The 69,066-nt window shown below is 35.8% G+C and overlaps 12 protein-coding genes, 1 long non-coding RNA gene and 1 pseudogene across 16 annotated transcripts; 6 read left to right on the top strand and 8 right to left on the bottom strand.

Annotated features, from left to right (window-relative positions):
• Positions 1-5,436: 5,436 nt before the first annotated feature.
• LOC106425646 (F-box protein At5g25290-like) lies at positions 5,437-6,774 on the top strand. Its single transcript, XM_013866367.3, has one exon. The coding sequence runs from the start codon at positions 5,476-5,478 to the stop codon at positions 6,619-6,621; it is 1,146 nt and encodes a 381-aa protein (XP_013721821.1). The 5' UTR covers positions 5,437-5,475; the 3' UTR covers positions 6,622-6,774.
• Positions 6,775-8,983: 2,209 nt separating this feature from the next.
• Positions 8,984-13,509, top strand: LOC106415245 (plasmodesmata-located protein 6-like). 2 transcript variants are annotated; one of them, XM_022696791.2, is made up of 2 exons: positions 8,984-9,733; positions 13,197-13,365. In XM_022696791.2, exons 1-2 carry the CDS (start codon positions 9,004-9,006, stop codon positions 13,247-13,249), a joined length of 783 nt encoding a protein of 260 aa, XP_022552512.2. In that variant the 5' UTR covers positions 8,984-9,003; the 3' UTR covers positions 13,250-13,365. The 2 variants fall into 2 exon arrangements, with proteins under 2 accessions (XP_022552512.2, XP_048602464.1); XM_048746507.1 differs by having other exon boundaries at positions 8,989-9,733; positions 13,190-13,509.
• Positions 13,510-22,539: 9,030 nt separating this feature from the next.
• On the top strand, positions 22,540-24,017 carry LOC106382687 (plasmodesmata-located protein 6). The gene is made up of 2 exons (XM_048746491.1): positions 22,540-23,428; positions 23,825-24,017. The coding sequence occupies exons 1-2, from the start codon at positions 22,651-22,653 to the stop codon at positions 23,986-23,988; spliced, it is 942 nt and encodes a 313-aa protein (XP_048602448.1). The 5' UTR covers positions 22,540-22,650; the 3' UTR covers positions 23,989-24,017.
• A 1,212-nt stretch (positions 24,018-25,229) lies between these two features.
• LOC125581310 (plasmodesmata-located protein 6-like) lies at positions 25,230-29,313 on the top strand. 2 transcript variants are annotated; one of them, XM_048746485.1, is made up of 4 exons: positions 25,230-25,934; positions 26,018-26,453; positions 27,379-27,578; positions 27,959-29,313. In XM_048746485.1, the coding sequence occupies exons 1-2, from the start codon at positions 25,359-25,361 to the stop codon at positions 26,450-26,452; spliced, it is 1,011 nt and encodes a 336-aa protein (XP_048602442.1). In that variant the 5' UTR covers positions 25,230-25,358; the 3' UTR covers position 26,453; positions 27,379-27,578; positions 27,959-29,313. The 2 variants fall into 2 exon arrangements, with proteins under 2 accessions (XP_048602442.1, XP_048602445.1); XM_048746488.1 differs by lacking the exon at positions 26,018-26,453 and having other exon boundaries at positions 25,241-25,934; positions 27,407-27,578.
• LOC106415227 (F-box protein At5g25290-like) lies at positions 28,963-29,391 on the bottom strand. Its single transcript, XM_013855876.1, has one exon. The coding sequence runs from the start codon at positions 29,389-29,391 to the stop codon at positions 28,963-28,965; it is 429 nt and encodes a 142-aa protein (XP_013711330.1).
• Positions 29,392-29,439: 48 nt separating this feature from the next.
• On the bottom strand, positions 29,440-30,988 carry LOC125581312. Of its 2 annotated transcripts, none has more exons than XR_007318975.1 (3): positions 30,450-30,988; positions 30,050-30,097; positions 29,440-29,973 (listed from the first exon to the last, which is right to left on the bottom strand). It is a non-coding gene; the product is annotated as an uncharacterized LOC125581312 (long non-coding RNA). The 2 variants fall into 2 exon arrangements; XR_007318976.1 differs by having other exon boundaries at positions 29,440-30,097; positions 30,450-30,515; positions 30,592-30,988.
• Positions 30,989-31,945: 957 nt separating this feature from the next.
• Positions 31,946-33,819, bottom strand: LOC106382684 (histone-lysine N-methyltransferase ATXR6). The gene is made up of 6 exons (XM_048746474.1): positions 33,550-33,819; positions 33,369-33,458; positions 33,020-33,249; positions 32,675-32,775; positions 32,367-32,582; positions 31,946-32,278 (listed from the first exon to the last, which is right to left on the bottom strand). The coding sequence occupies exons 1-6, from the start codon at positions 33,788-33,790 to the stop codon at positions 32,119-32,121; spliced, it is 1,038 nt and encodes a 345-aa protein (XP_048602431.1). The 5' UTR covers positions 33,791-33,819; the 3' UTR covers positions 31,946-32,118.
• A 283-nt stretch (positions 33,820-34,102) lies between these two features.
• Positions 34,103-37,341, top strand: LOC106404311 (exonuclease mut-7 homolog). Its single transcript, XM_013845042.3, has 7 exons — positions 34,103-34,488; positions 35,161-35,292; positions 35,442-35,984; positions 36,060-36,136; positions 36,251-36,386; positions 36,680-36,883; positions 37,157-37,341. The coding sequence occupies exons 1-7, from the start codon at positions 34,138-34,140 to the stop codon at positions 37,214-37,216; spliced, it is 1,503 nt and encodes a 500-aa protein (XP_013700496.1). The 5' UTR covers positions 34,103-34,137; the 3' UTR covers positions 37,217-37,341.
• Positions 37,342-41,360: 4,019 nt separating this feature from the next.
• Positions 41,361-42,362, top strand: LOC106413921. The gene is made up of 2 exons (XM_013854649.3): positions 41,361-41,516; positions 41,622-42,362. Exons 1-2 carry the CDS (start codon positions 41,507-41,509, stop codon positions 42,239-42,241), a joined length of 630 nt encoding a protein of 209 aa, XP_013710103.2. The 5' UTR covers positions 41,361-41,506; the 3' UTR covers positions 42,242-42,362.
• LOC125581311 lies at positions 41,760-43,507 on the bottom strand. The gene is made up of 3 exons (XM_048746500.1): positions 43,453-43,507; positions 43,175-43,354; positions 41,760-43,097 (listed from the first exon to the last, which is right to left on the bottom strand). Exons 1-3 carry the CDS (start codon positions 43,469-43,471, stop codon positions 42,745-42,747), a joined length of 552 nt encoding a protein of 183 aa, XP_048602457.1. The 5' UTR covers positions 43,472-43,507; the 3' UTR covers positions 41,760-42,744.
• Positions 43,508-47,338: 3,831 nt separating this feature from the next.
• Positions 47,339-49,517, bottom strand: LOC125575531 (annotated as a pseudogene).
• A 2,123-nt stretch (positions 49,518-51,640) lies between these two features.
• On the bottom strand, positions 51,641-53,942 carry LOC106404323 (probable disease resistance protein At1g58602). Its single transcript, XM_022706082.2, has 2 exons — positions 52,110-53,942; positions 51,641-52,000 (listed from the first exon to the last, which is right to left on the bottom strand). The coding sequence occupies exon 1, from the start codon at positions 53,158-53,160 to the stop codon at positions 52,147-52,149; it is 1,014 nt and encodes a 337-aa protein (XP_022561803.1). The 5' UTR covers positions 53,161-53,942; the 3' UTR covers positions 51,641-52,000; positions 52,110-52,146.
• A 4,087-nt stretch (positions 53,943-58,029) lies between these two features.
• LOC111207748 (probable disease resistance protein At1g59620) lies at positions 58,030-61,170 on the bottom strand. The gene is made up of 4 exons (XM_022706072.2): positions 60,995-61,170; positions 59,929-60,809; positions 59,692-59,838; positions 58,030-59,570 (listed from the first exon to the last, which is right to left on the bottom strand). Exons 2-4 carry the CDS (start codon positions 60,800-60,802, stop codon positions 58,390-58,392), a joined length of 2,202 nt encoding a protein of 733 aa, XP_022561793.2. The 5' UTR covers positions 60,803-60,809; positions 60,995-61,170; the 3' UTR covers positions 58,030-58,389.
• Positions 61,171-64,359: 3,189 nt separating this feature from the next.
• On the bottom strand, positions 64,360-66,375 carry LOC111207750 (probable disease resistance protein At1g58602). Its single transcript, XM_048746471.1, has 3 exons — positions 66,139-66,375; positions 64,796-65,902; positions 64,360-64,684 (listed from the first exon to the last, which is right to left on the bottom strand). The coding sequence occupies exon 2, from the start codon at positions 65,892-65,894 to the stop codon at positions 64,833-64,835; it is 1,062 nt and encodes a 353-aa protein (XP_048602428.1). The 5' UTR covers positions 65,895-65,902; positions 66,139-66,375; the 3' UTR covers positions 64,360-64,684; positions 64,796-64,832.
• Between the last annotated feature and the right edge of the window lie 2,691 nt (positions 66,376-69,066).

Genomic DNA, 69,066 nt, shown 5'->3' with positions numbered 1-69,066 from the left:
AATTAATAATAGTAAGATTTATCCAAAATCTGAAAATATATTTTAAAACGAGATAATTTATGTATATTTGTTTTGTTATCTGAAAAAATCATTTGGTAAAAAGTTAGAAGCATGAATTATATATAAAAAGTTAAAAACATGAATTATATAACTAAATATTAATAAAAAAAAAATCGAGCTCTCACGTTAAAAGTTAGAGTGGTTAATATCGTTTATACCCTTATTATTTGCGAAGTAAATTTTTAGAATCGAGCTCTCACGTTAAAAGTTAGAGTGGTTAATATCGTTTATACCCTTAATGAATAAAATGTATAACTAAGTTAAAAAATCAAAACGAAATTTTAATTTATTTGATTAGATAATTGATTAAAATTAATAATAGTAAGAATTATCCAAAATCTGAAAATATATTTTAAAACGAGATGATTTCTGTATATTTGTTTTGTTATCTGAAAAAATTATTTGGTAAAAAGTTAGAAGCATGAATTATATATAAAAAGTTAAAAACATGAATTATATAACTAAATATTAATTAAAAAAAATCGAGCTCTCACGTTAAAAGTTAGAGTGGTTAATATCGTTTATACCCTTAATGAATAAAATGTATAAATAAGTTAAAAAATCAAAACGAAATTTGAATTTATTTGATTAGATAATTGATTAAAATTAATAATAGTAAGAATTATCCAAAATCTGAAAATATATTTTAAAACGAGATAATTTCTGTATATTTGTATTGTTATCTGAAAAAATCATTTGGTAAAAAGTTAGAAGCATGAATTATATATAAAAAGTTAAAAACATGAATTATATAACTAAATATTAATAAAAAAAATCGAGCTCTCACGTTAAAAGTTAGAGTGGTTAATATAGTTTATACCCTTATTATTTGCGAAGTAAATTTTTATAATCGAGCTCTCACGTTAAAAGTTAGAGTGGTTAATATCGTTTATACCCTTAATGAATAAAATGTATAACTAAGTTAAAAAATCAAAACGAAATTTTAATTTATTTGATTAGATAATTGATTAAAATTAATAATAGTAAGATTTATCCAAAATCTAAAAATATATTTTAAAACGAGATAATTTCTGTATATTTGTATTGTTATCTGAAAAAATCATTTGGTAAAAAGTTAGAAGCATGAATTATATATAAAAAGTTAAAAACATGAATTATATAACTAAATATTAATAAAAAAAATCGAGCTCTCACGTTAAAAGTTAGAGTGGTTAATATAGTTTATACCCTTATTATTTGCGAAGTAAATTTTTATAATCGAGCTCTCACGTTAAAAGTTAGAGTGGTTAATATCGTTTATACCCTTAATGAATAAAATGTATAACTAAGTTAAAAAATCAAAACGAAATTTTAATTTATTTGATTAGATAATTGATTAAAATTAATAATAGTAAGATTTATCCAAAATCTGAAAATATATTTTAAAACGAGATAATTTATGTATATTTGTTTTGTTATCTGAAAAAATCATTTGGTAAAAAGTTAGAAGCATGAATTATATATAAAAAGTTAAAAACATGAATTATATAACTAAATATTAATAAAAAAAATCGAGCTCTCACGTTAAAAGTTAGAGTGGTTAATATCGTTTATACCCTTATTATTTGCGAAGTAAATTTTTAGAATCGAGCTCTCACGTTAAAAGTTAGAGTGGTTAATATCGTTTATACCCTTAATGAATAAAATGTATAACTAAGTTAAAAAATCAAAACGAAATTTTAATTTATTTGATTAGATAATTGATTAAAATTAATAATAGTAAGAATTATCCAAAATCTGAAAATATATTTTAAAACGAGATGATTTCTGTATATTTGTTTTGTTATCTGAAAAAATTATTTGGTAAAAAGTTAGAAGCATGAATTATATATAAAAAGTTAAAAACATGAATTATATAACTAAATATTAATTAAAAAAAATCGAGCTCTCACGTTAAAAGTTAGAGTGGTTAATATCGTTTATACCCTTAATGAATAAAATGTATAAATAAGTTAAAAAATCAAAACGAAATTTTAATTTATTTGATTAGATAATTGATTAAAATTAATAATAGTAAGAATTATCCAAAATCTGAAAATATATTTTAAAACGAGATAATTTCTGTATATTTGTATTGTTATCTGAAAAAATCATTTGGTAAAAAGTTAGAAGCATGAATTATATATAAAAAGTTAAAAACATGAATTATATAACTAAATATTAATAAAAAAAATCTTAATTATATAACTAAAATAAAATATTGAATTATCCAAAATCTAAAAATATAATTAAAAAAGATAATTTCTATATATATATTGTATTGTTATCTAAAAAAATATTTTAGTAAAAAGTTAAAACATAAATTATATAATTAAATATTAATCAAATAAATTATTTGCGAAGTAAATTTTTGGAATCAAGCTCTCACGTTAAAAGTTAGAGTGGTTAATATCGTTTATACCCTTAATGAATAAAATGTATAACTAAATTAAAAAATAAAAACGAAATTTTAATTTATTTGATTAGATAATTGATTAAAATTAATAATAGTAAGAATTATCCAAAATCTGAAAATATAATTTTAAAAGAAGATAATTTCTGTATATATTGTATTATTATATGAAAAAGTCTTTTAGTAAAAAGTTAAAAACATGAATTATATATAAAAAGTTAAAAACATGAATTATATAACTAAATATTAATCAAATAAAATTCTTAATTATATAACTAAAATAAAATATTGAATTATCCAAAATCTAAAAATATAATTAAAAAACAGATAATTTCTATATATATATTGTATTGTTATCTGAAAAAGTATTTTAGTAAAAAGTTAAAACGTAAATTATATTATTAAATAATAATCAAAATTTTTTAATTTATAATTTAAAATAAAATATTAAGTTATTTTAAGATTTATTTTAGTATAATGAATATAGTGTACAAAAAAATTTCAAAAATTATGAAAATGTTTAAGCCCGCATCGCGGGCAAAACACCTAGTTTAATCTGTATTTCAAAAAAATATATTTAATATTCTGCTAAAAGGTGATTAACTTTAGACTTATGCATTTAAATTAACATTGATCGTCTTAACTAATTTTAATTAATATTTTTATTCTATAATATCATATTGTTGACAAAATCCTATTAAATACAATTTTATATTTCTTTTCATAAAAAAGTTTTTCAAAAGCAATAGGCGTGGCTAACATTTGTTTTCTCGTTCTCTATTTTTAACCAATATACATAATTAATTCCATGTACATAGTTCTTAATTCTTCACTAATATATTCCTGAACGTAATTTGATTTTGTAAATTTTCCTTTTGATCTGGTCGAATTCGTCTCTGTCTCTTGCCAACATCAATTTTGTTTGGTCTATGGAATTCTATCATGTCTATTTTTAACAATGACATTAAAGTACAAAGTAAAGATTAACAAATAAGAATATCAGAGATGGAGCATCTTCAAAAGCACCATCTGGGTTTTGGATCTACTAATAGCAAGAGAGACTCAAATTAATTTACGATCTTGTTACAAGTGAGTCTCCAATTTTACAGTATTAATCGGATAGACAATACCAACAACAACTTTTTGTTTATATAGGTAAAAACTAACAATAAAAATACTTAAAAATATTTCACAATAATATCAGGATAAAAATGTCATTTTACATATAAGGAAGTGCAGTTTTCAAAAGTGAAAAACAGAGATGTATTTTTCAAAATATGGTTCATAAATAAGGTATTTCTATGTATATTCACCAAAATGACTCTTTTTTAAATTATCCCTAAATAAAATTATATATTAGGATATAATTGTCATTTACCTTGTTAACAAAACTTAATTTGGTCATTTAGATCTTAAAGATCTTTAAGAACTATTTAAGAAAAAAATGTGTTAATTAGAAGATTTGCACTTATAACTATTGATTTTCTTTAGAGCAAAGGATCATAATAATTAATTTATTATTTTATAATCGTGTACTTGTGATTTTCTTTGGAATATGTATCTTAATTTAAAACTTTTTAAATACTTATCATGTTTAAATTAATAATTATTTTACTTCTTAACCAATTTTCAAGAAAAATAAAAAACTTAGGGGGGCTTATTGTATTGATGATTTTAGAGAATCCTAGTTTTTGATCAAATCTCCCCTTATTGTATTGAGTATTTATAAAAGTTCTATCAAATCCACCCTTATTGAATTAATCATTTATTCAAACTCTTTCAAATCTCCCCTTATTGGAAAACAAGGATTTCACTTATAATATTTACCAAGAGTTATTTCAAAATATAGATAACTAGTTTTATAGACAAAATTCACTAGAAACAAATACCATCTAATGAGATGGTATTTCAAAATAAATAAATAAAACAATTATTTTCATCTTCTTTGTTTAATAAATTCAACGTCGTCGTATGTTTCTTCTTCATCAGCTTTGGTCCTTGACAGTGCCAAGACTACCTCCGTTTGTTACGCACACATAACCATACCTCCGTTTCTCTATGTACGCTCTGCCCGTGGGATTCACATAACATTTATTCATGAAACATTGAGAGCAAGAGAGAGAAGGGGTTATATATTCTGCTCGTTTACGGATTCAACAACCTGCAGATGACACAAAACAAGGAGAAAATGACAAAGGTTAACAATTAAGAGCATTAAAGAGTTGCAAGCACTAACCTGCTGAATCTCTTTCTCCCTCTTTTCTGATATTTCCTCATTCTTTTTGATCTTGCTCATTTGATGCTCACTAAATTCTAAATAACTGAAACAAAAATGCATAGCTTGCATAGTTACAGATCATATACAAAAAGATGAACAACAGTTGTAGAATGTAACAAAAGAGTCATACTATATCACCGAAGTCATCTTCTTCTGCTCTAGAGCTGCCTCCGTTGAGATTCATCTCTAAACCCCCTCCATCCTGATGAGAATCTATGAATATTCATATAAGCAAAAGCACAGCTGCAGAACATAACAAAAACAAAAAACTTTAACGATGAGGAGCTACAACATCACATATAGTGAAGGCCAAAGCATGGATAATGTACAATCTACAGAGCTTCATTGCATACCTCTTTTTGTAGTCTCAAACGATAGCATGTAGAAGAATCATTCTGAACTTTGGTTTCTTCCATTCGGTGGAGCAAAGAATACCTTAGCAAATATATATATTTTTTAAAAAAATTCTAACAAATCCCTCGTTAAAATCTCTGGTAAAATCCCTAAAATCCAGATAGATTCAGATAAATCCCATCATATATAAAATCCCTAGTATTTTTCCAAATCCCCATTCCAATAAGCCCCACTTAATTTGACTATAAAATTTAGATTCGTGATTAATTTTCTTGGAAAAAAGTAAACAGGTAAAAAAATCATTCCATGAAATATATATATATTTTGAAATGATCATTCCATTAAATATTTATCTAAGTAAATCACGGAGAAACGATTCCAGCAAGAAACCATGGAGACTCCTCCTAACTGCGACCGCGGGCACTGGTCGGAGCTCCCAATGGACTTGTTAAGATGCCTGTTGGAACGTTTGAGTTTTGTAGATTTCCACTGTGCTAAGATGGTGTGTTCGAACTGGTACTTGTGTTCCAAGCAGACGTTGGGACCAAAAGTCGGATCTCCCATGCTGATAATGTCTCAAGAAGAGGGTAGTTATTGTCTGTACAATCCAGAGGAAGATACTTTTTACGAGGCGAAAAGTAACTATCGATTCCTAGGAAGCTCAGGTAAGTGGTTCCTTGTTGTAGATTCCAGATCAGATCTACATATCATAAACGTGTTTAGCAATGAGAGGATCCGTCTTCCACCTCTAGAGACAGTCAAGAGTTCTCTTTATAAGATTGAGCGATTAGGAGGAGATAAGGGGTTCAATGAGTTTATTATTATTGAACATGAGAAGTTCTCTTCTGGGAATCTAGTAACTGCTGAAGATCTGAGAGCTGTGTTGTGGGTAGACGAGAAGAAGGGTGACTACTTTGTTGTGTGGCGTTTTGAAGAATGTCCGTATCTAAGATTTTGCAAGAAAGGGGATGTTCATTACCATGAGATTTCAACACGGTTCGATGTACAGTCCGGAGGCCTAAAAGATGTGGTACTTAAAGGTAACAGTCTTTACGTCCAAACGGAACATGGCTACATTCGACACCTGGATTTGTCGGGACAACATAGTTTTGAGGATGTGTGGGTGATCAATTGGCATCCAGTGAGAATGGGAGGATACAGGATCATCTCATTTAGCAATAACTTTGCTGTTACAACATCAGGAGAGGTTTTGTCGGTCCTTGCAATAACTTCCGAGTCTAGCTTTGAAAGGAATAGGACGTTCCACCTCTACAAGAAGCAAGACACCAAGCTTATTAAGGTGGATTCTCTAGGCGATGAGGCCTTGTTTCTCGATTTTGGTATCACCGTGCCTGCTGACCACACCCTTGGTATTGAGCCAAACTCCATCTATTTCACCCGTGATGACCGTTTCCGTCACAAGAGAGTTTCATGTATTGACATATGTGTCTACAATCTTGCAACAAAGACCATCAAACGCTTCCCTAGTCTCTCTAACTTAAAGCTCAAGGATGCTCAATGGTTTCTCCCCTCTTGATTTATTTTTTTTTCCGTCTTGCATAGTCTTGGTGTTCTATGAGAGATTATCTTGCGTTGGTGTTTCCTTGCTTTGTTTATTTCTGGTGCATTCTTGTGTTCTTGATACATTTCCAAACTCTGCCGTGTTATCCTATTTCTTTGGATATATATATATATATATATATAATCTATGAAAATGCTTGTCAAGTGTTTAAAATAGGTTAGCCGCCTATGTTCCATATTCCAAATCATCACATTCGTTGGAAGCATCAGTCAATAGTTAAAAGTTACTTTTAGCCACGCCATCGACTATAACTTAACTTTGATCTCAACATTTCAAATGTAGTTTCCAACTACTCTCAAAGTTTCTTTGGTGAAGGTTGAGCTTGTTTCTTGTTTATGATTTTGCAAGGCTATATATTTTGGCTTTGCTAAGACCATTTTTAATGAAGAGGTCTTGGGATCGTGTAGACCCGTACATTCCCCTAAAGTGAGGCTCAGGCTACGTAGTTTAACCACTAAATCAATTCGTTGTTGGTAACGTATCCATTATGGAGGTTCCAAAAAGTTATCTTTCATGTTCTGAGTAACCGTGTCAACGACCTCTCCTTTGATCGACCAGAAGCTTATGCCGAAGTTGATTCTTACAAATCGTACCTCTGCTTCATACTCGAATTCATGCCGAAGTTGATCCTTCCTCTACTCGTCACCACCTCTTAAACCTTTTTCAATCAGCAAGTTGATCTTTATTGTTTACTAATTTACTTCAGCAAGTTGTTGAAAAGTCATGCTTACTTGTTTGGTACGCTTCAAAATGTTTGACATTCGATTTATAAAAATAGTTAATTTAACTGTTCAACGATAGACATAATTAAGTAAATATAGAATATCGAACTCAGTTATATCTATTCTAATCTTTTTCATTTTAATTGTCTATTTAGATTTGAGCAAAGAAAATATTTAATTTTGTATATTTACTAGATAAAAACATCGTTACCAGTACACCTAACCACATTTCAATCAATAAAAATCTAAAATTAATAAATTTTGCATTAAAATTATAAAACAACACTTATTTTAAAACGAAAAGTTTACCCTACAATGACAACTAATTTGAAACGGAAAGATTATTTATATAGAAAACCACGTCAAATGAGGAGTACTTACTAATTAGTTACATTAATTAAGCAATCCTTTATATATTAATTGAAAAACATTACAACATTATTTTGTAGTCATGTGTCACCATGAGAATGAAATTTAGATTTCTTAGAGAAATAGGTTGGTCCATCTTAACTTATATTATATTTTTTATTAAACTAACTATTAAATTGATAAATAGTGTACAAAAGAATATTCTCATACTTTCCTTAAATAAAAGCTACGGAATTGTCTAATATGATTAACGTATATATGACAAGTAATGATTATAAATGATAAATATTTGATGATAATTTTTGTATCTTAGCTATTTTTTGTTTAATTTTATATTAATAAAAAATATTAAACAACCACATTAACTATATAATAAAATAATAAATTTGTTCTTATATGTTATATTTTGATTTTTTAAAACGACTATAAATTATTAAAAACGTTAAATGTCTCATACTAAAATTTTGTGATCAATGGTTTGATTTGTTTTGGTAATAACAAGATACAAATAATCATAAATCGTACGAATAAGAAGTCTCATTTACTAGACATCCATATTATATATTAATCTAGTTTAATTATAACATAGCAAATACTTAAATATGATAATTTTAAATTTGTATTGTAAAAGTATTAAAATCTTAATATTTTAATTTTAAAATTTGCATTAAAAAAATCGCACATTAGAAATTGTGTGTTTATCATATGAGTATGAATTCTCAATAATAAATATTTATATTAAAACATACTATATATCTATGTCTATGTCATTGAAATTTAGTTATATACCATATAAAATAAATAAAATGATTGTTTTGATTTATTTATCAAAAAAGTTATCGTAGTTAAAAAAGATGTATTATTTTGATTTATGTCTTTACTCTAATTTAATTATATACATAATACGTATACAAATACAAATAGATAATAATAAATTAAAATTAGTTTTATATATAAGATTTATTCTGCGCAATTGAGCGGGTCTTAAGCTAGTTTTCATATATTTTATCTAATATAATCTGTTAAATATTTTCATAATGATAGCATATATTAAGTAGTAACGCAACGAACATAGAGAGTAGTTGCCTACCACTTCCTCCTATTTTCATTAATTTTATATAATCTAAACAATCTACTGCAATTTGCAAATATTTTCATAATGATATATGTGTATGTGTATATATATACAATTTCTCATGTTTACACATATTTTGTGATTTAGACATACCCCATAAGGCCAAAAGGTATGGCATCGCCGAAAGAGATGTCATCGATAAAACCAGTTATCTCGATCGCTGTCGCCATCGTAGCCGTATATTTTCTCACAAACTGGCTATATCCCTCTGTGAATCCATTAGTCTACTACCACCAATGCTCTGCACCAAAGTACTTCACCGGAGCGGCTATCAAGCCAAATGTCAACTCGCTACTCAGCATGTTCGTAAACTCAGCTTCTATCTACACATACAACAATCTCACTGTCAACGGAAACTACGGACTGCACCAGTGCCGGGGTGATCTAACCTCCGATGAGTGCGTAAGTTGTGTGACTCAAGCTGTTCGCCTGCTCCAAAGTAACAGCGTAGGCGAGACCGGCTGCGCGTTGCAGCTCGAAGGCTGTTTAGTGAAGTACGACAACGTTGTGTTCTTTGGCGTGGCCGATAAGACGGCCATGGTTATGAGTTGCGGGACACCGGCTGGGTATAAATATAAGTCGGACGAGTTGGCTCAGGCTAATGCGTTGGTTGATAAAGTGGTTGCAAATAGTGGTACGTCATACAGAGTGGAGAGGTCAGGGGAAGCGCAAGCTGTAGCGCAGTGCACCGGTGATCTTAGTGCAACCGATTGTCAAGACTGTTTGATGGAAGCGATCCAACGGCTGAAACTTCAACCGTTTTGCGGAACAAGCACTTGGGGTGACGTCTACTTAGCCAAGTGCTACGTTGGTTACTCGTCGCATGGAGCCGTCGGTGAAGGTAGTTACATCCTTTTCTGCTCCGTTGCCTTTTTTAAAGATTCGATATATATTCTGGAGAACTAAAAATAAAGTAAGGTCATATGTGTAGAAGCATATTTTTTTTAATGTAGAAAGCATATTAATTACTATATTTTTGAACATTTTCTGTCATGCGTTATTTTGTTTTGATGTATATAATTTAGAGAAGTAGTCTAGAATATCACCAAAATAATCCGTTCCCAAAAATAGCATCAGTTGAAAAACTAATTTTTTTATCTACTCTATTAAAATAGAGTCCTATTTTTTATCTATCATACACAAGTCTATGTTAGACCATTCATTAGAAATTTAACTAAACATCCTAAAATTACTCATATATGATATTCTCCTAACAAAAACAATATATATCTAAACAATAACATTTTTAAAAAATATAAATATATTATCATCAGGTAATCATCATTTGACTGCTTCTCATATTTAATATAGACCATATTTTATATATTCCAGTAACTAATTTTAAAATTAAAAAGTATAGTCCAATTCTTTTTAAATTATCAAATTAAATTTTTAAATAAAACAAAATAAAAAATATTTTATTGGTTGTAACATGTTGATATGTTTAGTAAAAATAAAAACATTAAACTGAAATATAAAATATTAAATAAAATAATATTTTAAAATATAACAAAAATAATTTAATTTATTCACATAAAAATATTTCGAGAATAAAAATTTCTAAACAAAGAAGCTAATAATTTTTTTATTAATTCATATAAAACTAATGTTTAAAATTAAACTATTAATATTGATCTTGCATTTTAAATAAATAAACAAAAATACTTCATTAATATATGATTTGTACAATATCATCAAACAAATTTCAACAAATATAAATTTTTAAAATAAAAATTATATACATAAAATTGATATTAGATATATATCTTTATAACATATTTTATATTTTAAATATTAATTTTAAAATATAAATATATCCGCACGGATGTGCGGGTTAATATCTAGTTTTATTTTATATTTGAGTACGTTTACTTATTAGGATTTAAGGTTTAATATTTAAGAGGTGGAACTAAGATAAGGCTTTAGAGTTTAGAATAACTTAGTCATTTTACCTTTTTTTTTTTTTTTCAACAAAAAAGACCAAACTATACTAAGTAGATTCCTGAGCCGAGAGCCATCTCGGAGGAACGGAGTCAACATAAACCATAGCAGAAGGCTGATTCCTAGCACCTCGTGCTAGCTTATCCGCCATTGTGTTTTGTGCCCTTGGAATATGCTGAATAGTGAAGGTAGAAAAATATTCCTTACATCGTAGAAACTCCTCCATGTGAGTAGTGAACGCCGGCCATTCTGTTGGAGTAGACACCATCTTCACCAACTGTGAGCAGTCTGTTGCAAACACCACCTCTGAGATATGTAGGGTCTTCATGCACTCCATCGCCCATATCAAAGCTTCACATTCTGCATGTAAAGGTGATAAACTCCTGCGAATAGACATAGCACCCATCATATTATCAGTGGATCTTTCGTCTCTGTAACACCATCCTTGCCCTGTAAAGGGATCTTGTTCCTTCCATGCGCCATCAATATAGCATCGATTTACCCCTTGTAAACTCAAGTTCCTGCCAGATGAAAAACCCCTATTTATATCCTCTTTAGTTTGGGCCTCCGCCCATAAAGTGCCTTCTATCTCCGCCATCCGGAGAAATTGAGGAGGACTTCCAATTTTATTATCAAAAATCTTAGCATTGCGATTTTTCCAAATATACCACAATATCCACGGAAAATAACTTAAATCAGGTTCCTTCGGTAACCGCCAAAATAAATAATCCATATTGGTAAAAAGAGAATTGGTAGGAAAAACTCCCGATCGTGAGGGGATATTAGATAAAGCTCATGTTTGGCGCGCAATGGGACACTCAAAAAGCACACGATTAATCGATTCTTCTTCTGCACCACATATATGGCATTGCAAATCACACTTAATCCCCCGAGAACGCAGGTTCTTTGTAACTGGTAAACTACCAGAGATTATTTGCCACACAAAATGTTGTAGTTTTGGCGAACAATGAAGTTTCCATGAGTGAGCTAACAAAGGTTTAACATTGGGGCCCATATCACTGCTTTGAGATCCGAAATCCGGATATAATTCCTCCATACGATATCCCGATTTAACAGTATATCTGCCATGGTCCGTAAACAACCATCCATATGAGTCTGGTTTTGGATTTCGGCTAATAGCTATACCCCGTATAATACTCACATCATCCTTGTGAACATAAGCATTAAGCAAATCTAAATTCCAAGAAAGGTCTACTGGATTAATAAAATCCTCCACTTTAAGTAATGGATTCAAATATTGATTTTGAAGTTTTTGAATTGCTGATCTCGGGCGTTGAGCGGGGATCCAGGGATCATTCCATACTGAAATGCTTGAACCTGTTCCCACTCTTTTGATTAGCCTTTTTTTAACCAGAGATCTAGCTGAAGTAATACTTCTCCACCCATAAGAGGGAGAATATGAACGTATAGGATCCAGAGGATCTGACTTCCTATAATAACGCCCTTTAAAAACCTTTGCGAAGAGAGACTCAGGTTTATCAAGTAGCCTCCATAGCTGCTTCGCTAATAAAGCTGTATTAAAGTTCTGAATATCTCTAAAGCCAATGCCTCCGTCCTTCTTATCTTTGCACATTTTATCCCATGAAAACCAATGCATCCCTTTTTTATTTCCATTGCCGCTCCACCAAAAGTGAGAAACCACACTCGTAAGTTTCTTGGTGACCGTTTTAGGTAGACGAAAACAAGACATCACATGAGTTGGCATAGGTGATGCTACTGATTTAACTAAAACTTCTTTTCCCCCCTTTGTAATAAACCGAATCGTCCAATTATTAACCTTATTATTTATTCGTTCATGAAGAAAACCAAAAATTTGAGTCTTTGATCCTCCCAGACTCTCCGGAATCCCTAGGTAAGTTCCCATACCTCCTATTGTGATAATCCCCAAAACCTGTTGGATTTCCAATCGAGTCAGAACCGGAACTTTATGCCCGAACTGAAGTGACGATTTCTCAAAATTTATTTGTTGCCCCGAAGCTCTCTCATAATCTTTTAAAATCTGTAATATAACCCCACATTCTTGCCTATTAGCTTTGCAGAAAAAAAGACTATCGTCCGCAAACAGTAAATTAATGTGAAATTGCCGGACTACCACGTGCAATTTTTAAGCCTGTTAGTAGCTTTTCTTCTTCCTTCTTTCTAATGTTTGAAATTAGTGCCTCCGTACACAAGATGAATAAATAAGGTGATAACGGATCTCCTTTTAATTAGTGTTATCTTAAAATAAAAGATTCTTTATGTGCTATTTATCATAATTTTTTTTTTGTTATCTAAATCTATTATCCTATAATTTAAGTATAGACGTATATTTGATAATTGTATGGTTTCAATGTAGAGTTCAAGAAAGGGATTCGGGCTAAGCACGTGGCGGCCCAAAGGAATTTGTTATATATGAGGACAACAAGTTTATTTGATCTAATTAAATCATTATGGTCATACTTTTTTTATGTTTTGGTTTTGGGTATATTATTTTTTATGTGTGTTTTTTTGCTCGAATGAATATAAATATGCGGAGATCTGACAATATAACTCATCTTTACTATCATTTTCAACATTTTATTTCAACTGGTTGTTTATTTTTGAGCTTTTTAATTAGCTAATAAGTGAATTTTAATTAGAGAATACTACTGATGGCACAAAAAATTAGAGAAGAGTATTTAGTTTTTTTTTGTAAAAGAGAAAAATATGTAGTTGAATTACGTCGTTATATACGTAATTACTTCGTAATATTAGTGGATGGATGGATAAGTTGCTCTTTATATAGATTATGGATAAGATAATAAGTAATAACTAATTGGGTCCATCTTCGGAATTGATCCTTCCTCCTCCACTCGTATCTATTAAACCTTTTTAAATCAGCAAGTTGATCTTTATTGTGTTCTTTTGTGAGAATAGGTGGGAAAATGAGTATTTTATTTTCGAACTATTTGAAATCAGTATATTTAATATACTTAAGTTTTATTGTGTATAATTATTCTCGAACTAATTATTGACTGCATAAAATTAAACATAAAATAATCAACCGTTAAAGTATAAATGGAAAACTAACAATTTTCGTTCAATTTTGTACGGTTGATTATTTCAAACCCAATTTTTCGCATTAAAAAATTGGTTCGGAAATAATTTTGCGCAAACAATACTTAGATATAAAATGTGCTGATTTCAAATATTTGAAGAATAAAAACCTATACTTTTATTTTGAGTTTTTAAATAAAAATCAATCATTTTCAAAATTTTGAGTTAAAAAAATTTATCAAGTTGGATGAATATAAATTATTTATTTATTTTGTACTCAATTTCTCAATGTGTATAAGCTTTTATTATGATTTACATAAGGTTTTTTATCACTATAGTTTTTTTGTAAAACCTTATACAGACATATATATCGGTCATAATACAAACTATATGTAGACATATAAGACTGATAATATTAGATGTTTTCCAGTACTTACATATAACATAAATGTGTACAAGCTTTCACAATTTAAATATTTATCTTCAAAATTAACAAAATTAAAGTAAAATCACTTTTGTAGATTGTTATGGATCTCAGATTTAGACAATCTATGGTGTGCATTAGAAACATCTCTAATTGGTTTCTTTGATAAATTTTCTTAACTCTATTTTTAAAAAATTGACTGGTACATTGATTTAGAAATTCAAAACAAAAAGATATATAGCTTTTTATTTTGCAACCGTTTGAAATCATCACATTTAATATCTAAGTATTATTTGCGAGAAGTTTTGAAATAGTTAACCGTTAACAGTCAACAATTAATTTGGAAATAATTTTGCGTAATCAATATTTGTGTATTAAATGTTTTGATTTTAAATAGTTGAGGAATAAAATATCATTTTCCCAGAGAATAAGTTGATCTTTATTGTTTCTTAATTATTTCGATGCATTGTAGTAAAATCAATATTATAACACTTTCTAAACTCGTATAAGTTGTTGATAAGTCATCCATACTTGTTTGATACACTTCAAAATGTCTGACATTCGTTATTATTATTATTATTATTATATAAAATAGTTAAATTAATTGTTCAACGATAGACCTAATTATAAATACAAAATATTATCGAGCAAAGTTATACTAATTTCCAGTGACCAGTACTAATGTTACAATTCTGTTCGAAAACGCGGATAAATCGGCCGATTACACAGCGCTTAAACGTTGTTCGACAGTAAACCACGACGAGTTGAGCTTAGGTCTTGGATCCCCAAATCTTTTGGGCCCCCATTTTTTTTTAAAAATATTAATTTTATATTTTTAAAGATTTACGATACAAAAAAAGGTTATTGAATAAAGTTAGAAACTTGTCATAATAAAAATATCATCATTTCAATGAGGCTAATAAAAAATAAAAAAAGAGATATTAGTTTTGATCACCATAATTTGAATTTCTTCTCATTTTCAAATTTTTTATGTTTCTATATGAGTTCCTTTTTTTTTGGCTTGTGGTCCGCCGCCCTTGATTACAATATTTTTTGTAAAAAAAAGGTCAAAAAATGATATTTACTAATTTGTTACAATAACTATACAAATTTTCATATGTTTTATATAGCATTGCATATGTTTTCATAATGATATACATACTATATATGATAGACATATGATAATTCCATATGATACCCCAAGAAGGCCAAAAAGCAGCACATCGGCGAAAGTGATCATGTCATCGACGAAAACATTATCTTGATCGCTATAGATTTTTAACCTTATTAAATCAACAACTTGATATTTTACTGGATTTTTATTTTTAGATCCGATGGCTACTTTTCTAGGTGTACAATTTGTAACCAGTGCACAACAACTTTTGAACAAAAAAAACGGATTTAAAGTTGTTGATATGTCATGTAATTTAATAATTTTTGGCATTTATTTATTTATTTATTTATACAGAGAAGCTGTCAAATCTGCCTCCATGTCGTAATTACTAAAATTTATTTATTTTAAATTAATAGACGTTTTAACTTTTCATACCTACTAAAAATAATTTAAAACTTTATTTATAAATAAATCATAATTAAGCAGCACATCAGCGAAAGAGAAAATCATGTCACCCATAAACACAATTATTGCCATCTCCGTCGTCATCGCAGCCGCATCTCTTATCAGAAACTTCTCATCTCCTTCCGACAATACTTTTCTTTACTACCACCATTGTACGCAACCAAACTACTTTCGAGGATCGTCTTTTTTCTCCAAGTACCTTCCCGGATCATCTTACGACTCAAATGTCAACACGCTACTCACCTCTCGATCGTTGATGGAGGGTACGAACAAGATATCAGCTCAATCTAGGGTTTTCGATTGAAAACTCTAGAGACCTGCTTCTTGAAGAAGATGAATTTAATCGAATCTCTTCCAAAGCTTCTCGAACAAGATGAATTGAATCAAATCTCTATCAAGGTATAAAGCTCAAAGCTAGTTTATTAATTATCCAAAGCTTATCTTACAAAAGTCATAAGAGAGTTCTTTATATAGAACTCTTAAACCGTCATTAAAATCCTTAACCTAATAGAAAAGGCAAAACATAAACTCTAAGTAAAAAGGAAATAACTTGAAAAGGAAACTTGACGTTGAAGCTACTCGGATGCTGCTGCATCAGGTCCCCCGGGGTGAAGAGGATTCGACCGCGAATCAGAGGGCTGCTCGGGAGGAAAATAGCGAGAGAGATACTTGACATTAAAAACATCAGAAGTAGTTATATCAGCGGGGAGTTGGAGACGATAAGCATTGTCATTGATACGCTCAAGAACCTCCAAAGGACCAATCTTCTTTGCTTTTAACTTGTTATACGAGTGTGCAGGCATACGATCTCTAGTAAGAACTGCCCAGACCAAATCACCGACCTCAAATACGAGACGCCGTCTATGGGTGTCTGCCGCAGCTTTATATTTTTGAGTCGATGTCTCCAAGTTGGATGTAGTTTGCTCGTGTGTCTCGAGCACGTTCTCCATAAATGCTTCAGCTCCACCGTGAAGACGAACACGATCGGGCAAAGTGGAGAGGTCTAGCGGAGCACGAGGAACGATTCCATAAATGATCTGAAACGGACTGAACTTCGAGCTTCGGTTAACGGCGTGGTTATGGGCAAACTCAGCCTGGGGAAGCTTTGAATCCCATGACTTGATGGATGATCCGACCAAGCTGCGTAGTAAGTTACCAAGAGAACGATTCGTGACCTCTGTTTGGCCGTCAGTTTGAGGATGATACGCAGAACTCATATCAAGACTTGTATCGAAGAGCTTCCATAATGAGCGCCAAAAGTGACTAAGAAAGCGAGAATCTCTGTCGGAGACAATCGACAATGGTAATCCATGAAGCCGGTACACCTCTCGGAAGAACAAAGTGGCGACTTCAACTGCATCAGTTGTACGTTTGCAGGGTATAAAGTGAACCATTTTTGAAAATCGATCTACCACGACAAAAATTGAATCGAACCCTTTTTGAGTCCGAGGCAATCCCATGACAAAATCCATACTAATATCTGTCCACGGTTGAGTTGGTATTGGTAAAGGAAGGTACAAACCAGCATTGGAAGCTTGACCTTTGGACGTTTGACAAGTAACACAACGCTCCACAAAACGTTCCACGTCTCTTCGCAGCGCCGGCCAGAAATACGACGCAGAAACAAGGTGAATGGTTCGATCTCGTCCGATGTGACCTTCATTATGCAGCTCGGAAATAAGTCGCAACCGAAGACTACAATCAGGAACACAAAGACGGTTTTCCCGGAATAAGAAACCATCATGGATCGAGTACGGTAAGGATGGACCAGCAGAAACGGCAGTCCAAATTGGGCCAAAAAACTTATCGGTCGGGTATAGGTCCATAAACGAACTAAATCCAGGGACCAAGACATGAAGGACGGAGAGGAGAGAGTGTCGACGACTCAGGGCGTCAGCTACGCGGTTGCTAGTTCCCGAGGTGTGCTTGATCACGAATGTAAACTGTTGTAGATAGGCGATCCAAGAGGCATGTCGAGCAGATACTTTATCTTGAGTGCTAAGATGCTTTAGGGCGTCATGATCAGTGTAAAGTACAAATTCCTTGTGGAACAAGTAATGCCTCCAGTGCTTGATTGCTTGCACAATAGCATAGAACTCGATGTCGTACGTACTATAACGAAAACGCGCACCAGATATCTTCTCGCTAAAGAATGCGATCGGCCGGTTTCGTTGGCTAAGGACAGCGCCAATCCCACTTTTAGACGCGTCGCAGTGGAGTTCAAATACCGTCGTAAAGTCTGGTAAAGCCAAGATAGGTGCTGAACTAAGTTTGTCTTTGATGATGTTGAAAGCAGTAGTAGCAGCCGGTGTCCATAAAAAAGCTCCCTCGCGAATACAGTTAGTCAAAGGTGCCATGATAGCACTAAACTGAGGAACAAAACGTCGATAAAAAGATGCAAGCCCATGAAAGCTCCGTGCTTCGGTGATAGTATGTGGTTCTGGCCAAGTCTTGATGGCGGATACTTTTGCAGGGTCGACGGAAAGGCCCTTCTCTGAAACAATGTATCCCAAGAAGTGGACGTGTGCGGAACCGAAAGCACATTTTTTTAGTGTTGCAAAAAGTTTATCTCGTCGAAGAACAAGGAGGACTTCCCGCAGGTGTATCATATGATCCTCCATGGTGAGGCTGAAGATTAAGATATCATCGAAGTAAACAACGACGAATTTGCCAATGAAGGGACGAAGAGCCTGATTCATCACTCTCATAAACGTGCTTGGTGCGTTAGATAAGCCAAACGGCATTACCGTCCACTCAAAAAGTCCTTCACGGGTTTTGAAAGCTGTTTTCCATTCATCTCCTTCACGAATACGAATCTGGTGGTAACCGCTCTTTAAATCAAGCTTAGAGAATATCCTTGCTGTCCCGATTTGATCAAGAAGGTCATCCAGGCGAGGAATTGGGAAACGATATCGAACGGTTATTTTATTCACCGCACGACTATCCACACACATACGCCACGAACCATCCTTCTTTGGAACTAATAGGGCTGGAACGGCGCAAGGACTCATGCTCTCCCGTAAGAAACCTCGAGTAATTAGTTCTTCAACTTGCTTTCGTAGTTCCTCATGTTCTGTTGGACTCATTCGATAGTGCGCACGGTTGGGGAGATTAGCATCAGGGATAAAGTCTATTTGGTGTTGAATATCTCGCAGTGGTGGTAATCCCGGAGGGAGATCGTTTGGAAAAACGTCCTCAAATTCTTTAACGATGGCTTGAAACTCTGGTCGAGTTTTATTGTCAAGAAGTGGCGACGATGGCGTTGCCGTTAAGATAAAAACTATATCTTCTTCGCGCATTGCCGCTTCGAATGGTGTCTTGTGTAGAAGTAAAAGAGGGTTAGATGAGTCTGTAGGACGTGCTGGAGAGGGAGTTGTAGGTGATGATGATGACGGTAGTGAGGGTTTAAGGGTGAAGGTTCGATTGTTGAATGTGAAAGTATAGGTGTTTAGGAATCCGTCGTGTACTATCCTTCGGTCGAACTCCCATGGACGTCCGAGAAGCAAATGACATGCATCCATTGGAGCAATGTCACAGTAAATTGTGTCACGATATGTATCACCAATAGAGAAGGTGACCAAAGCTCGACGAGTGACCAGGAGATCGTGAGTTTGCTGTAACCAGGCGAGTTTATACGGAGCCGGGTGCTGTTCATCTTTGAGTGCGAGCTTGGTTACGGCGTCCGCGGCAATAACGTTTTCACTACTACCAGAGTCGATAATCAGTTTACATACTTTCCCTTCGATGGTGCAACGAGAGTGAAATAAATTATTACGCTGGGGGAAGTCGTTGCTGCTGCGTGGTGCTAGGCAAGAACGGCGCAACATTAGACAAACACCAGTATCGGGTTCTAATTCCTCAGGTTCGTCATAGATAGGTTCATTGAACTCAATCTCAACATCACGGCCTGAAGAGTCAAGCAAGAGGCCTCGTTGATTTCGATGGGGGCAAGCCGCCTGCCTGTGCCCAGCTTCGCCGCAGGCGAAACATCGCAAGGTACCTGTGCGGGCTGGTCGTGACGTATCAACGGGAACAATGGCTGCCGAGGGTGTGGCCGCGAGTGGTGCCGATGTTGTAGCTGTTGGAGTTGTGACCTGTGATGTGCGTTGTTGTCGAGTGGAATTCCACGGAGTGGAGGTCGCTTTGTTTTGTGCTTCGACGGTTAAAGCCTGTTGATGAGCTTCTGAGAGCGTGAGAGGATTAAACAGGTTCAACGTATGCTGAATTTGTTGTCGAAGACCACCGATGAAACGGGCGACTAGTTGCCTATCTGAATCATGAAGATCAATTCTGTTTAATAACAAGAAAAATTCAGTGGCATATTCTTCTACCGTACGGCTTCCTTGACGGAGATGTTGTAGTCGTTGAAATATTAACTGGTCGTAGTTATAAGGTAGGAACGTCTTTCGCATATGTTTCTTCAATTTATCCCATGTCTCGATTTTAGGTTTGCCTAAACGAAGTCTGGATGACTTAAGTTGAGTCCACCACGCGGTTGCTCTGCTGCGAAACCGCATCGCAAGGACAGGGACACATTGGTCAAGCGGAACATGCTTAAATTCTAGTATTTCGTCTACTGTGGCGATCCAGTCAAGGAGATCTTCCGCGACCTGGCTGCCATGGAACTCTGGTATTTCGAATTTAAAGCTCCGATCCCATTGGTCATGAGGTTGAGCTGGTTGAGCTCTTGGTCGATTTTCTCCAAGAATCGCGAATGGGTTAGCATCGTCTTCGTGATCGGATTGGTCATCATCTCGTTCTTCTACTGGTGCGGCGGCTGGTGCGTTACGTTGAGCTAGCAGACCGTGCATTGCTTGAGTAAGTTGAGCAAGTTGTGTCTGCATCTCTTCCATGGTGCGTTGTGTGATCTCAGCTTGGGTTTCTTTCTTGGCGCGGGGCATGGTGATGAACGAAGGTTGTGGGCGCGGAGTGCGGGTGGTGATGGTTTTGCTCTGATACCAACCTGATGGAGGGTACGAACAAGATATCAGCTCAATCTAGGGTTTTCGATTGAAAACTCTGGAGACCTGCTTCTTGAAGAAGATGAATTTAATCGAATCTCTTCCAAGGCTTCTCGAACAAGATGAATTGAATCAAATCTCTATCAAGGTATAAAGCTCAAAGCTAGTTTATTAATTATCCAAAGCGTATCTTACAAAAGTCATAAGAGAGTTCTTTATATAGAACTCTTAAACCGTCATTAAAATCCTTAACCTAATAGAAAAGGCAAAACATAAACCCTAAGTAAAAAGGAAATAACTTGAAAAGGAAACTTGACGTTGAAGCTACTCGGATGCTGCTGCATCAATCGTAAACTCAGCTAATGTCTTTACATACAACCATTTCACTGTCGGAACCTACGGCAAAACCGTCCACGGGATGCACCACTGCCGCAGCGACCTCTCCACACGTTCCGATGATTGCGCTAGATGCGTCGCGCAAGCTGCTCGCATACTACAAAATTACCAAATCAAGTTAATGCAATCACAACTTTGTTCCTGTAATTTTGGTCAAACAATGTCCATCTTCAGAAATGATTCTTCCTCCATTAGTCACCCACCTGTTAAACCTTTTTACTTCAGCAAGTTGATCTTTATTGTTACTAAATTATTTCGATTCCTCATGATATAGTATTATAACAGTTCTAAAATCGTGCAAGTTGTTGAAAGTCATGCATACTTGTTTGATACTCCAGATGTTTGACATTTGTTATTATAGACCTAATGAAGTAAATATTGAATATTATCAACAAAGTTATACTCCCTCTTTTTAAAAAGTTGTATCGTTTTTTTTGGCGTTTCACATATTGAAACAATATATTAATATTATAAATGCATAAATTTATGGTTATTTATGTCTAATTATTTAAATATAATGGTATTTCAGTAATTAAAATCAGCATTTTCAAAATTTATAATTTAATATTATTAATTAAAAAAATTATATACGAACTTTAAACATATATCTTATTTAAAATATTTTTTTTTAAATTTTAATCTTTCAGAAATAGAGGAAATATTAATTTTCAGTGTGTTTAAAACTAATGTTATGGTGAGATTTTGTAATATATTAATTTATATAGAAAACCCCTCATGGATGGATAGTTTGTTTTTTTGAAATTTCTCATGGAGGGATAGTTACCAACTAGTTAGATTAATTAAGCAGTTTCCATATATTTTATACAATCTAAAACTCTGTTGCGAATGTTTTCATAATGATATACCGAGCATAAGGAGCTGCCTACCAGTTATATAATGATGTATTTATGTGTTTCATATATTTTATGAATTAATAATCGATTGCTAATGTTTCTTTCATTGACATATATTATACACACTGAGCATAAAGAGATGCCTGCCACTTTTATCAAGTTTTCATATGTTTTTATAACCTTTCCTTGGTACGAATGTTATATTTTATATAGCCATATAAAGTTATGCAAATGCTTCATAATGATAAATGTCTAATGCATATATTAATTCACCGAGCATAAAGAGATGCCTGCCACTTTATCATGTTTTCATATATTTGTATAACCTTTTCTGGTACGAATGCTAAGAATATTTTATATATTATAACCTAATAACGTATTGCAAATGCTTCATAATGATATATGTATATGCATATATTAACGCACCGAACATAAAGAGATGCCTGCCACTTTATCAATTTTTCATATATTTTATGTAACCGAATAACGTATTGCAAAGACTTCACTAAGGATATATGTCTCAACGCACTGAGCATATAGAATTGCCTGCCCCTTTCTCATGCATGCATGCTCATATTTTGTGATACAGACATATACACCCAAAGGCCAAAAGGTAACACATCGGCGAAAGTGATCGTGTCAGCGACAATAGCAATTATCTCGATCTCCGTCGTCATCGCAGCCGTATATCTTCTCACAAATTTTGCATTTCCCACCGTAGAGCCGTTAGTCTACTACCACTACTGCTCTCCACCAAAGTACTTTCCAGGATCGTCTTCCAGGTCAAATGTCGACTCGCTACTCAACATGTTCGTAAACTCAGCTTCTATCTACACATACAACAACCTCACCGTCAACGGAAACTACGGACTACACCAGTGCCGGGGTGATCTCTCCTCCAGTGAGTGCGTTAGTTGTGTCACGCAAGCTGTTAGCCTGCTCCGAAGTGACAGCTTTGGTGAGAGCGGCTGCGCTTTACAGCTCGAAGGCTGCTTAGTGAAGTACGATAACGTTATGTTCTTTGGAGTGGCGGATACGACGGCTATGGTTATGAGTTGCGGAAAACCGGCTGGGTATAAGTATAAGTCGGACGAGTTGACTCAGGCTAAGGTGTTGGTGGACGTGGTTGCAAGTAGTGGTACGTCCTACAGAGTGGAGAGGTCAGGGAAAGCGCAAGCTGTAGCGCAGTGCACCGGAGATCTCAGTGCAACGGATTGTCAAGACTGTTTGATGGAAGCGATCCAACGGCTGAAACTTCAACCGTTTTGCGGAACAAGCACTTGGAGTGACGTTTACTTAGCCAAGTGCTACGTTGGTTACTCGTCAAGTGGATCCATCGGCCAAGGTAACTATAAAGCCTTCTCTGTTTGGTTTCTTTTTTAAAGGTCGAATATTAATTTTGGAAATAATAAGAGAAAGTCATAGAATGATTATAAAGCTGTGAGCCTGTGCTGGTAATTTCTATAAAAAAGGAAGAAGCATAAAAGGTGGGAGTGAAAGAGAGAAAATGGGGGAATCACAGTGACTAAAGTTACTAAAGTAAATAAAAATGAATTAAAATATCTTTGATTGGTAAAAAAAATTTACATGTGAAAGTATAAATTTTTTTTCACATGTAATATTTTGTCTAAAAATGGTAACCACAGTCTAACTTATTCAACATTCTCTCTTATGCATGAGTTTCTTCTAATATATAATTTAGTTAAAAGATTTATATATGATAAATGTTTTTTCAATGTAGAGTTTAAGAAAGGGATACGGGCTAAGCACGTGGCCACCCAAAGGAACCTCTTTTATCAGAAGACATCATATGTACTATCTAAACTTAAATCACTATTGACCTACGTTTTGTATTTTTTTGCTATTGTTATGTTAAAAATAGTGTATGATCTTTTTCTCTCGTGAATATAAAACTGAGCAGAATTGACGAAAAATTCTTACTATTATTCTCAAAATTTTATTTCAACTAGTGATTTATCTTTGAGCTGTTTTAATTAGTTAATATGTGAGTTTATATAGAAAAGTTTGGATCAAATGGATAATTAAGAAAATAACTTATACATCCTATCCATATTAAGTTAAGATATGCTATTTTTTTTTTTGCATATTCGTATTATGAGCAACCGTGTGAATGATCTCGGCTTTGATGTTATGAAAGCTTATGTCGAATAAGATCTTTACAATGCGAACATGGCTATTTGAAGAAAGATTAGATAATTCATAACGTTAAATATTTAAATTAAAATTTGGAAATTTTTTCACAAATTTGATATCACTTTCTAATTTATTTTTAAAAGACCAGTTTTGTAAATATTTTAAGTTTTGAAAGAAAAACTAAACTAACCATCCTAAATTATTTATAAAAGAATGTTTATACTTGTCTATTTCCAAATCTCCAAAGGGAACTCTTCCATATGACATACTACAAGTCTACAACAAGAGGAGTTGAATGTAATTCACAGCTTTTATTGTTGTCCTATTGCCAAACTAAAAACCATGATTAGAGTTTAATCTTTTAAAGCTGTTGTGGTTTTAATTTATTTTAAAGTTTAATTTTCTCCCAGCACACTTTAACCCTCTAATAATTTCAAAAGCATTAATTCTTTAACTTTTAAACAGCCCATTTATTTATATACTCACACTAAAAAAAATGATTGTTTAACATCAGTTATTTTAAATATTTGCATCAGTGTTAAATGATGTAAAATAAATTTGCATCACTTATTTAAATGACTCTGAAAGTGATGATACAAATAATTTGCATCATTTTGTTAATAATTGATGCAAAAATGACAACTATTTGCATCAATTATTTAAATGATATCAATATATATCAATTCTATGAAATGATATTAACATTTATGTCAATTTTGTAAGTGATGTAATACTACTTCTCTCAATTTTCATTTAAAGTAATTATTATAGTTTTTTAAGTTGCATTCATAACGTTGTTGTACTTTTGGTAGAACAATATCCATCTCCATTTCGATCCTTCCTCCATTAGCATCACCTCTCTAACCTTTTATTAAATCAGAAACTTGATATTTTAATTTGATTATTATTTTTTTAGTTCCGATGACTACTTTTGTAGTTGAAACACTTTCATAATCGTGTAAGTTGGTGAGATGTCATGTAATTTAATAATTTTCTGAAAATTATTTATTTACTTATATAGAAAAGCCACCAAAGAATAACGAGTTGCTTGCCATTATCTCATAATTACTTAAATATTTTCTAAAACACTCGAAAGCAGCACATTAGCGAAAGAGAACGTCATGTCACCGATAAACACAATTATTGCCATCTCCGTCGTCATCGCAGCCGCATCTCTTATCAGAAACTTCTCATCTCCTTCCGACAATACTTTTCTTTACTACCACCATTGTACGCAACCAAACTACTTTCGAGGATCGTCTTTTTGCTCCAAGTACCTTCCCGGATCATCTTACGACTCAAATGTCAACTCGCTACTCACCTCGCTCGTAAACTCAGCTAATATCTTTACATACGACCATTTCACTGTCGGAACCTACGGCAAAACCGTCCACGGGATGCACCACTGCCGCAGCGACCTCTCCACACGTTCCGATGATTGCGCTAGATGCGTCGCGCAAGCTGCTCGCATACTACAAAGTCTCTGCGGGGGCGCGTCCGGCGGCGCGTTGCTGCTTGAAGGTTGTTTCGTGGAGTATAAGAACACTAAGTTCCTAGGCGTGGCGAATAAGACGTTGCTGGCTAGGATATGCGGGACACCGTGGGGGTATAGCCCGGACGAGTTGACTAAGACCAGTAAGATGGTGAGTTTCGTAGTGGACGCCGATAGCGTACCTTACAGAGCTTCGATAGGAGAGGTGATATCTTGCATATTTCTATTGTTTTATCCATTCATCCATGTGTATTTTGATCATATAGATTAGGATTTAGCCATGTTTAGGTTGCATTTTGCATACATGAGTCCTTATCAGGTATTGGAGTACCACATGGAGTTCTTGGAGACACTTGGAGGCATTTGGAGCTCAAAAAGGAGTGTTTAGAATGGTCATTGGGCGAGCAAGGCATGGGAGCGACCAGTCCGGAGCGACACAGCGAGGTCGCTCTGATCACCCTACTGGAGCGACCTAACCAGAGCGACAGGGAGAAGTCGCTCGCGGTTTCATCACTCGGAGATGCGAGAACAAGCCCGGAGCGACCTCTCGGAGCGACACAGCGAGGTCGCTCCAGCTGGGAGCGACGTTATGGGAGCGACAGGGAGAAGTCGCTCGCGGTTTCATCACCCGGAGACGCGAGAACGAGCCCGGAGCGACCTCTCGCAGCGACACAGCGAGGTCGCTCCCGAAGCCTGGAGCGACTTGTCGGAGCGACGGGCTGAGGTCGCTGCGCGTTTTATTTCTACTCGAATTTGTGATTTCTCAAGGGCCTTTTGGTCATTTCATTATGCACGTTTTTATTTTCTAAACCTATGTTTTAATACTCTAGGAGCCACCAAGAGGGGGATCATCTTTGTTCTTAGAAAAACCACCAAAAACCTTTGGAAAGTCATCTCTTTGAATCAATTGATCAGTTTATTATTGAGAATTCTGTGTTCTTATCTATTTCCTGTGTTTCTCTACATGATTAATCTGAAATCCAACATGGGTTTAAGAGGAATCATGGAGATTAGTGAGTAATCACCTTTTGAATTCATGGGATAGGGAGATTGAGGGTGATTAGGTTAGAACTAGGATGTTTTAGTGTAGATCATTCATATTTCCTTGCTAGTTGAGTGAGTATAATGCATCTTCTGAGTTGGCCACTCAGTAGTTGATCCTTAGGCATTTCCCCCCGAAAGGTGTTCGAGGAAATGCCCGAGACAGCTCTTCTTAGCTTTTAGCATACTTTGCCAAAGACATTTGTTGTTAGAGGTACTAAGATAGCCATTGGACTTGCTAGTTATGATTGCTTTCATATTATTCAACCAAAGACATTTGATGTTTGAATTGTGTTAAGTAAATGAACATTCATCTAGACATAGAGTTTGTTTAGGATTGTGTCCAAGCTTAAGGTTAATAGATTGATTGATCGTTTGCCATCTTTAGTTCGAAACTTGATCACCCGAGGTCTAATCCCTATATCCATGAGTTCTCTTTTCCAATAGTTAAGAAAGTATCATTTAGTTATTTCTTTTAATTAGTCATAGTTTAAAACCCCATCTAAATCATTGGTTGCACTTAGATTAAGTGATTACTTGCATTCTCGGTGCTTTGATATCTCTCAGAACTGGTTCGACAATCATTTAAACTACAGCATTTGTCTTAGGAGCCTTGAAAACTCCTAACATCAAGAGGGAGCGCAAGCTGTGGCTCAGTGTACTGGAGATCTTAGTGCGAGTGACTGTAACGACTGTTTGAAGGAAGCGAACAAACAGCTGAAGTCGTTGTGTGGAATAACTGCTTGGGGTGAAGTGCACTTAGCCAAGTGTTACGTGCGTTACTGGTCGCGTGGAGCCACTGGCCACGGTAATGCCTTGCTTTTCTACTTGAATCAAATTGATATTATGTTACCTTGATTAGTATCAATCAAATTTAATGTTAGTTAAGGTAAGAGTTATCGCTTATATGATGTAGATACGCTTGAATCAGTGGTACACATATTCAGCATAGGTTATATGATGTAGTTACTCTTGAATCAGTGGAATACATATTCAGCATAGGTTAAGATTAGACTACTCACCATGTCGTATGTTAGTAGTTAAAATATTTTCATTGGTTATTTTGATTGACGTGGACTTTATATACAAGTCTTTTTCTTAGAATTTTATTTCTATATCTTCAGTTGTTACATGTAGATGCTATAATTACAGATGTAATATTTTGATACTCATATTGTTTGATTGCAGCGTATAAGAAAACGTTACCGGGTATGACGCCAGCCCAACTCAGGGACGGAACCAAGAGTTTTTATCACCGAGGGCAACAATTTTTAGTATATAAATTTCAGTCATTATTGATATACACTTTTTATGTTTCTTTTGTTCTATCTCTATTTTATTTGTTGTGGGACTATATAAATGGATAATTTATAATAGAACTGTTTAGTCTCAACATTTAATCTATTTTTGTCTCATTTTAAAAATCATCTCACCCAAGTTACCTGTTCTTCGCATTTTACCAATAAGTTTGAGGAACCACAGAGATGGAAGAAATGGTTCTCCATGCCTCGCTGTCAATCCTGCGCTGGAAGATGTACCATTGTCAGTTAAAAAAAATTGTATTTTTGTTTACCTCATACTAAACTCAAATAGCTTTAGCCTTCGAATTATTCGAGTTTTTCTAGGATTGGGACCAAATTGCTTTAAAAACTAGTTTAAGAAAGTAAAAGTAAATCTAGGATGTGTGGTTACTCTAAAACAATTATACTTGCCACTAAGATTCACCTTTATAAAAAATAATCCATCGCATTAACATTGATACAAATGTAACTCTAACAACTATCAATACAAACATAACCCAAAATATGTACTCGAGATAGAGAATAAAATGTTTCCCTTCAAAACATATCTTCTTAAACCCCCATGCTCCAAGTATTCTGCATATGCATTAACATGGCTTTTCCTTCTGCATCAATGCTATTCCCATAGTTTCGTTTATACCAAATCTTATCTCAATCTAACAACAATTACTGCTCCATTTCAATCATCTTGAATTGAGATTCTTCCACAATCAGCCTCTCTAGCTTACTTGAAGTGATTGAAATTTGAAACATAAGTCTTAAGATGCTTAAAGTTAAAACACTTAGCAGTGTCAAAAGATTATACATCAAAGGGAGACATCATGGGGAAGCGGTTAGTATCTTTGTTGCAAGATTGAACACATGAATGAAAATAACAACGCAAGAAACCAATCAAGAGGGGAGAAACCACATGGCAACCTTGAGTCTGAAGTTGGAGGAGAGACCGGGGACGCGTTTGATGGTCTTTGTTGCAAGTTTGTACACACATACGTCGATGCATGTAGTTAAACGTTTCGTGTGACTGAAACGGCGGTCGTTACGGGTGAAGTAGATGGAGCTTGGCTCAATACCAAGGGTGTGGTCAGCAGGCACGGTGATACCCAAATCAAAAAACAAAGCCTCATCACCTATAGAATCCACCTTAACAAGCCATGTATCTAAGGTTCCCGGGTCTAGATCTTTAGCATCCCTTTTGTACAGACGAAAGATCCTAGGCTTTCCAGAGGCTGGCTCGTAAGCTCTGGTATAGAGAAACAAAACCTCTCCTGGTGTTGTAACAACGATTTTATAGCCAGCTGAGATGGCTTTATATGCATTCATTGCTTTCTCATCAGCTATTGATATATCGACATAGGAAACTTATGATACACTGCATCGTCATGCAGTATACGGTCTCTAGGAAGCTACCCCATCATCGTGTTTTTATGACCTTGTTCCCTTTACAGGACCAAGTCACGATAATGCGGAGACTTTAAAGATAGTGAATATAATAAGACTTCACATGATTTTCACTTCTACGATTGTTTCAAAATTAATCCAAAATTAATCATAATTAATTTTCAATTAGTCCCAAATTAATTCTTAATTAATCTAAAGTTAATTCTTAATTAAATCAAGATTATTTCATAATTAAGATTATTACTTGAGAACAAGTATTAAGATTAGTATTAACCTCACTATAACATTTTCATTATTCTTTAAGTGTAAGTGTTTTCACTAAGTAAACACCATACACTTCTTAAAGGATTCAAAGACTTTACTATCTAATTAAGATATTACAATTAAACTCAATCATGTACTCATTCATGATCTATCTCATCATCTGTCTAGACTCACCTAAAAAACAGTCTTGAAACTGGCTTGAACAAGACTTGAGTTCCTCTTGAACAAAGCTGAATGGACCTAAGAGTGGACAAGGTTCTGATCGGTTACTATGATTAACTCAACAACTCATCCGACTCACTTGATTGTGGCTTACCAAGAGACTGAATGGACAGAGTTGGACTAGTAAAGCTCCACACCTTAGCTGATCAAAACAGAGCAAGGTTCGGTTCAGAACATCAACAATCCGACAATTCGGTTAACGTTAAACAACTTAAATCAATTCAGTTCAAGCTCGGTTCTTCTCATACAAGATCAGATCAGCTCAGTTATATTCAGTTAACAACAGTTCAGGACAATATCAGATTGAGTTCAGTTCGGTTTAACTCCAATCAATCCATAACAGCTTAGCTAAATGTTTTAAGAGATGGATTCAAACTGAAACTAAACAATAACTGAACTGTATCACAACTTATACAACTGATCCGACCAAGATCTAAGATAGCCATGAACTGTTCTGATCAGATATTGACTGAAGCAAGGAGACCAAAGCTTACCAAGACGAACCAAAGGACTAGATGGTCTCAGCTGATCCTCTTCTCCAAGGTTAGCTTGCGGCTGAACTGAACAGAAAGAGAGATGTGGGTTTGATCATGATCTGAACTGAACTAGGTCTAGGGTTTTATTTAAAAGTCTCACCGTCTGATCTTACTCTCAATAACAGACTGAAACAACTGATGGATGAACTTTACCAAAGATTCAACCATACTTTTTCTCTTGATTTTAGTTTCTGAATTTTTTTCAGTTTTCTCTTCTTCTTTCTCTCTTAAAATTTCTGAAACTCTCTTGATTTTTCTTTAGATTTCAGGACGTGGAAAACAGCTGGAAAGGGTTAAATATGAAGTGAGCTTGCTTTAGGTGATGATTTCACTTAGGACAAAGTTAGGCTGAGTGTGGACAGCTCACCAGCTGCTTCAGCACTCTCAGCATAAGTTGCTGTCATGTCCTTACCCTAAAGAAACTCTAGCCCTTTCATGTGTTTGTCACATGACAACCTAAGAAACAAGGCAAGCAGGTAGATTGTGATTGTCATGTGCCTACTGAAAATGCTAGGCAAGTAGGCATGTGCATAACATGTGACTGAATAAGTGCACAAGTAGGCTGGTGGAGGGCATAACTTAGTTCAAAAACTATTTAGAAGTTGGTCGATAATTTTAAATAAAATTTTAACCAAATGTTCCTTCTCTTTGGTTCTTGTTTTGCCCTCGGAAAATCTCGTCCAGCTTAATAAAAATTCGACCAAAATATTTAAGACTCGACCACAAAACAGTTCCGTCGAGACATTAGTTTACCGGGTCGATTTTTATTTTTAGTTCCGGTCGAACCAATTTCAAACTGGCCGTGTAGAATTTTTCTCGACCAAAAATTCATTAGTTCGTGAGGGCCATTATACGCTTAATCACATGAGTGCCACCTTTGAGTGTCTCTAGACGTGGGAGTAGCATCCTCTCGTGGCGTCTATGATGTAGAGATCAGATCTAGAATCTACCACAAAAAACCACTTACGTGAGTTTCCTAGGAATTGATACCCCGAAAGGTCACTCTTCGCCACGTAAACCATGTCTTTTTCTGGGTTGTAGAGACGACAACCACCCTCTTTTGGACATAGAATCACCAACGGTGATCTGAATTTTGGCCGCAAAGTTTGCTTGGAACACAAGTACCAGTTCGAATGTTGCCGGAACCATTTTTTACTTGTAAAAATATCCATGTTTCTTTTTATTTAAATAAAATTCATTACGAGATTAATTATATAGTCAAAATCATTTTCTATAATTTTTTTTTGCATCATTCTATATTTAGTTTAGAAATAAGATACTCAATGTTGAAGCAATCAATGTTAAAAGAACTGTTTCAAAAAAATCACTTTAAAAAAAAAACTATTTTTTTTAGAAAAAAATCATTTTTTAACCGATTTGCACACATTCCGACTATGACCACATAAACCAATTTTAAAAAGGGAAAATTGCCAAAATAGAATAAAAAATAATGATTGATTTCATAATAATTATTCTTATATAATTTTAAATAAAAGTATAGAAAGATAATTTAACAGCGTTGTTGTGGTACAACTTGTGAAAAATAAGGCTTGATTCATGGGAAGACAAGAAGACCAGACACCATTTTGGTTTCTTGCTGAACAAGTTTATATGTATACTTTTAGGGTTATACAAAATTTTCAGTTGGATATTCATGTTCATATCCGTTGTAGTCATAATACAATCGCTCCCCTTTAGAAATATCTCTATTAGCTACGAGAAGAACCCTAGCTTCTCCGTTGATGTTGAACCTCACACACTTCAGGTTCTGCTTCTTCCTCCCTTCTCTGCACATTTCACAAAACGCCCACAAAAAAAAAACAAATGAGGACAAGCTAATATTAAAAACGTTTCAAGCTCATAAGAGAAACTCACGGAGTGTGGTTGTTGATGCCGCTGATGAAACGTGCGATGTTACTGCGTTTGTCAGGGCAAATAACGAGGCATTGCGAAGGATCAGAGGCATGGAGGAGAGTCATCATGCTGTCTCCATCATAGTTATTTTCTCTGTTGCTCAGATAATCAACATCACCAACATACTCTGTGATTATAGTCAAGTCTTTAATACACCTATCAGCCTCTACTGTGAACCTGTCACAGGTTTAAAACCAATCTAATTCAATAATCATTCTAGATTATAAAAGTAAAAAAAAAAAAAGAAGCTAATAGGAACGTTAAAGTACCCTTCATAAGGATCAAAGACGACCATAAGGGGTGGACATTCACCACGAACCATCATGTTCTTGCACAAGGCTAAGGTCTCTGCATCTTGTTTAGACAGAACCTGTGCGACATTGAATCAGTGTTTTAAAAATCGGTCTAGAAGTCACCTAGGCGATAAATTTGGTCTAAACAAAACGATTTTTAAAAAAATCGGCCTAGACACCTGATTAAACAAGAATCTTTTTTTAAACGCCTAACCACCACTTAGCGATTTCTTGAATATTGCATTGAATACACAATCATCTTCTTCAACTGATACTAAAACTTATGAAGATTCGAGTGAAGAAACATGAGTCTATCCATACCTGCATGCCTCCTTTCTCAAGGACAGCTTTGTTTGCAGATCTTAGAGCCTTGCTATGTACATAAGTAAGCTTGTTGCTGAACTCGGTGTTGGATGCTCTCAACGCAGTGGCTAGAGACGCCATTTGCTCAAGTCTTCTTTGAGCATCAACGGTTGGGTTGTATGGAAGAAGCTTCCTCTTCTTCTTTGACATCACCAAGCTTGTCCTTTTCCTTTTCTTCCCAATATTATCTGCCAAAAAAATCAAACTGTGGATAAATATTACCAAACACAACACATATGACATACCACATTTTGTCGGAATATTAACTTCTAATCTGAAAAAAACTACAAAGATGTAAACTTTTTACCTGGAGGAGAACATGAGATGTAAGATGTGTCTGAAGAGGACCGTTTGATCCGAAAGAAGTCTATGAGTTTGGTCTGAACGAGAGGGAAAGCTGCAATAAAGTTTTAATTTTTAAGTATCAAATCAAAGGACAGAGTTCACAAAACCTACAGCTCAAGCATAAGCGATTCGAAAGATCTTACCTTTAGGGTTCTGGTGTTTAGAACACGAACGACAGAACCAAGAGCCTTTGGGAACTGAAACGAGAATCGGTCTGAGACAGAACAGATGAAACCCTTTGTCGCATTTGTCGCAAAGAAGCAGCTTCGCAGGTTGTTTCCCTGAGCTGCATTCCTCGCAGACCGTATCCAATTCCGAATCAGAATCATCCGCCATGGATCTAAGGTTCGTCACCTGAGTTCTTCTCCGCCGCGACACCACCATTCTCACGAGAGAGAGAGAGAGAGAGAGAGAGGTGATAAATCTCTGTTTCAACGAGTTTTTCGCGGGGAAAAACAATAACCGGGTTTAATTTGGCGCCACTGTAACGGTTTACGATTACATCCCGGTTTAAATTGGTTTTTATCCAACCGGGTATAATTTAGCGCCAATATCACGGTTTTTTATTACATCCCGGTTTATATTGGTTTTTATCCAACCGGGTTTAATTTAGAGCCATTATTACGGTTTTCGATTACATTCCGGTTTATATTGGTTTTCTTAAACCGGCATAACCTAAAAGACATTAAAAACCAACCGGAGAGACTTGACTGTAATGTCTCCTCACATTAATGAAGATCTATCTTGTCTCCTCCACCGACTCGCCCGAGTTCACTCGCCTAAAATGCTCCTTCGCTCGTTCCACGGTGATCGCCTTGGACGCGGAGTGGAAACCGCAACGCTCTAGTACGTCGTCGTTTCCGATTGTTACTCTCCTACAAGTCGCGTGCCGACTCGGTCGTGACTCGGATGATGTTTTTCTTATTGACTTGACTTCGATTCATCTCCCTTCGGTGTGGGAGCTCTTGAACGATATGTTCGTGTCTCCTGATGTGCTGAAACTTGGGTTTCGGTTTAAGCAGGACTTGGTTTACTTGTCCTCGACGTTCACTCAGGGTGGTTGTGTGGGGAGGTTCCATGAGGTGAAAAGCTTGTGCCTTTATTGTTATCTTCCTCTGTTTTGTGTTTGTGAAGAGATGAAAATTCACTAAGGGGTTGAAAGTTTTGAACTTTCAATCTTTGTTTGAAAGTTGAAACTCTTCTTAGTAGTTCCATGAGGGTAAAGCTTGTGTCTTTCTTGTTCTCTTCCCCTGTTTTGTGTGTTCTGATGAGCTAGAAATACACCAAGGCGTTGAAAGATTTGAACTTTCAATTTTAGTTTAAAGTTTTGATTGCATTCAAGATAGGTGTAGTCCAATTGCTGCCAAAAGGTTTTACATTTAGCTTTGTTGATCCATCTTTGACTTGAGTTTCTTTTGTTTAGATCATGGGTGGTGCTTACTACTTTTAGTAAGTTCCAGATATGCATGCAAAAGTTTTAGTATATAGTGTTTGGTTTCCCAGTTTGCAATTGTTTTGAATATTTGTTGGAACTCTTCTTAGTTGTTTAGATTGCATTCAAGATAGGTGTAATCAAATATTTAAATTTAGATTTGTTAATTATCTATGACTTGGATTTCTTTTGTTTGATTCATTGGTGGTGCTTAATAAGATAAAATCTTAGAGAGTAGAGCCTTTGATTTTTTTTACATGCTTTTATTTTGAAATTCAATTGTTGAATTGTGTTTTGTGTTTTTCATTTTTGATGTGAATAGGTGAAGCAATACATGGATATCACAAGCATATACAATCATCTACAACATAAGCGGTTTGGTAGAAAGGCGCCAAAGGATATCAAAAGCTTGGCAGCTATATGCAAGGAACTGCTAGACATTTCTTTGTCAAAGGTTTGTTACTGATTCCTTAAAGAACTTGCCTTTTTTGGTGAAAATTAAAATCATCTTTTATATAATTACAATTCAAGAGAGTAGCTTAGTTTTTCTGGAGTTATGTTATTACATTTTCGTGCATTAATGTACAGGTTTTGTTTTTTTAGGAGCTTCAATGTAGTGACTGGTCACACCGTCCTCTAACAGAAGAACAGAAGCTATACGCTGCAACAGATGCTCACTGCTTGCTCCAAATATTCGACGTATTCAAGTCAAATCTCGTTGAAGAAATCACATTGCAAGATCCTAAACACATAAACGTTGGCTTAAAAGATATTCTCAATGGATCGGATTTCACCAGTAAGATTGTCACGGCCAAACTGTGCAAGGCTGCAGATGTTATCAGAGCAATGACTCAAAATGGTCAAAACATTGCCAACGGAATGGTTTCTAGAAAAACAACTCTAAACACAATGCCGATGGATGAGAATCTGTTGAAGATCGTCAGGAAGTATGGAGAAAGGATCTTGCTGAAGGAGTCTGATCTTCTACCAAGGATCTCCAAGAAGAAAACAAGAAGACGTGGTGCCTCGTTGAAGAATGTGAACACAGATAAGCATTTGGTCTGTTCTGTGGACTGGCAAGGTCCACCACCATGGGATTCATCTTTGGGAGGTGATGGATGTCCTAAGTTTCTCTTGGATGTGATGGTAATTTTATAATCTCTGCCAGTCTTGTGTTAAATTTATTTTATCCTACCAGATGCTTATAAAACAACTCTCTAGGTTGAAGGTTTGGCGAAACATCTACGATGTGTGGGGATTGATGCTGCAGTTCCACCCTCAAAGAAGCCGGATTCAAGGTACTTTTCTCTCTAAGCTACAATTATAAAATTTTGATGGCATGTGGTTTGTTGATCACAATATCTTTTTGAGTTTATTAGTTTCGGTGTTGATTTTTTTGACATAATTGCCAGGGAGTTGCTTGATCAGGCGTTGAAAGAGAAGAGAGTTCTATTGACAAGAGATACAAAACTGTTGAGACATCAGGATTTGGCTAAGCATCAAATATATCGAGTCAAAAGCCTTCTGAAAAATGAGCAGCTTCTTGAGGTACAATACAATAAAACGAAATCACTAGTATGTGAGCTGTGTTATGCCTGGACCGAACCTGCAAGTTTTGCTCTTAAAGAGCAGGATCTCTCTTAAGAGTCTTAAGTTAAGACATCTTAGTAATTCAAGCTTTGGCTTCTAGTGAAGACATCAGCTACTGATCTTGATAGTTTTTTTCATGGGCATGCTTGGATTCATACTTAGCCAATAGAGCCTCATGCATTCACTGTGGAACCACTTTTCTGATATATGAATTTATTCTGAGTTAGCACTGAATTAAATAAGTTGTATAGGTGATAGAGACTTTCCAGCTAAAGATCAGCGAGAATCAGTTGATGTCACGATGCACGAAATGCAATGGAAAATTTATCCAGAAACCGCTGACCATTGAAGAAGCTATTGAAGCAGCAAAGGGTTTCCAAAGAATACCAAATTGCTTATTTAACAAAAATTTGGAATTTTGGCAGTGCATGAACTGTCATCAGCTCTACTGGGAGGTGAAGTCACTTACCCCATCTTCTACCCTTTTGCATATGTTAACATAGTCTGCATCCATTTATCAATTAAGTTATTTATCAGTTGCCCATGAATGTTTATCAAAATAAAAAAAATTTAACTACGAGTTCAAGAAGATTCATAAAATTTGATTGGATAAGTTCTCAACTAGATGCATGATTTTTTTAAAGCTTTGGTCTTTTATTCGGCTCTTTAATTCACTGTTTAATGAGAAATAGATGGGGAGATGCTAAATGTTTGTTGTATGGTTGCAGGGAACTCAGTATCATAATGCAGTCCAGAAGTTCATGGATGTATGCAAGTTGAGTGAGTGATTCATTTTCTTTCTTTCTTGTGTTGGAGAGTTTCAGGTTACTTTTTGTTGACCTTGGTTCCCTCAAATGTATGGTCATGTCTGAGCAAACAAGATGTGTTTTTATAATAATTTTTTTCTTGTTTAGAAAAGAAAAAAAATTAACAAATAGAAAGAGAAAGAAATGAAAGTATTTACAGTTTACTCTTAACTAAAACAGAAATGATATCTACTTACAACATCAACTCGATTAGGAAGTGGCGTAGGTCACCCGAGGACAATGATCTTATAATCTTGAGACACTAGGCAAGAAACCTTTAGATGTTGGGAGGGAGGTCACCTTTGTATATGTTATGTTTTTTTGGGTGTGAATATTAAACTCATTCCGAATATTTTTTTCTGTTTTACATAGTCTTAAAGCAACTTATTACAAGGAGGAGAAGGAGACGATTAACTATATGGAACTACAAAGCGAAAATATTTTTTTTTTAATATATTAGTACCTATCAATATTTTGATTATTTTAGTACCTATCAACATTATTGATCCCTATCAATTTTTATTCAATTCTAAACAAATAACCATATACAAAATCTAGAATATATTAGTCCAACAAAAAAAAATTAAAATAATTCCAGGAAAAAGTAAACTTACTAAAAGAAAATAAGCCTAATTATTTCTATTGACTAGCTTACATTTTCATCTTTTTTCCACTCTTTTTCAGTGTGTATTGGATATTGATTTTTAACAATTGAAATCAAGTTAGATTTCTTTTAGAAATCTAGATAAAACTTATATCTTTTTAAACTGTTTTTTCATTTAATTTTGAAGTTTAATTTCTTTTATCTAAAATTTAATCCTTTTTATCTCATACTTAAAGACCTAAGTTGTAACAAGAAAAAAACATTACACCGCATGTTTTCAGCTTTTTTATTCTATAAAATGATTAGTTTGAATAAATATATTTATTTAATTGATACACATATATTAAATTAAAATTTCTCGTAGATTTAAAATTAGTAATAAAATGATTATGATATATTTTAAAAACAATTTTTGTGACCCTCATAAATAATTTTCTAGCTCTACCATGGTAACCCTACACTAAAAATGTTATTTTTTAGTTGTTCTAGTTTTAGTAATTTCATATTGTAAAAAATGAACTTATTTTAAATATAAATGGTACTATAGTTTAGAGAAAAAAAAAAAAGACTTTAAATCTCAACATGTAGCAGTTATATTATTTTATATTGCTAACAATAAATGAAAATTGTTAAGAACAAAAAAATGTTAAATGTGTAGCTGTTATTAATTAATATATTTTTTGTTTTTCCTATTTTTCCTTATGTTTTCTAATGCTAATCTAATAAGTCAATTATAAATGCGATTATTTGAACTAACAAAATGATTTCTTTCTTTTCAACGCTCTAAACCATTTTCTTGCAAATAAACTTTGTGTCATTACACTTATAGGAAGCCATGAAACCAATGTGAAAATCTGTGAATCCTTATGCAACTATTTTCTTTAAAAAGTTGTAAAATTTTTTGACCTATTCAATAGATCATTAGAGATAATATGTGCAACATTAATATATGTTTTTAAATTTTTTTATTAAAATATAATTTTAAGATAACAACACAGTATATATAGGAATTATCTTTTTGTTTTAAAATGTATTTTTAGATTTTGGATAATTATTATTATTATTAATCTTAAAAATCATTCAATATTTTATTTTCAATTATATAAAATTAAGAATTTTACTTCATCAATATCTAGTTATGTGTTTTCTGCTTTTTAATTTCTAACATTTTTATTAAATGATATTCTCCGTAAACAACACAATATATATATATATATGAGAATTATCTTTTAATTCAAATTATATTTTTAGACTTTGGATAATTCTTATTGTTATATATTTTAATCATTTATCTAATCAAAATCGTTCAAATTCGTTTTTATTTTGTAAGTAATTTATATATTTGATTAACTAAGGGTTAAACGATACTAACCGCTCTAACTTTTAACGTGAGAGCTCCGTTTCGAAAAATCATTTGGCAAATTTAATTGTATAGATATATATATATATATATAGAGAGAGATGAGTAAAACACTGATTTTGACTTGGATTATTGCTGTCACATGTTAAGAAACATTTTTGTTTGTCTCTCGTTGTAGAGAAAAAAAAGAGAGTCACTTGTTCAAATGGATTAACGAAGCTTTGCTAGATGAGATGGAATGGTAGGTTCAAAACATAAGGTACTTGTAGATAATGTGAAAGAGCTGCAAAAAAAAAACATGACGGATCAATTTGAATTGCAAAAGAAAGGGCTTGAAAATATAGAAGATGAGATGAGGATTAAGAGTGGCGAGATTGCACTACTTGGGAAGATGAAAGAAGAGATGTTGGTGTTGTATTGCGTTATAGAACATGTGCTATGGTAAATTTCCTTATAGAAAATTATGTTTTTGGGAAAAGTTATAAAACATCGTAATGATTATTAACTCATAAACCATTATAAAGTAAAATTTTATATCTGTATATTTATTTTTGGCAAGAATTTTTGAAATATATTAATAACATATCCTTTATATACTAAAGCACAAGTCACTTTACCAATCAAATCTTGACACATGGAATATGTTTAAAACAAAAAAAAAACTAAATAAAATACAAAAGTATTTCGATTCCCATTTTTCTAAATTCCTAATAACTAAATTCCTATTTTTTCTCAGATTATCGACACCACGTTCAAAAAGATCCTCAACACTATGTAAAAGTTTAAAACTTTTTTACCTTCTATATAAATTTCCATCTATTAATTTGTTCTTTGTTCAATCTCTTTCTCTTCTACATTTTATCTTCTTCTCCATCGCTTCATTTTTTTATCAGGCGTTCATATTTAAAATGATTAAATTAAAAACTACAGATTAAGACAGAAGAAAAAAACATATAAATAAACAGAGAAAGAAGGACGCTTGGAAATTGGAATGGAAAACCAGTCCAGGTAAAAAAGAAGTAGCACAATAATTTCATCTTCATCGTTTCATATTTTGGGACTGAGGTTTTGACTGATGCAAAATAATAATTCGTACATGGTTTTGGTTTATGATTACTCTTAATTTAGATTCAGTTTCCTTCTTTTATCAATCAATATTATCTTCTTCTTTTTTTTTTTCATATTTCAAGTTAGAAATATATACAAAGATAACAAAATGATTTTAAAACAAAAATGAAGAAATTCTTTTTGTTAATTGAAGTTATTTGATTCTTATAGTGTATTAAAAGAAAAAAAAAAGAATACAAATATGCGATGAACTGAAGTGTATTCGGCTAGAAGGTTTTAAAATCCAGGTTAGTGAAACTAAAAAAAAGCCAAGCTTTTCATTGCTCAAATTCATCATGTTAAATTTTTTTTTCATGAAATTTTTCTTCTAGCCTACTTAAACTTTTTTTCTTTAGATATGGTCAAAAATAGAAAAAGATAAAACTTAAACAAAGTATGCCAATAACAAATTCACAATGAATTAAACTTAAACAAAGTATGCAAACTTAAATCACTTTATCGTGTCGTGATAGTTAGTTGTGATAGTGATGACAATTCAAATAAATAAAATGATATTAACCTTTTTCGTTATAAATTCCACACATATATTAGAAAAAACAATATCATATAAAATGATGTTCGTGCTTAGCACGAGAAATATACTAGTATATATATATATCACACTAATTAAAAATAAAGCAAATACAACTACATTATATTTTACATTAATTTATATACCATATTTATATGTGTATATATATATATGTTAAAATAAATTATAAGTGTGCATAAAAAATACCAAAAAAATATTAGTCAATTAAAATTTTTTTTGTTGATGATTAAAATGCTTTAAAATAGACGTGTCAACTCTATAGAGAAATTAAAATGTTGATGTGAAAAGTCATATTTTGTAGTATTATAGTGTTGACTATATAGTATAGAGATTGCAAAATTATGTTTTTTTTCCTACAAAATTCTAAACCATATTTTCTGTTAAAATAATAAAATTGTGTATAAAATCATGTTTTTCTAATAAATGAATAAAAATCATGTTTAGGCAAAAAAAAAAACTAACAAAATATGTGTGTTTTTATTTATTTTAGAAACCTTAATTTCCCATCAAGGACGTACCTAAAGATGGAGGTAAAAACACTAGAATAAAAAAAACACCCACTCCTTTTATCGACAGCCATCTAACCCTAGAATTCCCCCTTCTTCCTTGTCTGAGTCTAATAAGTTCCGATCCATATCCGTCGAAACCATGGTCGTCCGTAAGATATATATATCTCTCTCTCTTTCTTGGTAGTTATTTATTAGATCTGATTTGCTTATTTGTTAATAATCACCCTCGCTCGCTCGCTCGTGCATTCATGCAGATGGTTGGACAGGCGTCTTCTGGGACATGGATGACTTCCCACTCCCTCCTGGTCTCGATGTAGATCAGTTTGTTAAGAATGTCGAGTTAGCTATATCGAATGCGGGCGCTCTTGGTGAAGTGGAGTTCTTTGCTTATAGTAGTTCGGATTCCTTTGATTATGGTCGATATCTCGAGTCCATGTCCTTCACTCCAGCTAAAGTTGTCGGTAAACGTTCAAGGTTTTATCGTTTGATACATCGCATGCTTAACTGGGTTCACAAACGTCAACAGTATGGAGGCAAAAAAAATTTGTTGGTGATTGCAAAGGCTATGCCAGGGGAAGATAACATTAACCTGATCAGTTTTCTTGACGAAATGATTGTTAGAGATCATAATGTTTTCACAGTAGTTCCTGAGGGTTGCTCACCAGAAAATTTTGATTATCCTGAGCCAATTTTAGCTTGGTATTGGTCAGACTTATGTTCTGGAAACAGATCCATCGACCTTTCTTCTGCATATCCTACTGATGATGATGATGATGATGATGATGATGATGATGATGATGATTCCGGACCAGGTGTGAAACGTGCAAGTGAAACTCATGCTGCTGGTTCTGCTAGGAAACTTCTTCAGAACTAGTTAGCAGCATGATAAATACTTTTGTTTATATCAAAATTTGGTTTGTTGTTGTGCTTTTCTAACGCTGTGTTCTTGTAGCTGTTGTGCTTCTAACGCTGTCTTCTTGCTTTTGCGTAAACTCTATGGTTTTGTGTTGAAATGATTTGCTTCCAGAAGCTCCTAATGCTTTAATCATATACCAACATCTTTGGCATAAATCATATGTTACATAATATAATCTGTGAGCTATATTTGTTGTAGATCGTCTTTAAACTTGCCATTTACGCACTCGTTTGTTTTGATTTAACAGTTATAAATTCTTCAATTAATGGGAGCAGAAAAAAGTATCTGGCTCTATGAAATTACACAAGCAGAAAATGGGAAAAAAAAGGTTGCAACTGCAAAATCATCAAATTGAACCCACATAGTTGTTGCAGATGAGAGATTATTACACAAAAATATTAAAGATACACATTATTCTTGGAATCAAACATTTAAGTTCAGATACATTATTATTCTTGGAATCAAATCTCAGCCCAGGCGCGCTCAAAGGGAGCTTTGCAACGCAATGAAGATAACTTCTCTGAGGACATGGGCTTTTTTCCAGCCAGTAGATCTTTCCATATCCATATAAAGCTTGCACTAGGAAGCTTCACACGCTTTATTTTCTCCTTTTCGTAATCATCAGCCAGTACCCAGAGACAATTATTAGCAGGTGATCTCAAATTCCTAGAAACGTAGACAAAGTCTGTATCTTCGTCTATGTTTTCTGCGATTACCATCACATTTTTTGGGGTACAAGCAGACAAGCGAGTTGTGTCCAATTCCCATAGACCAATGTCCACTAACATCCTATTAAGTCTCGAAAATTTCTCCGCTGTAAATACATAAAAATAAATAAATAAATAGCACATGAAATAAGAAAAGAAGGGGGGGGGGGGGTTCGAAGCAAACTTTTAAGTAGGAAGGTGACTCCATCACCCAGATTGTCCGGTTTCTTCTCACCATAAGCCCTGATTTTTAGCTCACCAGTATAACCATTGCTGACAAGAACTGATCTGAGAGTCTCGAGATAAGAGCGATCGGTACGGATAGGGAAGTCAGTCACGTCCCAGAAGACCTCTGTGTCCGCATCTACGATCCGAAACAAAAACTAGGAAACCATTAGATCGATCGATTAATCTTAGAGAGGTACAAGACAAACAAACCCCGAGAAAGAGGTAACATCTTACCGGAGAAGTTGTTGACCATGGTTTCCAAGGATGAATTTGAGATGAAAAACGAATTAGGGTTAGATGAGGGGGAAAGTCGACGGTCTTTATATATGGACCCCGGCCCAGCACAGTCATTTTTGGCATCATGTGCAACAATAAAAAAAAAATTAAATTGAAATTGTATTTAGGGCATACCCCGAGTGTATGATAATTTGATGTGGACTGATAGTTTCAAAATTTGGAACACAAGTCTTGAGATAGTTAGCAATGTCAAAGATTATACTCCTTCTGTTCCCGAAAGAAGAATTTTCTAGAGTATTTATGCATATTAAGAAAATAATTAATTTTTTACAATTGAATTTATTATTTATTTTACTATATATTTTCCAATAAATATCAACCAATAGTATTCAACCAATTCAAATATTTTCAATTAATGTTTTTTAAGAGTATACAACTTTTCAACATTAACTACTAAAAATACCTTAAATTTTAGAAAATTTATCAATTTGGAACAAAAAATAAATCTAAAAAATAGGGTGAGTATACATCAAAAGAAAAAGAGGATAAGAAAGAAGAGTCTGGGAATTTCTAAAACAACACAAGCCACGTGCATATTAGAGGATAAGTATCACTTTGTATAGTTTAGATATTATTCCTTGCATATTCCTTTCTGTTATGAGCCGATCCCTATAATCGCTCAACCTCTTGTACTATATATGTTGACATCAATACATAATACATTCCAAGGGAAACATAATCTCTTATATGGTATCAGAGGGTTACAGTTCCTGAAACCTAATACGCATCTCTGCGTCTCTCTCTTTCTTCTTCTCTACGCCTTCTTCAATCTTCTTCAATCTCTAATCTTCTCTACCTTCCATGGCTGCTCCTGTTGCTCAACACGAACGCGCTTACGGTGTGACAAACATCAAACATCACATCCCCCTCATTCTTGACATCGACGATGGTAACTACGACGCCTGGCGAGAGCTTTTCCTCACTCATTGCCAGAGCTTTGACGCTTCCGGACATCTTGATGGAACTCTCTTACCAGAGGATGATAACGACGTTGCATGGAAGAAACGTGATGGCCTAGTGAAGCTATGGATCTATGGTACACTCTCGAAGAACCTCTTCAAGAGCACGTTCAAAACCGGGGGAACATCTCGCGAGATCTGGCTCCGACTCGAAAATTTCTTCAGAGACAACAAAGAAGCTCGGGCAATCCAGTTGGATCATAAGCTTCGAAATCAGGAGATTGGTGATCTGTCTATCCATGCTTACTCCCAAGAACTCAAGTCCATTGCGGACCTCCTTGATAATGTAGGCGCGCCAATTTCAGAGAGGACCTTGGTTACTTATCTACTAAATGGCCTCAACGCAAAATATGACAACATCATCAATGTCATAATGCACAGACAACCATTTCCTACGTTCCAGGAGGCTCGCTCGATGTTACTCCTTGAAGAGGAACGCTTGGGCAAGGGCAAGAAACCGGCTCTCCACAAAGACGAGTCTTCAAGCTCTCCAAAGGTTCTCGACTATGACTTCCTCTCTTCTGATGGCGAACCTTCTCCTCTGTTCCGCCAGATACTGGAGACTACCACCGTCCCAGCAACAGCTCCGCCGAGTGTGGAATCTCCTACTCGCGCAGCGCCAACTCAATCAACCCAAGTGGTGAGAGAGGAACCAAGGCACGCCATGTCAACACGTTCAAAACATGGTATATCCAAGCCTAAACAGATTCTTTCTCTTCATGCTCAAACACAGTCTCCACTTCCAAAAAGCTATCTCAAAGCGCTTGATGATCCAAACTGGAACCCGGCAATGAATGTTGAGTACGATGCTTTTATTAAGAATAAGACTTTTGACCTTGTACCAAGACCTCCAAACACTAATGTTGTTAAGTCAATGTGGCTCTATAAACACAAGTATGATGCAGAGGGTTTCTTTAAAAATCACAAGGCTCGACTCGTAGCCAATGGGAAATCACAAGAACAAGGCATCGACTTTGACGAAACATTTAGTCCAGTGGTTAAACCAGCAACCATTAGGACGGTTTTACATGTTGCACTAATGTGTGATTGGCAGGTTCATCAGCTAGATGTTCAGAACGCTTTCCTACATGGGACTCTCGACGAGACAGTGTACATGACTCAGATACCGGGCTACGTAGACAAAACAAAACCAGACCATGTCTGCAAGTTAAACCGCTCGATTTATGGTTTGAAACAGGCCCCTAGAGCCTGGAATGCTCGATTTGTTACATTCATTACTTCTAATGGATTTACACAATGCAGATCGGACACAAGCTTGTTTGTTTACAGGAGAGGAAACTTAACAGCATATCTCATCTTATATGTTGATGAGATTATAGTCACCGCCTCCACAGACACGCTAAGACAAACCATAATAAGCCTCCTCAAGTCAGAGTTCCCTATGACAGACTCAGGTCGCATCAGCTCCTTCCTTGGCATCTCCGCAAAGTTCAATGAAAAAGGTCTCTTTCTCAGTCAAGCAAAGTACGCAGAAGACATCATACACCGCGCAGGCATGTCTGATTGCAAGCCTTGCGCCACCCCAGTTGATTTAAAATCAAAATTGGCCGAGAAAGATGGCAAGCCTGTTCCTAACCCGACGGAATACCGGAGCTTAGCCGGAGCCTTACAATACTTGACCTTTACGCGACCTGACTTGTCCTATGCAGTGCAACAACTTTGTTTGTTCATGCATGATCCGAGGGAAAGCCACTTCCTTGCCATGAAACGAGTGATTCGCTATCTACAAGGCACGAAAGCAATGGGGTTACAACTGCTCAAGAAACAGAGCATGAAGCTCACCGCCTACACGGACGCAGATTGGGGAGGATGTCCGACGACAAGACGCTCCACATCAGGCTTCTGTCTTTACCTAGGAGATAACCTCATCTCGTGGTCAGCTAAACGCCAACCCACAGTCTCTAGATCAAGTGCAGAAGCCGAATACAAAGGAGTTGCCAACGCTGTCGCAGAATCTTGCTACCTACGCAATCTACTTCTGGAAATGGGCAGACCAATGCGCCAGTCAACCTTGGTGTACTGCGACAACGTCAGCGCGGTATACCTCTCCTCGAATCCAGTTCAACATCAACGTACAAAGCATATTGAGATCGACATACATTTTGTCAGAGAAAAAGTTATGATGGGACAAGTCCGCGTACTTCACATTCCAGCAACACTTCAATATGCAGATATATTTACGAAAGGACTACCTTCCTCGCTCTTCAACGATTTTAGATCCAGTCTTGGTGTGACAGAGCCCACGCTGCAACTGCGGGAGGGTATTAGAGGATAAGTATCACTTTGTATAGTTTAGATATTATTCCTTGCATATTCCTTTCTGTTATGAGCCGATCCCTATAATCGCTCAACCTCTTGTACTATATATGTTGACATCAATACATAATACATTCCAAGGGAAACATAATCTCTTATAGTGCAAAGCAAGGACCGAGTGAGCGACATCATGGGAAAGCTAACGTTACAAAGATTAAACACGGGAATGAAAATAACAAAGCAAGAATGAAACAAATGATCAAGAGGGGAGAAACCACATGGCATCTTTGATTTTTTAAGTTGGAGAGACTGGCAAAGCGTTTGATGGTCTTTGTTGCAAGATTGTTCACACATACGTTGATGCATGGAGTTTAACGTTTCATGTGATTAAAACGGCGGTCGTGACGGGTGAAGTAGATGGAGTTTGGCTCAATACCAAGGCTGTGGTCAGCAGGCACAGTGATACCCAAATCAAAAAAAAACAAAGCCTCATCACCTAGAGAATCAACCTCAACAAGCCATGTATCTAAGGTCCCCGGGTCTAGATCTTTAGCATCCCTCTTGTACATGCGAAAGATCCTAGGCTTTCAAGAGGTTGGCTCGTAAGCTCTGATATAGAGAAACAAGGGAACCCCTGATGTTGGAACACCAATGTTAAAGCTATATGAGAAGGCCTTATCTCCATACATTGCTTTCTCATCAGCCTCACTCATTCTTGGCATCGCCATTGGAAACTTATGTACTTACGTGTGGAGAGGAAGTAAAGATTATAACCTTTAAGAACAAAATCATAAACGCCTTGTAACTCCCTGCGAACATCCATATGTAATGTAATCTCACGGTAATGAACATCGCCTTTCTTACAAAACCCTAAGTACTGGCAATTCGAAACTCTCCTCACCACAACATAGTCTCTATTCTTATCGTCTACCCACATGAGACCCCTAAGGTCTTTGCTAGTGTGATGACCCCAAGCAAAAGCAGTACCTAGCTTAATTAAATTCTCCTTGAATTTGTTTTCTCCCCCACGTTTAATCTCATGAGGGCCACCTCTGGGTGTCTCAAGACGTGGGAGTACAATCCTCTGGTGGCTAACGCCTAAACACGTCTATGATGTAGAGATCAGATCTAGAATCCACCACAAGGAACCACTTACATGAGTTTCATAGGAATTGATACCCCGAAAGGTCACTCTTCGCCACCTAAAACCTATCTTCTTTTGGGTTGTAGAGACGACAACCACCCTCTTGTGGACATAGCATCAGTAACGGAGATCTGAATCTAGGCCGCAACGGTTGCTTGGAACACAAGTACCAGTTCGAACACATTGCAAGATCCTAAACATATAAACGTAGGATTAAAATACATTCTCAATGGGGTGGATTGTACCAGTAAGATTCTCGCGGCCAAACTCTGCAATGCTGCAGATGTAATACGGAAAATGGACAGAACATTGCCAATGGAGTGGTTTGTAGAAAAAAGACGCTAAACACAATGCGAATGGATGAGAATCTGTTGAAGATCGTCAGAAAGTATGGAGAAAGGATCATGTTGAAGGAGTCTGATCTTCTACCAAGGATCTCCAAGAAGAAAACAAGAAGACGTGGTGCCTAGTTGAAAAATGTGAGCACAGATAAGCATTTGGTTTGTTCTATGGACTGGCAAGGTCCACCACCATGGGATTCATCTTTAGGAGGTGATGGCTGCCCTAAATTTCTCTTGGATGGTGATTGGATAAATCTCTTCCAATCTTGTGTTTATTAAACTATACTGATCCTAGATTTATTTCACTAAATAGAATTATATAATGTGACTGTACTATATTTGTGAAATATAGTTTCTTGAGTTCAACCATTTTGATATTGTCCATGTGGTAATCATACTATATGCTTATAAAACAACTCTCTAGGTTGAAGGTTTGGCGAAACATGTGCGTTGTCTGGGGATTGATGCTGCAGTTCCACCCTCAAAGAAGCCAGATTCAAGGTACTTTCCCCTAAGCTAGTATTAATAAATTTTGATGGCATGGGGTTGATCACAATATCTTTCTGAGTTAATTAACTTCGTTGTTGATTTGTTGACATAGGGAGTTGCTTGATCAAGCATTGAAAGAAAACATAGTTCTATTGACAAGAGATACTAAATTGTTGAGACACCAAGATTTGGCTAAGCATCAAATATATAGAGCCAAGAGGCTTCTTAAATGAGCAGATTCTTGAGGTACAACAATGTTAATCCTTCTGAACTGTGATGCGGCATGTTTTGATTGTCTGGATTTATTTATTAAAAAGGAGGCTGACCTGCAAGTTTTTCCTTAGAGAGTAGGATCTTTCTTAAGACATCTAATTATGAAATAGCTACAAATAACTAGTTGATCTTTATCCACTACCACCTTGCTTCCTTGCTTGATAATTTATTTCATGGGCATTCTTGGATTCATACTTGGCCAATAGAGTCTCCTGCATTCATTGTGGAACCAGTTTTCTTATATTCAGTGGAATAGTTGTGGATATAATCTGAGAGTTACCACTGAAACAATTAAGCTGAACAGGTGATAGAGACTTTCCAGCTAAAGATCAGCGAGAATCAATTGATGTCAAGATGCACGAAATGCAATGGGAGATTTATTCAGAAACCGCTGACAATTGAAGAAGCTATTGAAGCAGCAAAGGGTTTCCAAAGAATATCAAACTGCTTAGTTAACAAAAAAAAATGGAGTTTTGGCAGTGCATGACTGCCATCAGCTCTACTGGGAGGTAAAGTCCCAATCTCTTACTCTCTTACTCTCTTGCCATGTCCAGAAGTTCATGGATGTATGCAAGTTGAGTGAATGATTCATGTTTTTTTCTTTCTTTTGCTGAAGAGTTTCATTTTACTTTCTCTTGGCCTTGGTTCCCTCGTCATGTCTGAGCAAACAAGATGTGTTTTATAATAATAATTTTTTTGGTTTAGAAAAGAAAAACTTTTAACAAAGAAACAGGACATGAAAGTATTTACTCTTTAACCAAAACAGAAATGATATCAAGTCGATAAGAGAAGGGGCGTACATCACCTGATGACAATAATCTTAAAATCTTGTGAAGCTAGGCAAGAACCATTAGATATGTTATTTACCTACTTGGCAGGACGTTAAGAGGAAGTCATCTGACCCCATACAATTTGAAAATTAGTTTAGTTTTTTATTAAATTTTTTTGTGTTAGGATTAACTAACATTATTTCATTTTTGAATTCAATAATAAACTAATAAATGTATAGAAAACTAGAATATATTAGCTAAATTAAATTCTTTAAAATATTTCCAGGAAAAAAGTAAGCTCACTAGAATAAAATAAAACCAATCATTTCTGTTGATTAGCTTATAGCCTTATATTTTTCATCTTCTTCCACTCTTTTTCAGTGTCTATTTTTTTTTTGTAAGAAAATGGGAGAAAACCTCCCAATTTTATTAAAAAGAAAACTTCAAACTTCTTGAACTTGTCGTGGCCGTAATGAGCCATCGACGTCCTCTCGTATCAAACTAACAAGCTCTATCGGAACAATATCAAAACGATGAAAACCAAAAAGAAGAGAAATAGCAAAGTTAGCTAAACCATCAGCTTAGCTTCCCTATACACATGAACAATTCTGACCAACCAGTCCCTCGTCAAAAAGCCATGGCACAAACGTATCAGAAAAGACAGCGGGTGAGTATCCTCGATCCCTGTCGTAAGAAATCCCACCACCATTTTATAATCAACTTCCACATCCAGCCTACTTATGCTTTTTTCCCAAGAAATCACAAGGCCAAAGTAGACCACCCCAAAGCTCCGCCAGACCCTATATTGAGAGCAAATCCACCACACCACTCACCATCACCATCACGCAGCACCACTCACTCTTTTTCATTGTCTATTGGATACTGATTTGTAACAACTGAAATCAAATTACATTGTTTTAAGAATCTAGATAAAACTTTTATATATTTAGCTGTATTTTGTAATTTTGAATTTTAGTTTGTTTTAACTGAAATTTAATCATTTTTATCTCATACTTAAATAACTGATATCGGTAAACAATAAATTAACCTGCCTGTTTCCAGCTTTTGTGATTTTATGCAAATGTGTACTTTAAATAAATATAGTTATTACATTGATACACATAATATAGTATGTGAATTCATCGTTTTGTGAAACCTTACTATGGTCTTCTAACATTTGTTCTCTGTATCTGCCAGCATATCAAGATCATTTACTTCTGGAATATTGTCCGAGAATCATTATTTTCTTGGTCTTGTGGATGGTAGGGAGACCCTATTTTTCATCAAAGCTAATGGTGAAGAAATAAGTCAAGTCACAATACGAAAGTTTGAAGGTTTCTTCATCAGTATTATTATGACGATGGTTTGAAAACATCATTCATGTAAGTTTGCTTTTGTCCTTGTATGTTAACCAAGCGTTGCCTGAAAACTGAAGCTTCAGTTAACCTTATGTAGTCTCAAGACTTAGATTGAAACACTTCAGAACTTAGAACAATATGTAGTCTCAGCTCATCCTTTACATGCTTGTTGGCTGCAGCAAATACATTGCGTTGGGCATGCCTGAAAACGTTCTTCAACTTATAGATAGATCGCTTGAGAAACAAGAAGAGGTATCGCTTGAAGATAATGAAGCAGAGAGCCTGACCGGGACCTTGGCCTGGTCTGAGAAAGAGTTATCTAGTCAGTCTGGGACTCTGTCAAATTATAGCTATGGGGTTCAGTCTTCTCTTTCCTCTGTTTCCAAGAAGAAAATACAAGTTCTGAGAGACAGTCTTTGTCATGTTTTGGGGAACACAAAAGTGTCTCAAACACCAGAGGAGGAGGATTCATGAGTTCATAATTCAAATAATATTTACTGAAAAATTAAACGACTAAGATCAACTATTCTGTTAAATCAATTCCATAAATCTTTTATACAGAGGCAAGCAAAGAGTTTCAAAACAGTTCTATACGGAAATTTTCAAAAAGCCTAGTCGCTTGAGAAGAACAAATAGAAGAAAATGTAAAGAGAAAACTAATATACGAATCTTAACATATTTCACCTCTCTCAATCAACCTTCGTGGAACAGCTTCACTTCCCAAAATAAACCTCTCTATCTCTATAGACAAACTTAAAAAGCAGTGCAGGAGATCAAGTGTCCTCAGTTAGACACTTCGTCGAACAGCTTCACCGCAGCATCCACTCCTCGTGTGTGCCAGTACGTTTCACTTGTAAAATCTCTGTTTGCCACTCTATCAAAGCAATTGGTAAAACACATATTATCAGAGACATTCCAACGAAATAATCTTTTATGCAAATCCAAAGAAGTTGCCGAGAAGTTAATTTCTAGATAATATATACCTGATAGTCCGTAATTTCTGAGAGTCTCCTTCAGCTGCTATCTGACACAATCATCGATTTTAACAAAAGGGATGTGTCGGACTTTATAATAGTCTTTTCCTCCGTTCGACAGTTTCTTCTCCCATCCCTTTCCCATATCACGACAGGTCAAAATCTCCAAGGAAGTGATGAATCGCAGCCCATCAGGAAGCTCCTTTAACTTTGGACAAGATTCAATTTCGAGAGTATGGAGAAGGGGCATGGAGCCTTCTTCTATTATCCACTCTTCCCACTCCTTTAATCCCCAAAATTCTAGCTTCTGCAATTGAGGAAACCCACCCCTCGAGCAAACCATTCTCCTCCCACAGAAAGACTTACTCCATAAACTAATCTCTTTCAAGTGAAGCAACTTCTCTAAAATAGGCATTGGATCCTCTTTCAGATGACACTCATGTAGACAGATAGTTGTAAGGTGAGATCCTTCTGATAATCTCAAATTGAACTCATCTCCCATATACTCAACACTCAGATCTTCCAAGTTAGTGATGAATCGGAGCCCATCAGGAATCTCCTTTAATTTTCTGCAATCGTTAATCCGAAGAGTATGGAGAAGGGGCATAGAGCCTTCTTCTACTATCCACTCTTCCCACTCCTCTAATCCCCTAAATTCTAGCTTATGCAGTTGAGGAAACCCATACCTTGAGCAATCCATTCTCCTCCCACAGAAAGACTTACTCCATAACCTAATCTTTTTCAAGTGAAGCAACTTCTCTAGAATCAGCATTGGATCCTCCTTCAAACAACAATTCTCTAGATGTATGGTTGTAAGGTGAGAAGGAAAGCGTTGCGCATCAGGTAACCTTGGCATATATATCTCCAACTTCAGCTGTTTGAGATGAACAAAATTCCAAACAAATCCTTCTTCATCATCATTCGTGGGAGTATAAAACTTGTTGTCGTTATATATTGTAAGACTCTCCAAGTGTGAAAGTTTATTGAGAGATGAAGATAGAGTTTCCATAGTATACCTCTCGTATGTAATAAAGATAGAGAGAGATCTGAGCCGTGTCATACCCTTTAGATCCGTCAATCTCCCATGTTTTGTGGAGAAACACTACAAGAAAACATGCCGAATTCCGACGGAGATTCCGACGCACGACACAGCCGTCGGACACTTTGGACGGAATTCTGACCGATTTCCGACGAAAACAAAAAATCTGAAGTCGTCGGAATTCCGTCGGCTAATTCCGACGAATTTCCGAGAAACCAAGGGTCGTCGGAATATTCCGACGACTTTTCGACGATATTCCGATAAACAATATAACCGTTGTAGTCGTCGAAAAGTCGTCGGAATATTCCGTCAAATTTCCGACGATATGCCGATGAAAAGATATAACCGTTACGGTTGTCGGTATTCCGTCGGTATTTTCCGACGAATTTCCGACGAACCAAGTGACCGTTGCCGACAAATAAATATGACCGTTTTATAGCCGTTCGAGATTGGAAAATACTGACGGAATTCCGACGGAATGCTTTATATCTGTCGGTATTCCGTCGGAAAGTCGTCGGATGTCCGTAAGCAATTTCATATAAATGCAACCACTCCTCATTCATCTCATTCACACCTCATTCTCTCTTCTTTCTCTTTAGTCATAACAATTCCGTGAAAATCATGTCTTCAGGAGCTTATTATCGTTCGTGGATGGATAAACCTCATTTGGATCCCAACACTAATTTGCTTACGGAAGAATACGTTCAAGGAATTGGAGAATTCATGAGGCTTGTTCAACAGCAACCGGATGCAAAAAGTGGTATGTTAAGATGTCCCTGCTCTACTTGCAATAATAATAAGGTTATAAAAGAATTTGATGTTTGGACTCATTTGTATATGAAAGGGTTTTCACGTAATTATAAAGTTTGGTACCTTCATGGGGAAACTGGTTATGAATATGGTAGTACTAGCGAACCTCAGCCTGTTAGTGAACTTCAGCCTGATATTAGGTTAGAAGAACCTAGAACGGATATAGATTATGGTGTAGGTACTGAGCAGATGGTACATGATCATTATAGAGGGGAAGAACCAAATCCCGAATCTAGGAGATTTTTTGATATGTTAGATGCAGGAAAACAACCTTTGTATCAAAATTGTAGAGATGGTCATTCAGTCTTATCATCTGCAACTAGATTAATGGGTATTAAGACAGACTATAATTTGGCTGAAGAATGCATGGATGCGATTACTGATTTTGTCAAAGGTATTCTACCTGAGGATAACCTTGCACCGGGTTCATACTACGAGGTTCAGAAACTTGTAGCCGGTCTTCAACTACCGTACGAAGTGATAGATGTATGTATTGACAACTGCATGATCTACTGGAGAGCGGATGAGACACGAAATGTATGCAAATTTTGTGGGAAACCTCGTTATCAGGAGACGAGGGGAAGAGTTCCGATCCCGTTCAAAAGAATGTGGTATTTGCCTTTGACGGAAAGATTGAAGAGGTTGTATCAGTGTGAGCGCACAGCAAAAGCAATGAGATGGCATGCAGAGCATTCCACAAATGGTGAGATTAGACATCCTTCAGATGCGAAGGCTTGGAAACATTTCCAGTCAACATATCCAGAATTTGCGGAAGAGAGAAGAAATGTTTATCTTGGATTATCTACTGATGGTTTCAGCCCGTTTGGAAAGCATGGAAGACAGTATTCTCTATGGCCAGTTATCGTGACCCCGTACAACTTACCACCGAGCTTGTGCATGCGACGAGAGTTTTTGTTTCTCTCAATTCTCGTCCCCGGTCCAGATCATCCTAAAAGATCACTAGATGTGTTTCTTCAACCACTGATATATGAGTTGCAACAACTATGGGCACATGGTTTTGAGACATACGATGTTTCGTGCAAAGAAAACTTTCAGATGCGGGCAGTACTTATGTGGACAATAAGTGACTTTCCAGCATATGGTATGTTATCTGGATGGACAACACATGGGAGGCTATCATGTCCATATTGTCAAGATGACACCGATGCTTTCCAACTAAAGAACGGAAGGAAAACGTGTTGGTTTGACTGTCACAGACGATTTCTTCCACCTGATCATCCATACCGCAGGAGTAAGACTTCGTTTACGAAGAACAAGCAGGTGTTTGATGGTCCACCTGAGGAAGTTAGTGGGGAAAATTTGTTGAAGCAGTTTAGGGATTTTGATGCAGAAAGGACGCCAGATGTAGGTGGACATGAAAACATTCGAGTCAGTGCGGTTGGAGAGCTACATAACTGGCACAAAAAGAGTATTTTCTGGGATCTGCCATATTGGAAGACTCATCTATTGCGGCATAATTTAGATGTCATGCATATTGAGAAGAACTTCTTCGACAATCTGATGAACACAGTCCTTAACATCCAAGGTAAAACGAAGGATAATTTGAAGTCAAGGTTGGATTTAGTCGATATCTGTGATCGTTCTGAACTTCACGTTGATGAGAACGGTACGGCCCCTTTTCCCATTTATCGGCTGGATGGTGCTAGAAAAGAAGAGTTCTTTGATTGGATTACAGATAAAGTGAAATTTCCTGACGGATATGCATCAAATTTGGGGAACTGCGTTGATAGAAGCGAAGGAAAGTTTAGTGGCTTGAAGAGTCATGATTGTCATGTAATTATGCAGCGCCTCCTCCCGTTTGCTTTTTCAGCATTATTGCCACGTAATGTTCATGAAGCAATTGCAGGGATAAGTGTTTTCTTCCGCGACTTATGCAGCAGAGTAGTGACTGAAGAGGGTATTAATAATTTGAAGACAAACGCACCAGTCAGCATGTGCAACCTTGAGAAGATATTTCCTCCATCATTCTTTGATGTAATGGAACATCTTGCTATTCATCTCGCAAGAGAATTGGAACTTGGTGGTCCTGTGCAGTACAGATGGATGTATATTTTTGAGCGTTATATGTATAATAAAACGTTTTTTAAAAATTTTAAAAATATTTAACAACATTTTTCTATAATTATAAAAATTTATAATTTTGTATACATATATATATATATATATATATATATATAAATCATGTATAATAAAAATTTTTAAAATTTTAATAATTTTTTACAAATTTCCAGTAATAAACTATGTATAATAAAACGTTTTTTAAAAATTTTAAAAATATTTAACAACATTTTTCTGTAAATATATAAATGAAAACATTAAAAATAGAAATGGTTTGAAAAGATTTTTGATAAATTAATTTTTTTTTAGGTCCGAGGATGTACCCCGCCCCGCAGCCCGTCTTCGACGTAGTTCGGTGAGCAGTTCCCGTGCATCGGGATCGTCTCACGAACAAAACTCGGTTCCCGCATATATTCCCGCTCCAGCTCCCGCTGCCCCTCCCGCTGCTGCTCAACAGGATCCGGGGGTCATGCCAGTTGATCTATTGGTTCAACAACCAGGTCGAGAGCATCTCCCGGTTCTCCATCCCAACCCACGACGAGGACATAGCACTTGGTTAGTATTTTTTTTAATTTGTAGTATTATGTTTTTTTCCATTAATTAACTTGTTAACTAACTTGTATTTTTTTTAAAGGTTCACCAAGTCGAAAAATGGCATTAGCAGGAGCATCAACCAGATGATGTACTCCATGCTTCGTTTTGGATATTCAAAGTGGAGTGTGATTCCTTTCGAAGAACGAGAGTTGTGGTTTCGTCAGTTTGCGGTAAACTCTTCATTTTTTTAAAGTATTTACATTTTTTAAAATATATTTACTTATTAAATTATGTTTGTTTTGTAGCAAGAGTTCAACTGGCACTCCGATCTCACGGAAACAGTCCGTAAGAAATTCAACGAAAAAGCCATGGACTCTTATACGAAGCAGATAAACGCGTGGAAGACAGTTTGGCAGAAGAACAAGAGGCCACGGTTCATCAACGGGACGGTGTGGGAGCAGTTGATAGCTCATTGGGAGAAGGAAGAAACTGCAGAGACGTCTTCTAGGAACTCCAAGAACCGGAAGAGCGATCGTGGCGGGAAAGGTATGTATGTGCACAACCTCGGCGCTTGCTCTATGTCTACTAAGGAAGATGAACTTGTAAGTTTTTTTTAATTATTTATCTTTATATTTTTTAAATAAATATTTTATATATTCCTTGGCTAATAATGGCGGTTTTTTAGATCGAAGAAAATGACGGTAATCCCGTTGATCGTCTCCAACTCATTAAGGTGGCTCACACTAACAAGAAGACAGGTCAAATTCAGGATCCCGTGATCAAAGGTGTCGTTGATTTGGTGGAAGCTGAAATAGCAACTCAATCTCAGCCTCTCTCTGATGACGGCGATTCTACGGGAGCTTCAACCAACTTGTCCCTATTGCAAATAAATGAGATGGTTGAAAAGGTAATTTTTTTATTAATATATTTTTTTTATAATGTCGATTACTAATTTGTCTATATTTACTAACTTTAAATATTTTTGTAGGCGGTTCCTAAAAGGAAAGGAGGCCGTTTAGTTGGGTTGGCCCGCCGTGCTTCTTCGTATCCGGCGTCTTCTTCGCAAGCTCCGTATGCCGATCCCATGATTCTCGAGGAGCTACATGACAAAGATGAACGGATTGGGGCATTGGAGGAGCAGAACACCACTATCCTTTCGGAGAATGCCACTATCCGTTCGGAGAATGCCACTATCCTTGCTGAGCTGGCATCCCAGAAGAAGTTCAACGCCGAGATAATGCAGAAGCTAGATCGTTTGATGTCTTCGAGTTCTTAGTTTTTTTCAGCTTTTTAAAACTGTCTGAATGTTTTTTTCTTTCGTTTTGCATGAATTTTAAATTTTCTGAATGTTTTTTTTCTATTTCGGTTTGTATGAATTTAAATTCTATAATATTATTAGTTTTAAATTTCAGATTTTATTTATTTATTAATTAATTTTTCATATAAAAAATATATATAAAAATGCAAAATTAATTCGTATTATTAAAATTGACATTTTCCGACCAACTAAGTTCTCGGTAAATACCGACGGAGTCTGATTCGTCGGTAAATACCGACGGAGTATGACTCGTCGGTAAATACCGACGGATTACGATTCGTCGGTAAATTCCGACGACTCACCATTCGTCGGTATTTTCCGACGAATCATAATCCGTCGGTATTTACCGACGAATCAGACTCCGTCGGTATTTACCGAGAACTTAGTTCGTCGGAATCTTCAGAGGATCCGTCTCCGTCGGTATATAGTTTTTCCGATGAACTCTAGTCTCGTGTGTCCGCATCGGAATATTGTCGGAAGTTCGTCAGAATGTCATTTCTCGGTATTCGTCAGAAAGTCGTCGGAAGGTCTGACGAAATTCCGACGAATTCTTTTTTTCCGACGAAATTATACCGACGAACGCCTTCGTCAGAAATGCGTCGGAATAGGCCTTTTCCGACGAACTTCCGACGATTTTGGCCATCAGAATCTCTCTGTTTTCTTGTAGTGAAATTCTCCAACGTCTCCAGCTTGACCAGATTTCCCAATTCCAAATTTGTCTTACCATGTAACCTCTCCGGCAAACACAAGAATGTCAATTCTCGCATCTCATTCAAGATATTGGGCATGTAAACTCTAAATAGATATATATTTAGGTTTAAATAGAGTAGCTTCTTCAGATTCCGCATAGAAGAAGGCAGTTGAGTTGCATTTGACCACTCAAAATTAAGATATCTCAAGTGGATGAGCTTCCCGATGCTAGAGGGTACCTTCCCTCCTTCAAACTCGACCAAAGAGAGATCTAACACTCTCATCAGCTTATGACTTGTAAACAATAAACTTGTTGCCTTCCATCTTTTGTACCCAATAAACAAGAGAGTTCTAAGGCTTGGATTCTTCACCTCCTTATCAACACTAAATGTTTCACCAGGCCAACGTACAATAATAGCAAGTCTGCGAGATTTACAAGGAGATTTCGAATTTGCCATTGATGTATCAATGGTTTGTATGAAATTCTCTTCTGCAGCTTTGCTTAAACAAACTTCTCTCATCATGTCATGCAACTGAAGTGTTTCAAATCTTGAAGTATCAATGTCTCTTTTAGAAATAACCATGTTTCTCTTCACCAATTCTTCTATGTATCCATCTGCAACCTCCCGGATGCTGGCTCCATCGAAATCCATTGGCATTAGTATTCCTTCTGCAGCCCAGTAATAGGACAGTTTCTCCACATCTATTTCATAATCTTCTGGAAAACTAGCAAGATAAAGGAAGCACTGCTTCAAATAGGCAGGCAGCTCTTCGAAACTCAAATACAAAACACCATAAACCTTCAAATTGAAATTTCTGTCGTCAGAGCCACTCGCTCTAACGGTCGGAGCTTTAATATTCTCACGTATCCGTTTCCACTCGTGCAATGTGTATTTATTACCTAACAACGCCCCTAACACCTTAATAGCCAGTGGTAGACCTCCACAATGTCTAATCATCTCCATACCGATTTGTTTCATGTCTTCTTCAATCTTAAATTCTGCACATCAGTTACAAGAATGTTTGAAAGGATCATATGTCTTGCAAATATGGTAGTCATTTTTCATTAATTTACTATAACAGAAAAAAAAAATCCAAGTAGGCCGCCCTTGAAAACTTACCAGCTGTGTCTTTAATAGGAAATGCTATCCTTTGAAAAAGATCCCAACTTTCTTCGAAAGTTAGGCATTCTGGTTTGAAGGTGACACATTGTCTGTCTGCATGTAATCCCACTTCCTCATTGCGAGAAGTAAGTAATACCTTCCAGCCTGCAACACATTCATATTTCTTAATATTTTTTTTTATCAAATTGTGACTTTTAAAACACAACCTAATGTATGTAACATAAGGAGATTCACCTTTTCTCGGCAGAAACACATCCTTGATTAGATCCCAGTCTCCTTCTCTCCATATATCATCAATGACGATCAAAGCCTTTTGTGTTTCCAACACTCGAGCAATCTTCTCCTGAAGTTCGCCTTCCATCATCTTTGACACATCGCATTCTGGCCAGAGCTGTCGCAAGATTGTCTGCCAGACACACTTCCTTTCAAACTGTTGCGAAACACAAACCCACGCTAATCTTCTTAGAAAATGACTTTTTATTGTCTCATGACTATAAACTTGTCTTGCGAGTGTGGTTTTACCAAGACCTCCCATCCCAGTTATAGAAACCACTTGACTGCTATCCTCCTCCACCAAATAGCCAACCAATCTCTCAACACTTCTCTCTAACCCAACAAGATGGTCTTCGTCACTTGTAGGAAATGTTTGTCGCATTTCTTTTTCTTTTACCAGTAGAGACTGCATATACTCTTCATTGACAATGACCTTCTGTACGCCAAGATTCTGCATATCAAGGATCACCTTAGAGATCCTCTTACTTATAGGTTTCATAACAAACCCAAGCCCCATGCGTTTTACAGTAACGTATGCAAATCTTTTGAAGCTGCTGCTGCTTGATTCCCCGAGTTCTTTCTTCAGAAGAAAGGTTTCTATGATATCTTCTGCATCAAAAACAATTTCTTTGATGTCTTTGATAACTTTTCTCACCATTGCACTTGAATGTTTCTTGGCCTCCGCATCTTTCAAAAAGCACCTTAACGTTTCCACATCATTTTTTAATCCCTTGAACTGCTCTTCAGCTCCTTGAAATCGCTCAGTTTCTCGGACAAGGAGGTTCCAAAGCCTCTCGACTGCAAACGGTAAAAGTGCCACTGCTAGCTCAGCCATAAGTCTCCTGCTCAAACATGAAATAAGTAATCAATAACTGCTAGAGAGCAGATCTTTGAATTCATAGTCCTGATAATATTTTTCTGCAAATTCCAGCCTAGATAATATATACTATTCTTTTGGATTTAATCTATGAATGGTATGAACAATTGAGATGAAATAAATATGTAAAATACAAAAAATAAAAATCACCTCTTGAAAATCGATCGCTTTTCGACCAACCGATCTGTATAACGAAAATATGAGAATGTGTTTTAGTTAGAACGCAGGTGAAGACCTATTCATACAAAGAGTTGATTATTCTCAGTCAACACCAAACGACACAAACCAGCTGTATTTACAACGATGAGTGATTCTATTGTAGCCACTTACATTTTTTTGCTAAAAAGATAAGGAGATAGTTAGTACGTAGGGCCTCTAATAGTACGAGTTTGTTGAATTACAATGATTTGATCTGTCTAGTGAAATAAATGTTGTAACATTTTCTTTAAACGCTGTGAAAAGGTTATAATCTTGGTAAAATAAATTATAATTGGTGTTAAGATTGTTGATGTTGTGTATTTAGTTAAAATAAAGATGTGGCCGGCCGATACCATTGATGCAGTTACTGTTAGGAAAACAAGGGAGTGCTTGAATATATTTTCTAGTAGCCGCCGGACTGTTAAAAGCTGAGGCAGAGATTATCAAGATGGCAATCACAGGGCATCCTGGGGCTTATCTTCACGTTGAAGAGCTAATTGAGGTTGCAAAACTTCTAGGGTTGAATTCTTCAGAAGAGATATCATCTGTTGAAGAAGCTATTGCTAGAGTCTAGAGAAGCTGCAGTTGCAGGCGATCTGCAGCTGGCGTTTTGATCTATGCCTTGTTCTAACCAAAAAGGGGCGTGGTCCTATTTGGGATTTAGGTGCTGCAATATAGCAAGAGGTCCTGCACTTAAGCACATGGATGTAAGTTCTCGAAAGCATTTGCTTGGAAGAAAGCAAGGAAGAATCATCATTAATGCAACATGGTTCTTTCGTTTGGTTATCAAAAATGTATAACATCCTTAAGCAGGAATGCAGTAGAGTCTCGCATATCCTTGGATTTCCAAAAAAAAAAAAATTTTGTATAAATGTTAAATTTATTCAAACCAAAAAAACATTTTTGCATCCAAAAAGATGCTTACTAGATTTCAAAAATGAAGTTCCAACAATGATAGCCTCCAACAATGAAGTCCATGCCCGCATCAATAAGATGAACTTGGAAGCTTTGGCCAAGATGGTAGAGAAACTCAGTGGCTTCTTCACGGAGAATTCACACATTTCCTGGCAAGATGTCTACAGACAATATACATTATGAATTTGTTAGATACACTGGAAAGTAGAAGAGATATTGATTTTGGAAGTGGATAGAGTTTCCAAGTCTAGAGTATATATCAGGGTTTTGGAACCTTTACAGTCTCTGGAGATCATGAAACGGCATTTCATCTTAGTTTTACCTCCAAATGTGTCCCTATGTGCATATCCCTGATAGTTCTACGTGGAAAGAATGCCTAATTACCTTACTGATTAAATTTTGGACAAGGTTAGCTGATGAGATGCAGGAAGTAAACTCTTCTGATACAAAGACCACGTGTCAGAAGAAGAGTGGCAAGAGGAGGTTGTTAGAGTCGACTTTCAACGGAAACAAGGAAGGACACGTTTCTTTGTTGCATTGATTCGGATTAATAGACGTGAACCTTGTTAACCTCTGTCATCTTCTGAGCATCTTATCTTAAGCCCTGAATGCATTAATAGCTGTCTTACTGGACGATAGTCTGTCCCCAAGTCAGGCTTTGGGCTACAATACTTGTCTACCTTAGGTCTGCCTTGCTTGGTGATCAAGCCACTGAAATTTTCAACTTCTGTAGTCTTCTTCTGTAATCGATTGAAAAACAAAAGAATTGTGAAAGGCATACACTAATTCAATATTGAGTTAGTATTGTTTGTTAAGAACTGTGTTTTTGACTGAAAGCTACTACATCCATATTGGTCATCTATGTGGTACTTATACGAAAACGGTCCTACACTTCTACTAAATATCTAATCATGTACACTGTACACATAATAAGAGAAGAATGTGAAGTTGAAAATAACAAAGATGATGGATGTATCAGTGTCTCTCATAAACATTAAGTTTATATTTCAATTGCACTCTACCCCCAAGTTTATGATATGTTAGTATTTGAGAAGCAAATCTTTCGTGGAATGGAATCAACTCATTAGTAATTAAGAAACAGTTTAATCTAAAGCAAGCAAATTTAAATTGAATTTGGTCTTCGTGCTAATGTCCAGTATTTCGATTCTTCCACCTTTAATAGGCTTCTATCACTACATACATGATCAGCATCATAAAAAAAAAAAAAAAAAAAAAAAAACAACATTTAAAACTATCCTGGTCGAACACATTAAACTATCCTGGGATGTCTCTACTTTGTGTTCTTTCTATGTTTTGAGATACAGCAACATATCGATGCGCCTTGATGTTTTGATAACTTGTTGTTGTTGTCTTTTCATCTGTACAGAACGGCACAAAGCTTCGAGTGGCTGACTTCGTTCATGGGAAAGATGGGCTTGGCAACCAAAACTTCCCACCACCTGAGGAGATAGTTTCTGAGGCATTCACAGATTTATCCTCTCGGTATCTTCCACATCTTTATTTGAGCTTACTTGAACCTGTACTGCAGGATTTGGTATATGTGAGAACTGAACCTGGAGTTGCCAAGTCAGGTTGGTGTCTACTCCTTAGAACTTATGCAGTTCATCTCGGGTAAGAATATCAAGGGCTTATCCTCTGAGCTACAGTCAAATGTTATGCCATGGGATGGTTCGGCTGAGTTACTATCATCTAGGCGCAGAAGACTGAAGCTACACTGAACCAAGCGTTGTTTGACCGCACTTAAATCATCACAGATCGCTGTGGCGTCTATTAAGTCTCACATATGTAGTCGCAGCTTCATGACTTGGAACCTGAGGAGAAGGAAAAGAAGCAACATGTAGTCGCAGCTCATACTTTTCTGCTTGAATATAATGAAGCAGAAGCAGAAAGCACTTAATATTTCTCTGTTGTTGTTACCCTACGAAAGAATCAAGATCATGCATAGTAACCTATCTCTGAGTCTGGTTAATGTTGCAGAGGCAAGTCCGAGGAGATACTTGGAGAAGCAGCTCCAGTCTTTGGAGGATTCGTTTCGTCTAAGGAGCAATTCAAAGGAAGTAAAATACGATCTGCCTTTTCTAGTTGTACAAAGAGTAGATGATATATGAAAAGGATGATGACGTTTTTTTACACTTTATTGACGACATGGCAGCTTTTCCAAAACACACAAAAGACTCGATTAACGACTTTATTGACGTTGGACTTTCTTCCTCTGAAGCTAATAAGCATCAAGACTCGATTATATCTAGTAAAATTCTCCAACTGTGGAATTTTTTTACTTAAGATGAAGATAATGTTCACACATTTCACTCTGTATTTGATAGGATCCTTTTCATTAGCACAGTCCCTAATAAGATCATATAGCACACAAATTCATCAAAAGTGAGAAAATAAACATTTATTTCAAATGAAACAAGCTCAGTGCTCACCTCCCTTAATACATATCTCAATATCTAGTTGAACGCAGTTCTATACTAATATAAGAATCTTAACATATTTCACCTCTTTCAGTCAACAAAGGTTACATGAGAACCTTCCTCGAACAGCTTCACTTTCAAAAAATAAACCTCTCTATCTCTATAGACAAACTTAAAGCAGTGCAGGAGATCAAGTGTCCTCAGTTAGACACTTCGTCGAACAGCTTCACCGCGTCATCCACTCCTCGTGTGTGCGAGTACGTTTCAGTTGTAAAATATCTGTTTGCCACTATATCAAAGCAATTGGTGAAACACACATCATCAGAGACATTGCAACGAAATAATATTTTATGCAAATACAAAGAAGTTGCCGAGAAGTTGATTCCTAGATAATATATACCTGATAGTCCGTAATTGCTGAGAGTCTCCTTCAGCTGCTATCTAACAGAAGGGATGTGTTGGACTTTGTAATAATCTTTTCCTCCGTTCGCCAGTCTCTTCTCCCATCTCTTTCCCATATTATAAAAGGTCAGACTCTTCAAAGAAGTGATGAATCGCAGCCCATCAGGAAGCTCCTTTAACTTTGGACAAGATTCAATTTCGAGAGTATGGAGAAGAGGCATGGAGCCTTCTTCTATTATCCACTCTTCCCACTCCTCTAATCTCTTAAATTTTAGATTCTTCAATTGAGGAAACCCACCCCTCGAGCAAACCATTCTTCCCCCACAGAAACAACGATTTAACTGAACATCTTTCAAGTGAAGCAACTTCTCTAGAATCATCATCTGATCCTCTGTCAAACGAAAATCAATTAGAGATATGGTTGTAAGGAAAGAAGGCAAGCAGGTTTCCAACAATCTAATACTTGATTGACCAACAGCAAGATCGTGCAAGGAAGTGATGAATCGGAACGGAATCTCCTTTAATTCTCTGCAAGACCAAATATCAAGAGTATAGAGAAGGGGCATGGAACCTTCTTCTACTATCCACTCTTCCCACTCCTTTAATCCATAAAATTTTAGCTTCTGCAATTGAGGAAACCCATCCCTCGAGCAAACCATTCTCCTCCCACTGAAAGATCGATCAAGTAAACTAATCTCTTTCAAGTGAAGAAGCTTCTCTAAAATAGGCATTGGGTCCTCTGTCAAACGACAACGACTTAGAGATATGGTTGTAAGGTGAGAAAGCAAGTATCCTTCCGACAATCTCAAATCGAATTCATCTCCCACATCATAAACAATCAGATCCTCCAAGTTAGTGATGAATCGCAGCCCATCAGGAATCTCCTTTAATTTTCTGCATCCGTAAATCCAGAGAGTACAGAGAAGGGGCATAGAGCCTTCTTCTACTATCCACTCTTCCCACTCCTCTAATCCATCAAATCTTAGCTTCTGCAATTGAGGAAACCCATCCCTTGAGCAATCCATTCTCCTCCCACAGAAAGACTTACTCCATAACCTAATCTCTTTCAAGTGAAGCAACTTCTCTAGAATCGGCATTGGGTCCTCTGTCAAACAACAATAAGCTAGCTCAATGGTTTTAAGGTGAGAAGGAAAGCGTTGCGCATCAGGTAACCTTGGCATATATATCTCCAAATTCAACTGTTTGAGATTAAAAAAATCCCAAACAAATCCTTCTTCATCATCATTCGTGGGAGTATAAAAACCGTCGTAGTTATCTATAGTAAGACTCTCCAAATCTGAAAGTTTACTGAGAGATGAAGATAGAGTTTCCATGGTATACCTCTGGTCTCCAATATAGATAGAGAGAGATCTGAGCCGTGTCATACCCTTTAGATCTGTCACTCTCCCATGTTTTGTGGAGAAACACTCCAATGTCTCCAGGTTGACCAGATTTCCTAATTCCAACTTCGTCTTATCATGTAATCTCAACGGCAACCACAAGAATGTGAATTCTTACCGTCTTGCCATGTCAACGTAGTCTACATCCATTTATTGATGTTATATATCATTTGCCCATGAATATTTATCAAAATCAGAAATTTAACTACGAGTTCAAGAAGATACATAAACTGTTGAGGAAATGCTTAATGTTTGTTGTATGGTTGCAGGGAACTCAGTATCATAACGCAGTCCAGAAGTTCATGGATGTATGCAAGTTGAGTGAATGATTCATGTTTTTTTTTCTTTTTTTTGCTGAAGAGTTTCATGTCACTTTCTCTTGGCCTTGTTTCCCTCGTCATGTCTGAGCGAACAAGATGTGTTTTGTAATAATAATTTTTTTGGTTTAGAAAGGAAAAACTTTTAACAAAGAAACAGGAAATGAAAGTATTTACTATTTAACCAAAACAGAAATGATATCATGTCGATAAGAGAAGTGGCGTACATCACCTGAGGACAATAATCTTAAAATCTTGTGAAGCTAGGCAAGAACCATTAGATATGTTATTTACCTACGTGGCAGGACGTTAAGAGGAAGTCATCTGACCCCATACAATTTGAAAATTAGTTTAGTTTTTTATTAATTTTTTTTGTGTTAGGATTAACTAACATTATTTCATTTTTGAATTCAATAATAAACTAATAAATGTATAGAAAACTAGAATATATTAGCTAAATTAAATTCTTTAAAATATTTCCAGGAAAAAAGTAAGCTCACTAGAATAAAATAAAACTAATCATTTCTGTTGATTAGCTTATAGCCTTATATTTTTGAATTTTTTACCTTCTAAGACACTTTATGTCTTTGGATTTACTCTCTAAGACACATTGCACATGTCACACACTTCTTCCTTAGTCATTGTCTTCTATACCCTTATGGTAGAGAAAGTAGAAAAACTAAACCAGAACAAAATCCTATACATCGGTTTATGTCTTTGTACCAAACCAATTTCTAATTCAAATTTACACATTTCTCTCTCTTTTACGATTCTCTCTCTCTTTCTCTCACGCCTCCTTGGGGCGATTTCGACCAAACCCTAGAACTACTCTCTTCACAGTCTCTCCTTCGACGGTTCCAGCTAGATCCTTTCATCTCTTTCCCTTCTTCACACAATCTCTGTTACTCCGCCTTGCGGCGATTTCGACCAAACCCTACAACTAATTCTTCACAGTCTCTCCTTCGAAAGTGAGCTCCATAGATCCTTTCATCTCCTTCCGTTCTTCACACAAGCTCCGTCACTCCGCCATTCTCTGACATCCGCTGAATCTATCGCATCTGCCGCCGTCGTTTTCTGTACCTCTACATCAAGTCATGCAAGGTTTGTTTTCGTCTAATATACATCTATTTTGTTCAGATCCAGTATTATATGTTTATATTACATCTTAATCGACCCCTTTAGGGTTTTGGTTTATGTTTTGTTCAAACCCAGAAAATCGATTCCGCCGTTAAAGTTTTTTCCTAATTTGTTCCGTCGGTTTTTTTCAGGCAACAATCAACCGGACCACCGTCTCCCACCGAGACTATTCGCCACCGACCGTTTCCCGATTGGACGCCACAACATTTACTCAAAGCCAGAGCTCCTATGGAGGAAGATCACATTCAGTCGCCCGTCGTCAGCCAATACGCTGCACAGCGTTACGGCTCAATTTCTCACAGCAAGTCAACAACCACCTCCCCCATCCACACCTCCCCCATCCACACTTCCCCCATCCACACCTCACGCATCCACGCCTCACACATCCACACCTCACCCATCCACACCTCACCCATCCACACCTCCCCCATCCACACCTCCCCCATTCACACCTCGCCCATCCACATCTCCCCCATCCACATCTCCCCCATCCACACCTCCCCTATCCACATCTCCCCCATCTGCACCTCCCCCAACTCAATTCTCAACACACCCCCCTTTGCTACCAATCCAACTACTCCCCCATCTCTTCGTCCTCTTTCGCCCATCTACGATGCTAGTGCCCACCCAAACAACAGCCCCGCACATGACCATGCACTGATCCTCCATCGCACCAACCTGAAACACAAATATCAAGCGTTAAAGTGAATGACTTGGATCGATTAATGTCAAACCCAAAACAAGAACAAATCGACACCTTCAATGTTTGCCAAGAACAGCTCCAATAAAGACAGAAACTTTAACAACGAGAGTGGCTTCCTCCACACCCAACACAACAAATTTACGTCCTTTATCATAGCTGTCTTACTTCTTAAGTTTTAATTTTGGCCTTTGATTAGAAACACAAGATCCAGATCTGACGGTCTAAATTAAGTGACTTCAATCAATAAACCTAAACCTAAACCGAGCTCCATAGACCAAACTGGTTTCCTTTTGGGAACCAAAATATCAAGCTGCCTTTGGTAAGGGTATATTAGTCAACTTTTTGTCTTTGGGCAAGGGAAAGTGCCTCACATGTGCTATGTGTCTTTAAGAGTAAGAGAAAGACATAATGTGGCCCATTAAGTAATCAACTCTATATTTTTCATCTTCTTCCACTCTTTTTCAGTGTCTATTTTTTTTTTTGGTAGGAAGATAGGAAAAAACCTCCCAATTTTATTAAAAAGAAAACTTCAAACTTCTTGAACTTGTCGTGGCCGTAATGAACCATCGATGTCCTCTCGTATCAAACTAACAAGCTCTATCGGAACAATATCAAAATGATGAAAACCAAAAAGAAGAGAAATAGCAAGGTTAGCTAAACCATCAGCTTAGCTTCCCTATACACATGAACAATTCTAACCAACCAGTCCCTC

This window comes from Brassica napus, chromosome A2 (genome assembly GCF_020379485.1).
Source record: "Brassica napus cultivar Da-Ae chromosome A2, Da-Ae, whole genome shotgun sequence".
NCBI classification, from domain to species: Eukaryota; Viridiplantae; Streptophyta; class Magnoliopsida; order Brassicales; family Brassicaceae; genus Brassica; species Brassica napus.
The sequence above is the reverse complement of the archived record's forward strand: the minus strand, read 5'-3'. Positions and strand labels throughout refer to the sequence as shown.

Excerpts from the sequence above, each read along its gene's own strand:
- LOC106425646 (XM_013866367.3), top strand. The coding sequence starts at position 5,476 with ATGGAGACTCCTCCTAACTGCGACCGCGGGCACTGGTCGGAGCTCCCA.
- LOC106415245 (XM_048746507.1), top strand. The coding sequence starts at position 9,004 with ATGGCATCGCCGAAAGAGATGTCATCGATAAAACCAGTTATCTCGATC. Across the intron at positions 9,734-13,189 it reads GCATGGAGCCGTCGGTGAAG|AGTTCAAGAAAGGGATTCGG; the intron begins GTAGTTACATCC and ends GTTTCAATGTAG.
- LOC106382687 (XM_048746491.1), top strand. The coding sequence starts at position 22,651 with ATGCTCATATTTTGTGATACAGACATATACACCCAAAGGCCAAAAGGT. Across the intron at positions 23,429-23,824 it reads AAGTGGATCCATCGGCCAAG|AGTTTAAGAAAGGGATACGG; the intron begins GTAACTATAAAG and ends TTTTCAATGTAG.
- LOC125581310 (XM_048746485.1), top strand. The coding sequence starts at position 25,359 with ATGTCACCGATAAACACAATTATTGCCATCTCCGTCGTCATCGCAGCC. Across the intron at positions 25,935-26,017 it reads ACAGAGCTTCGATAGGAGAG|GTTGCATTTTGCATACATGA; the intron begins GTGATATCTTGC and ends AGCCATGTTTAG.
- LOC106415227 (XM_013855876.1), bottom strand. The coding sequence starts at position 29,391 with ATGAATGCATATAAAGCCATCTCAGCTGGCTATAAAATCGTTGTTACA.
- LOC106382684 (XM_048746474.1), bottom strand. The coding sequence starts at position 33,790 with ATGGTGGTGTCGCGGCGGAGAAGAACTCAGGTGACGAACCTTAGATCC. Across the intron at positions 33,250-33,368 it reads CATCTCATGTTCTCCTCCAG|ATAATATTGGGAAGAAAAGG; the intron begins GTAAAAAGTTTA and ends TTTTTTTGGCAG. Across the intron at positions 32,583-32,674 it reads GTCTTTGATCCTTATGAAGG|GTTCACAGTAGAGGCTGATA; the intron begins GTACTTTAACGT and ends AACCTGTGACAG.
- LOC106404311 (XM_013845042.3), top strand. The coding sequence starts at position 34,138 with ATGAAGATCTATCTTGTCTCCTCCACCGACTCGCCCGAGTTCACTCGC. Across the intron at positions 34,489-35,160 it reads GTGTGGGGAGGTTCCATGAG|GTGAAGCAATACATGGATAT; the intron begins GTGAAAAGCTTG and ends TGATGTGAATAG. Across the intron at positions 36,137-36,250 it reads TCAAAGAAGCCGGATTCAAG|GGAGTTGCTTGATCAGGCGT; the intron begins GTACTTTTCTCT and ends CATAATTGCCAG.
- LOC125581311 (XM_048746500.1), bottom strand. Across the intron at positions 43,098-43,174 it reads AGTCACCTTCCTACTTAAAA|CGGAGAAATTTTCGAGACTT; the intron begins GTTTGCTTCGAA and ends ATGTATTTACAG.
- LOC106404323 (XM_022706082.2), bottom strand. The coding sequence starts at position 53,160 with ATGACACGGCTCAGATCTCTCTCTATCTTTATTACATACGAGAGGTAT.
- LOC111207748 (XM_022706072.2), bottom strand. The coding sequence starts at position 60,802 with ATGGCTGAGCTAGCAGTGGCACTTTTACCGTTTGCAGTCGAGAGGCTT. Across the intron at positions 59,839-59,928 it reads TGTGTTTCTGCCGAGAAAAG|GCTGGAAGGTATTACTTACT; the intron begins GTGAATCTCCTT and ends AATGTGTTGCAG. Across the intron at positions 59,571-59,691 it reads TCCTATTAAAGACACAGCTG|AATTTAAGATTGAAGAAGAC; the intron begins GTAAGTTTTCAA and ends ACTGATGTGCAG.
- LOC111207750 (XM_048746471.1), bottom strand. The coding sequence starts at position 65,894 with ATGCCGATTCTAGAGAAGTTGCTTCACTTGAAAGAGATTAGGTTATGG.